The sequence below is a fragment of the Capsicum annuum genome, chromosome 6, assembly GCF_002878395.1.
Source record: "Capsicum annuum cultivar UCD-10X-F1 chromosome 6, UCD10Xv1.1, whole genome shotgun sequence".
Lineage (NCBI taxonomy): Eukaryota > Viridiplantae > Streptophyta > Magnoliopsida > Solanales > Solanaceae > Capsicum > Capsicum annuum.
Window position 1 is genome coordinate 212235111 of NC_061116.1, and position 62385 is coordinate 212297495.

Below are 62385 nucleotides of genomic sequence, written 5' to 3' on the forward strand. Positions count from 1 at the left end.
GGGAACGCATATCTTTGGGGAGGGTAAATAGGGTTAAAGGAGGGCTCCCTCCTCCTGTCGTACGTGGCAAAAAATCCTTTGAGAATCTCCCCCCGAGTACCGATGAAAAAGGAGTACAAGGAGAAGAGCGAATACCTTAAAGTATTTTCTCCCAAAGATAGTAGTCGTGGTTGATTTTAATTCAAGGATCTTACGCAGCAGAGCGAACTCTTCTATCGTGTTGCATTGGAGGACCCTCCGAGGGAACCATCATACTGGAGAAATCCGAGAAGAGTGATTAGGCGCACGTTTTATCCTTTCTACAATGCCTATAGACTCAGTCTTTTATTCGGATTAATTCTTCACTGCAATCGCTTCGATCCACCCTCTCGGTGAAAAACCATAATACGCCCTAAGGAATTCCTACCAGCAGACTTCCCTGTACTCAAAGTGAATTGTCTAAGTGCTCTCCTTTGTCTCATAGAAGATCGTAGTGACCAAATTTTCCTGTTAAAAAGAAGATCTCTCTTCTTCTTCATTCTCAAGAGGAATGCATCAACAAAACTGCCCTTCCATATTGATCGTCGTGGCATGAATGGATTTCTTCGCTTCGATTCTGCCCCTAAGGCTAGATCCTCCTCCTCCTCCTTCTCTTGACGGATAGGATCCTCCTTGGTCCTTTTAACATAACACTCTCAGCCGCCCAAGAGGACTGGCTATCTTTCTCTTTATACACAATATCTTTCAAGGCAAAGAAAAAGATCTACCTTGGCAACGAACACGAACAAGATATGAAAGATGTTAGACAGCGGACCACTTAAACTACAACGTTAGAGATTGTTTGCTATTGCTTATGCCTCAGTGGAAAAGTAAAGTTTTGCTCTCCTCTCTTTCTCTTATGTATCTAGTTCTATAGCTTAACCCTTACTTTTACGATGTAAAGGCAGAATGTAATAGTAATAAAGGAAAAGAAAGGTGTGGCGGTAAGTCAAAACTTTTTGGTCTCCATGTTTCGATCCCAGTAGAAGCTTATTTTTATCGCTACGCTATAAGGCATAAGTAGTGAAACAAGTAGACCTATAAAGAGAAAAAGAAACGCTATCCCTCCTACTTATGATTCAAAATTTAGCTCGATCTATTTTAGATGTCTTTTTTACATCAATGGCATCATCTGGTGCTTACACCGAATTGCTTACCCGCAGAACTCATTTAACCCGACCCTGCATAAGTACCAATGCCCCTTCCCCTTTCACTTCTAGGAAAAACTTCTGGGGTGAGCCCTTCTCAAAGAGGTATCCTTTCATTAGGAGCACAGTGTACCCCAGTTTTATAGCGAACTTCAATTCCTTGCTAAAGTAAAACCCTATAAAGGTACCAGTCAGGAAGATTAGACTAGACCTTTTCAAAGTCGGAAGCAGGTCAGAATTCTAGCTTTCTCTATTTAGTTAGGAAAGCCAGCAGTCATGATATTTAGTTAACACGACCTTAGGCCTAATTGTCAGTCTTCAAGAAGCAAGTAGATAATCTCCCATCTCTTGATCTGGGGGAACATAGTTACGAAAGAGAAGCCCATTCCTAATCCCAACTTCTAAAGCCAGTATCTTGCTCAAGAAATTTTTTTCAAGACCGGAGTCAAGGCAGTTTGAACCCCAGCTAGTATTGAGGTTGAGAGCCGTAAAGACTCCCGAGATCAGTCATTCGACTTAGGAATCCCGTCCAACTTTAGATAAGGTAAGATAAGGTAGGAAAGCTACAAACCAGTCTTAATTCCTGCAGACTAAGATTCGATTTCAAGTCCCAAGGAATTCAATCCAAACACTTATAGATTCTATGCCCGCCTCTGCTCTGATGTTCCAACCCTGAAGTCACTTCCTTTAGAGTTGATTTCAAAGTTACAGCCTTTAGTAGATAAGCTAGAGTTAACTCATGATAACTCTTAGCCCTGACTTTTGATGAATGAGAAGTCTAGTTAGGCAGTGGGAACCCTGGGAAGTCAGGAAGTTCAAGTTAGAGGGAATATTCATATGACATAGCATATGATGAGATTGGTCAATCTTTCTCATTGCTTCACTAAAGAATGCATTTTATGTCTCTAGCACTTCCGTCATGAGATGTTGAAGCAAAAAAAAAGGAAAAATCCTGGTTAAGCTTTGACGAGCTGCCTATTGATATCCTGGTATAGTAGATGCTATAACATATACAGTCATACTAACATAGATTCTTTCGTTATTTTGCCCGCTCGTTCCACTTTCGTGCCGGAGGAAATGGGATTCGAACCCATAGATGAGACAATATTCTTGTATGTCGATGTAGCAAACCAATGCCTTATTAGCCATACATCCAAGTTTATTATTGGAATTGTTTATGTGCGGTTGCCCGAAAGGATATTTGATCAACTACCTGAGCTGTACCGCGTTAGTACGCGTACTCTTCCTCCATAAGCGACCAGACAAATGAAATTGCCTTAGCATCCAAGCGAGACTCTATCCAAATACTCGTTGGGAGATTTCGATGAACACCCCACCACTGAATGATGTAGTTTGCCAGTCTCCGCCTCCAACCAGGAGAGAACACATGGTTCAGCCTTGACCCGCTCCGCTTGAATTACTCTTTCTTCTTCTTACTAGTCATAATAAAGAGAAAGCCGAGGGAATTGGACTTATTCTATTACATTACGGAATAGTCCATTCTCGTCATGTTCGTGTCCTACCGTAGTGCCCGGAGAAAAGGGTTTGCTTAGCTTACTCTTACTAAGGCAAATGGATTTGTCATTGATTGCACGAGCTAGCCAGCCACAACCTCCTTTACTCAACCTCTTAATTCATAAACAAAACAATTTATCCTTAATGCAAGCACTAAGTAAGTGAACAGACTTTCTAGAGGTTGTCCATCTATGAATTAACAACTGGGCATCTTACGTATAAATTTCAAAGTATGGGCTCTTGCCCTATCTCCATAAAGAAAGAATAAGCAAAAACAAAGAGCTTTCTGTCAGCTTCTATTCTCTATTCCTATTCGATTCCCTCTTTACGGGATAAGCCACCTCTTCCCCTACTTCCAAAGAACTACTAATTGCAAGCAACCTCAGTCAATCTTTAAATCTTGAGAACTTATCCATATTTTAGCTATGTTTAGAGAACAAAGTGCCTAGTTTCCTATGTTTTTACTCTACTTCTATGTAATTGAGCTAACCGATTTTATTAGTATGATTTCAGGTATTAATGAGGTAGATGAATACATAATGGGACTATGGAATGCAGATGGCATATGACACAAGAGAGAGTAGCATTCTGGACCAAATGTGGCACCTAGAAACTATGTCTAAGACTAGTTTGTCATTTATCATTAGTTCAGGGACTTAGAAGGTAATTATGAGAGAAAGGATTATTAAAAGGCTTAGTGCTGAATTTTTATGCATTATTGATAATTCTGTATTAGTTTTTAAAGAGGGAGAGTGGCGGCTTAGCTTGAGGAGAGAGAGAAACATTTCTTCTCTCTTCTTTCACTATTCGCACACCAAGATCGTCTTCTAGTTTTTGGTATGATGAATATATTTATGATGATTTTCGTTTAATTCATGAGTAGATAAGTTTATTAGTTAGGGTTATGGAAGCCTTGTAGCATACAATCTATAACTTTGGGTTTTGAATTCATTATGCATTGATTTGTTTACGTCATACTCTCTTAGTTTATTTTGAATTCTCGTGGTTGCAAACATAGAGGATGTGCCTTAAAACACAACTTGTTCGAGAGAAAGGTTGTTGTTCGGAAAAGAGAGTAGTGACAAGAAAATAGGATTTCCAATCCTATTTCATATGTTAATGCCTTAGCAGGATTAACTACTTGGAGATTTCGGATTGTTTTCGGTAAACGCTTTTGATTCGAGAGAACTAAAGTGAATTAGTCCTTGATGGTTGAGAAACACTAGGATTATGTTATTAAATACAATACGTTTCTCTGTAAGCACAATGCATGTATGAATTTATAAAGCCCATAGTTAGAAAGTATTGAAAACTACAAGGTGGACATAACCCTATCTTGCTATTTCTCTGAATTTGAATACTACTACACATATTTCATCTTGTTAAACTTTAATCATTAATTTGTAAACTAAATCAAATCCCCCTATTTATTTTATGGAAATGAATGATTAAAAGTCAACTAATCTGCACACAACTTAATTAACACCATATTCCCTGTGGGATTCGACCCCAACCTAATTGGGTTATATATTTGACAACGACCGCTTACTCTCTCGTAAGAGAGGTGTAATTTGAGCATTATCACTTGTGCAACACCTTGAACCTCCCTTCAGAGTCAAAGGTTGCCCAGGCGGATTCTAATCTAGTTAAACTCAAGAAATAAGATTCAAGGACAGCAAAGTAGACTGTTAAGAATTTCTTTATATAGGCCTCCTCCTATTCAGATGGAAACCTGTGTCCCCAAATAAAACGTAGTCCCAGCCATCACCTAGGAAAGATCTCAGCTGTTAAACATGTACCACACTCCAATGAGTGGCACTTAGATAGCTGAGAGGATCCTAATATAAAACTAACCACCGAAACACTTGTCACTGGTACAATCCGATCATGCCATAGTGCTGACGAACAACATAAGACTTCCAGTTTCAACACCTACCAGAAGCATCGCCACCTTGTCAGAGCTATGACAGGTAGCGTACTAAATGACATTTGAAATACACCTGACCCCTCACAAGGAACAGTTGTGTTATCATAACTGAATTATATAGTGGAGTAAGCAGGTGATAACCCCAAAATTTTATCCATCATTCTTGCCTTATTCAACCAAGAAGGCAAGTTCCTCATTAAAGGGTACCCCATAGTATACAAAATACAGAAGTGAGGGTAGCCAAGGTGCACCTCTCTATAGGACCACTCCATGTGGCTACCCTACAAGGAGGTACCAAGTAGCTAGAGATTCATTTCAAATGAGTTGAGGCTAAGGTATAGAGATTCGTTGAACATAGTTGAACATAGTTCATTTCATTGAGATCTTAACCTTGAAAGGTATAGATTATCTTTTCCTATGAAAGCATGAGATAGAGTGTTTCGAGACTTCGATATCAATCAATAACCCTTCTTCTTTGGAGTAGACAAGGGCACCCAGTCTAAGAATTAGAAGTTTATGACAATGCCTGAAATGAGTAATCCAGAACCTTTATCCGTCCATCTATGGAGGTTTTTTCAAGCCTGATCCTCTGCCTGTGAAGACAAAGAAGTAAGAGTGGTTGGACAATTAACTAGGTCTATAAGCCAAAACTAAATGAAAATGACCAAAGATAGCTGCTCTCCTTGTTCCTTCCAAAATTTTTTGGATAAAAGTTGTGAACGTATGAGCTCTTTGAAATGACCCTTTTTTTCCCATATCCGATGTTCTTCTTTCCGGTCTTGTTGGAAGAAAAATAGTGGGTAAAAGAGAAGTGCTTTAGTCTTAGTTCCGGGAGGGAATGATTGCAGATTCAAGGACCCGAAGCAAGCACCCGACCATCATAGATCAGTTGGATTAGTCTAATAGCTATAAAATTTCCCAGCCAATGGGCAATCTAGTTCTTTAGAAAAATCTATAGTCTTTCAAGCTATGGATAAGAGAGATAGGCTCGTGAGAACTCCCACTCCTCGGTCGGGTAAAGCGTTAATCAAATTATCTCGTAAAAGCTCCTACTCCTGGCAAGGCTAAGAAAGTGCTTCAGCTAGGGCTAATGGTTCTAAAAAAGGAAGCCACATTTATTCGATCTTTGAAAAAACTCAACTGAAGGACTCGACGACTGGGGAACTTCGGAATAGTTTACATGTATCGGCCTTAGGGGCTGCTTTAAAGAGTACCTGTTCTAACTAGCAGGCTCTTTTTCCTGATGAGGAAATAGAGGCCGATTAGCTACATCCTTTAAGTCCATTAGCGCAAGTCACTCCATTAGCTATATTAGTTACAAGAAAAGGATATCGACTTATTAAAGGGGCGGGCGGCAGTCGAACCTTTTTATGAACTTATAGCGCAAACTTTATCTCGGAATCAATCTGGCATTCCACTTCGACCTTTCTTGTGTTCACTAGAAATTTCATCAAAGCTCTCTCTTCCTATCCGACCTAAGGATGCCATCAAACCCTGTCAGATAGAAGTCTACTATAACTAGCTGATTTGTTTACCCGAGTTAGACCGCTAGTATCTTACCAACCATCTTCAGTCCCTACCCCCATCTTTATCTATCTCGTCATGAGCAATCGAATGACTTTTGGGAAATGTGAAAGAAATTTTCTAACCGGTTAGAGAGCTCATTAAAGATTGAGGCTTGTCTGGAAAAATCAAATTGTGCTCGCCTGACGCCTTATCTTTTGCCTAGGTGGAGAGGAGGCCCATTCGACAACCATAATAGGCTCTATAAATGGATCACGCACGCTAAGAACACATCAGATTAGAGGGTACAAGAGGTTCCACTCATGAAAGTATGAGACGCAATGCTTCTGCCTAGAAGTAAGCTACCCTCTTTGCCACTTTCAAATCAATAATAATGATGTCATCAATATTCTAATTTGATCTTTTCTTTCTTCACCCTGTAGCCTTAAAATTGAAAAAAACCCATGGTTAAGTGAGCATAGAGCTCTTCCCTTTTCTTTCCTTTTGAAGCTGTTTTCCCTCCTTACCAACCGGAGGGTAGTATTATATAAGAAAAAGAGTAAACAAATAGGGAAAAGTGAAATAAGGGGAATAGATGTAGTCAATCAGTAGAAGGAAAGCAACTCTCGTAAGAGGTCTTCGATGCTGGTTCCCCCAGCAGTTGTGCCCTAACTCTACTCCTTGATGAAGTTCATTAATTTCTGCATTTCCCGTCTGTACTTTACTAAAAGTCTAGTAATATGATTGAGTAGGAAATGACGTAGGTAAAGTAAAGGGGTCAATTACGCTCTATCAGTCTTGGAAGGAGTCCATGGAGTATGCTTTCCCATTTTTGAAATCATAGAGCTCAGGTTTTTTCCCTCTCCTAATCTGAATCGACTCTACTCATAAAGGGGCATTTGATCAAGGAAATATTGGGGGTCTATCTGCCATATCGCTTATTCTTTCTCGGGCCAATGCATCATTCTCTGATTTTTGTACTCGTTTGATAAGATGAAATAAATAAAACTCTTATCCCCACTGAACTAATTTATATTCATTGATAGGCTTCTTAACTCCACTGCTACCCACTTGGAGTCGACTATTGATCCATCGCCTGAGCCCCTTTTCCTTTCGTCCTTGCCTAAGGTACCTTGTTCTTATTTGTGACACCCCTATGGTTTGTGTCTGACTCAGCATAGTGCTTTTATTTCCATTGTTCATCCTTCTTTGAATCCACAAAATGATAGTGAGGAAGCAAGGATCCCTCAGTATCAGCAGGCCATATCTGAGGAATTTCCAGTCTTGTAGAAGACGTCGTTCATTACCATATCAGATAGAGAGGGGTTCCAAACCTCGAAAGACCACTATTGAGGGATATTCAGACTCATTCTTCGGTATCGATCCGAGAATACTTTTGGCCCACTATAAAAGGTTACTTTTGTACGGGCTCTAATTGAAAGGGAAAGAAAGTAGCCTTCGTTCCAGTGAGATGTGGGGAATATTTTTCTGAATTGAAAAACTACATGAGGGGATTTACATTCCACCTTCACTAGGGTGATTAGTTTCTTCACATCTAGTTAGTCGACTCAGGAAGGTGTTGTATGGAATAAAATAAGCAATCGCTCAAAACTAAAGGATCCTCGAACATCGGCACTCACTGCATAAGCTCATAGGGCAAGATGAAGATATGGAAAAAGGTTAAAGAGATCATCAACTTTGCCTTGGCATGCTTCCATCAGCACTGAAAAGAGAAATAAGGCAAGGCTATTGATGTGCCACTGTATGGAGGGCTCGGAGAGAGTATAAGCACTTTTCTTCACGCTGAGTGTGAGCTTTCGATTTAAGGCTGCTCTTAGACCAGGAAGATTGCTTATGACATCAATCATCTAGGTCCTTCCTATGTCGAATAGTTTTTCAATGCATGCTTCCCTAGCTTTGGGGAGAGTTCTTTGGCCTATTAGAAATGTCGACGCAGAATCAATGAGAAAATTCCCAAATCAAAGCCAAGAAAGGACGATGGGCTCCAAATAACCAAGAAGCCTATCTAGGCCTATGAAGTAGAGCCTATAGCGCTTTTACCCGCAGAACTCAAACCTATCTGGGACTATTAATATCAAATAAAAACTTATTTAAAGTTGGAATTTGTGTAAGAACGATATTCGATTAGATCTTTCCAAGATCATTCAATTCTGCTCATTCAATTCTTAAATAAGAAATATTATCTTTCTTTATCGAGATTGGGTGGTGTGAAGTGTAACCCTGAAGAATTTCAAGTAATTGTCTTTAGCACGAAGTTAGTTGATCGAGAAAGCGGCAGGACCATAAAACAACACCTTGATTTGGACTGTGGTTCTGTGAAGCTGGTATTCTCAGACCGTCTAAGAGACTTTCCGACTGTCAAAAGAAGTGAACATAAATTAACTAGTTTATTTAATTGACTTAAAGTTCTTTCTTCTATGCCTGTGAGATTGGCGTAATACCTTTTCACTAAAAGTGATCCTTATTATCATTCTAATTATCTAATATATATTATTAATCTCAAATAATTAAAGTTGGAATTTGTTTAAGTAAGATATTCGATTAGATCTTTCCAAGCTAAATTGAGAATGAAATTTCATTCAATTAAGAATTTTAGAAATAAGTAGATCATAGATAAGTTTTTTCATGCCTCGACTCTCCTTTGGTTTGTTCGGAAATCATGGTAGTCTTTTCATGGAGATTATTGGGAATGGAAATGTGCCTGGGGTTAAGAACAACGATAAAACTGCCTTCTGTTTGTTGCCATGGAATGTATAGATAGGGATTGTTTTATGCTTGGAAAACCCATTCTTCTCTCTCTATCCCCTTTTTTAGGGAGCCCCATGAACCGCTTTTTCGTATTCACTCCGCACCTTTCCTTCCACATGTAAGGATCATGGGGTTCTCCCAACATACATATTCGGGGGTGCAACTGTTAGTAGGCAAGGATTGGAATGGGTGGATCCCAGGTCGAATTCCTGATCTATTCATTTCAGCCTTAGAGGATTGAGCTTTTTGAGAGCACCGCACTGAGTTTGAATGGCAGATTTCAATGAGGAAGAGAGAAGTCTAGTTCTTTTTTCATTTGAAAGGGGAATTGATGTCTTATTGAGAGTTATTACAGAAGAACCTTTTCATAGAGGAGAGTGATAGGCCATTTTGAAGAGCAAGCTTGAAAATAAACGGAGAGTTCATTCATAGTAGAAAAATGCTCACTCACTCGTATATAAAAACGCAGGCGGAGGGCTCTCTATCTTGAAGATAATATTTTTTAATTCAATAAAGCCTTCTTTCATAGATAATTAGTAGTATTCCTCTCGCTAGCTATTCTGAGTAAGAGGGGGAGGACTTGATATGACTACTATTAGACCTCCAACCCCAAGAGACTCTACAATCATTATGAGCAGATAACCCTTTCCCTTCCCTTCTATAGAGAGGTTACCCCTTTCTCTCTGGGTAGTTCACTCACTTCTAGTGCCTACTACTTCTATATACTTTTGAAAAAAGAGAGGTAGAGCTAGGAGCTCAATATTGGAAGAGCGCCCTCTCTTTTCTTTGGGAAATCAAGTTAGTTGGGCTGGTTCCCTGTCCCCGATATGTAACGAAAAGATTGATTGGTTTACCGTATTCATTCATGAAAGCACTTGCCTTTCTCTGGTGGGCCTTTACTTTTAAAATAGAAGAGAGGTAGTCACAGCTGGAGAAGCACCCTTAAACCCATGAGATCACTCGACCCCGATCGGCCAATCTCCTGTCATTGCTATCTCATGAGCGAAGGGTTGCTTATGCTTCCCAAACGTCATGCATTTTTAGGTCATTAGTCAAAAGATCCCTGGACAATGAAATAGGGGTGACTTAACATTGTTTCCTAACACGCCTATCTTTGTTTTAGGGAAATCCTCTCCCTATTCAGGTGGATACCGCACCTTGTGCTTGGGAATGAGTGTGATATATACCTCCTTGCTCAGCACATAACTGTGTACCGCTGCATGTCTTCGCTTGCTCCCGGTTCATGGTGGAATCCATTGAATGCATTGGTAAAGCATGGGATTACGATAAAAAACTGGAGGTTTCTGCTAGGCGAAGGAGCTCACAAAATATCCTAACTCTCTATGGGCAAGAAGCAAGGGCACAACTGCTGCACAAAAGCCGGTCTTACCTTCTATTATATTAGTAAAGGGACTTTAGGCTTGACTAATGATGATATATAGGGCTTTTCCCTTTACTAGTAAGAGGCAAAGATCATTAGCCTTTAGTCATCTATCTCGCTACCTACTCCTTTTGCAAAAAGTCTTTAGGGATAAGATTAGACTCGAGAAATAGTCTACTTCAAGGCTGCAAGGAGGACTACGCTCTACAGGTGGGCATCATTATTTATCATGTCAAGAAGAAATTTTGGTTTGTTTTTGAAGGTGATAAAAAAGATTTGACAAAAATTGGGCATACATTCGAGAGAGAGAAGGATTAGTTCGTGTCTGGGTTAAGGGGACGGGTGACCTGAACCCTCTTCCTCTGGTAAGAGCTGTCTAACCTCTGTTGTTATGCTATAACCTAGTCTTACTCACTCTTACTTCCCTGCCTGTTTTCCTTTCTTTCTTTTTTGAGAATACCGGCCCTGCTGCCTTTGCTCTCGTTTGGGCCTCGGGAATCCCTTGCTTTTGGCTAAGGTCTTTATTTACCTTTTTTCATTCCCCCCCTCAAAACAAAAAATTCATAAGCACTACTGGAATGGCACAACAACAATACCATAACATATATACTTACCAACAAGAGAGAGCAAGACTGACCTACCCAAGAGAGAGAACACAAGAGTGACCCCCTATCACAACAAGGCCGGAAGAAAAGAATTTACCACAACCTTATTTACCAAGCTCGGGACTAGAGGAGCATTTCAGGAATTTGAGGTATCGCTTATAATAAGGATGAAGTCTTATTCATATAGTAATGTCCCTAGCTTGCACCTTATTTGAGACTAAGGCAGGTTTGGAACCATGTCCTATCACCTTTATCAAATCCCTAGCTCTCTTCCTTAGTGCAACTGCCCTATTCCTACCATGGGAATATCTATCTTTCTTTTTTCTTTCATATCTATAGTTTAGGATATAAAAGCAGATGGTCTCGTATATGAAAAAAGAGATTATTGATGTTAGTAGACTAATCTATTCATTTGTAGGGCATTTCTTCCTGTGACCGCCTTTCCTACCAAAAAGCTAACCCAACAAAATCTAGGTTTTTTATAGACTAGACTTTCGGGAATTTTTTAGGGTTCATACATGAATTGATCCAGTCAAAGAACCTGCTCCAGAGCGACTACTCCGCCTAGCCTATCTTCCTACCTGCCCCCAGTTCTCTATGCTCGATTCCACAATTAATCCCAGATCCATCTATTTGAGGGAGGTCCAATTCCACACTCTTCCAATTGCTTAGGTAGAAGTGCTTACGCCCCTTTACATCTAGGTCTCATCAAAACCCTATTCTGTGTATATTTAGGAATAGGGCTATCAAATGGTCGACTGCAAAACCCATCAGGGTTCCAAAATCAGCGATCATTCAATGGACTACTTTTGCGATGTCTGTCACATGAAGAAGCTCAGCAAGCCTTGCAAGAAGTACATGCTTTACTAATTAGGGGCAGAGTAATAATTGTTTGCTGGGTTGGTTTTTCTCTCTACCTTCTCACGGTAGGATGGAAACAAGAGAGGTCAACTGTAGTGAAAGCCAAAAAATGGGGCCGAGAATCTGTGATTGATCCGAAGAACCACTCCCAGATACGATTTTACTCCCCCTTCGTACTACCATGAGATTTTTGCCTGGCTTTCTTTAGACTTAAGAAGGCTGCGGTGAGAATGATAATCACTTCGGAACTCTAGGGGAATGGGCATTTTAGGGTAGGGCATGATTCAAAAGCTCTCTAACGTGTTATGGAGCCTTCAGCCGTGTGAGGGTGGATGTAATAGGAGCCCCATTGGGCTTTTATGGAGTTTTTCCTACTTTTGCATTAACTCACCATTTGGTGATTTGGTTCGTAGCAGCCCAAGTATATCCAGGAGTTCCTTTTACATGCTACGCTATCCTCAGTGATAATATCATCATCGAAGATGAGCGGGTGGCTGAGTGTTATCACGAGCTAATTCCGTCACTGAATGTTCCATTTTCGTTAAAGAAATTGTTAGTATCGTCACTCGGTGGTTTGGAGTTTGCTCAGCAGTTCTTCGTACGTGGAGTGACTAATGGCTTTTTTCCTGTCTCCTGTCACATGTTAAGATCCTTAGTTAGTTCCATATCCCTTGTTCTTGTAATGAGGGCTATTATGTCTAAGAATCTTCCATTGTCGTATCATTTACAGGATCTTGGTACTGGGTGTATACTCTATCTACGACCCCTCATATGATGGCGGTAAAAAAGGGGTACATAAAAGTGTTGCTGATTTGTTATTTTACAATGTCAACCACACTCTCATTTAGTCAATCTTGATAGTCCGAATACGAGAAGTGTCTTAATCTAGACACTCTCCAAGTTGATAGGATCCAAATGAAAAAAGGAAATACAATGGTAGGATTTGCCATCTTTCTTATTAAATAGTTCAAAACCAATTGATCGGGAAAGGTCTTGTTCATGGTGGTAAGAGAGGGAGGATTTAGTAAAGGGATAATGCCGCTTTATACTAATATAGTCCCAAGTTGGTAATTAGAGTTAGAAGCTTCATAGCTTCCTCCACTTACCTCCATGGACAAATATAGTCTATGTCACTCTTTCTTGGCTAGTCTAGTAGACTATATTCTAGGCATTCAGAAGGGCTCCGTATGGTTTTGGGGTGTAACGTTGTGGTTGTTCCCTCCGATAGAAAGGGGAATTCTATCCATCGAAGAAAGCCAAAAATAAAAAAAGTCACCAAGAAATGGAGCAAAGAAAGTGGCTTCCAAAGAAAAGTCCCAATTAAAGTGTAAAAGGATAGGAGTAAGCAAAAGGACAGTGAGACTGAGAAAAATGCATTTCAAAAGGGAGAAAAACAAAGCTTACGTTCGTTCTCTTCCTCTGTGCATCTCTCTTCTCAAACTCATCATAAGCTTTTTATTGACTCGACTCAAGCTCATCATAACCTTTTTTGATCTTCTTCTTCATGTTCTATTGATCAGAAGCATCCAGCAGCACCTCATCAGTTTAGAATTCGAACACAAAATGGCCAAAGAAACAATTAGTAATATGCCTTCTATTGCCAAAAGACCTAAAATCCTAACTTTTGGCATTGCGATAAAATATTGACAGAGCAGAGTGAAACGGACCACATCGAGAGAGAGGGCTGGGGAAAGACCCGAACATTGAGATGCGGGCAAGAAGGTTATATCACTCTAAAATAGGTACTGATAATAAACCACAAGCCCTAGATTTTAAGACGAAGAAAGAAGCAATCATACCCCTGGAACAGAAATATATTGTACTTCAAAATAGTTACTAGAAGCATTACAATCGCACTTCCTATCTAGGCAAACCAAACCCGAAAAAGAGCCTCCCCCCCGGCTAGCCTTGCAAAAGCGGCTGTGCGGGAGAACAGAACTGAGCATCAAGGTTCAAAGAAGAAAGGTTCCTGCGTGCAGGAAAGCTTTTTCACATGCAACACAAATGCAAGTAGACTTTTCTCTGAGCCCCCAGGGGTAGCAAAGCTAGCTCTTCGTATCATTAGTATTGGGCAGGTGAACCTGGCTACACAGCATCTCTGACTCTAGTAGAGGATCTAGTTCCACAACAATCCACTTATTTTATATATATATATAAGATAATATAAAAACTTACATGAAACAGAAGTCCTATACCACGTCTGAAGACAGAAATGCTCTCGTAGGATCTTTTACTTTAATAGTAGATATCGAGCCTTTTAGTAGGTTAGTTCACGAATTCTCCTATTTCAATAAGAAACGTGTTTGGCCCGCTTTGAAGATAGCCAGGAAATACTAGCACAAGATCCAGTATTTGACAAAAAGGTTCCATACCCATAAAGGTTCCAGGCTTCAACCCACTCCTCGAGCAACTTGCAACTATATTGACTTTTCTTGAAAGGCTTCTTTTCAAATGAAAGAATTCATTATGACTGCGGTTTTGAAAAGACAGATTAGAATTGACTCACCCAGGGCATAAGCAGGAAGAAGACTCTATCGGATTTCAATAGACAGAGAGAGTATATCTTGAAAAACTTCTAAGAAAGCCAGCCAAATAGAATAGGGACTTGCTTAACAATGAAAGAAGGAAATTTTGTTAGAACAGGGGTTGCTCTCTTGTACTTCCCAATCTACGTTCAAGCACACCACTTCCAGCAACATTGGAATTCTAAAGGGGTCACAGGCGGAACGAAAGAGACTAGCTGATTCGATTAAGTAGGGCTAACTCAATGGAATTAAAGATTTACTCACTGCCAATAAAAATATACTCTATTTACTAGTTTAAATTGATTCACTAAGCTAGTGAACAGCCTTATTACGCAATTCCACCAGTGTATAATACACCAAACATACTCAATATTAAAGTCTTTTGGTAAGCCAGGGCAAGACTTCTCTGTGGGAACCCCCCCAGTAAAGGAGACCTGTCTAGTCAAAGAGGCTTCTAATAAGAAATTAGCTCATTCATTAATTATGCAATGACTTTGTTTCTCATAGATTCAACATTACTTTTATATCTCCCTTGTCTAGTCGGGATTCCTTAAGAGAAAGGGATCCAATCTATAGTTGTAGTTTCCATACGTTAATCCAATCTCACTTCCATTCATCATCCATTCTGAGGAAAGATTCTTGAACAATAGGCTAAGAATAGTCAACTAAGTCCTTGTCTATTATGTATGCTCCATTAAGAAAGTCCCTTACTTTGGCTAGTAAGGATTTTTATTTTTGGCAACCAAGCTGCTCTGCGTGTACCCTTTTTTTGACTTTTGTTGCAATAGAGGAGATTTTCATTGGACTAGTTAAAAGACTTAGATAACATACCAGGTTTTCATAAGAAAAACGTTCAGGTAGAGAAAATAGATTAGACTATTCATTGCACTAGTAGTATTTACGAGCCTCCCGCTTTGGTACCATTTCCTTTTTTACCAGTCGAGCTGCCCTGTCAACCCTTTGTGGCACTTACTTCCTAGATAGAACTCACACAACGCAAACATAAATGAGAACTAAGAATAGTCTGACTCCCTAGAACATAGAGAAAGAGTAATCTACTTCACTCGAGAAGAAGAAATACTCTAACGATCAGCTCAGATAAGGACGCCTCCTCCCTTTCCAAGCTAGCTCCGATGCAATTGCTATCGAATTAGCTCTTGGGGATATCATAGGTAAGAAGGAAGCCAATGCTGGAGGAAGTGAATCAATCATAAGAGGTTGTTAAAAAAGGTCTGTTGCTTGCCTGAGTAGGGGAAGGGATTGACCTAAGGTAAGGTTGACTTATCCCACTCTAGTACTGGTAGGAAGCCTCCTTTCGAGTAGTCTCATAGGTTAGACCGGTTCCAACCATTATTTCTAAGGCTCCTAGCGAAAGATCAAACTTAAGAGTAAGAAAAATCTCTTATCTTAGACTTAGATACCAGTTGCAAGTTTAAAGACCAGCAGTGAGGGGAAGAATTTTGTAGAGAAGTTTAGACAGGTTGACTCCTTTTTTTGAGAATCCTTTATAGAAAGAAGAGAGAGAGGAGATCGAAATAAAATACTTGTATCGAATGAGCCCCTATCTCAATTACAAGTAAGAAGCTATTACCCTAAGCCTATGGTCTTCGTTCCTTACATGATAGATTAAGAGCCAGATTGAGATGCCCTATCGAGGAAGTCTCTAGCTCTACATCTATCTACTATTAAGAAAGGAAGGGGATAGGGTTTGAGTTATCCTACTCAATAACAAACAAGGTTCGGAGAACAACCTAATTATGAAAGAAACCCTGTGGATTCACTAAAGATCTACAAGCTTGGATTATAGAGAAAGAGATGTTATTAAGGATACTTTAACAGAACCTTAGAACTTATCTTGAGTTGGGCATCCCTGACTCCATTTCGGACTAGAGAAGTGAATGCAGTGAATCACCAGTTTGGATCGAAGAATAGGCACCCATAAATTAGTAGCATATTTGCGGGATCTATCGAGTGGAAAATAGGGAAGACTATCAATACACCGAAGAGCTACCAAACACGATCACCAACAAGAGAGTAGCAAGTGCTGGCTTGGGGCTCAAAGCTCGTTAAGATTGGGTTCCTTTTGGCTCTCTCTAAAAATGGCAGTCATGCTAAAATCTTGGTTTATTGTTTCATCAGGGACTCCCAAGAACACGATTTTTCTACAAATCAAAATAGAAGGCTTGTTATTCAACAGTATAACATTACTTATATACTCGTGTCAACCAAGGTGTATGTGGATCTGTTCTAATTTTGTTTGAAGTTGATTGGAAAAATACAGACTTCTCTACAGAGAATTAGAATTTTGATATGATAGTGGGTTGTCCGGGATTCGAACCCAGAACTAGTCGGATGGAGTAGATAAGTTCCTTTTTAAATAAAATAAATGTTATTTTGAAATGAAATAAACAAGTAAAGATCTCTCCCCAAGCTGTGCTTGTACTTTTCATTGCACACGGCTTTCCCTATGTATACATCAGTTCCTTTCTTATAGAAATTCGAAAGACTTTTCAAAGTTGAATACTCAGTTGATTTACCCCTTATTACTATTACTATTACAATCAACATTTCAGAATAGTGCAAATTTTTTATCTCTTCATCATTTAGAAAATCTAAGAATGAATCATTGATAATTTGCCAGATCATTGATACAAAAAATATCCAAATACCAAATCCTACTTCTATATACTTACTCCCCACAAGCTAGATGAAGCTCGTGGGAAGGTCAAAGAAAGAAGAAGCATCTTCCTGGCCATAGAAATAGATTAAAAATCCACCCTTCGCCCACCTCTCCCTCAGCGAGGAAATAGTAGTAGTAGCAGTCTCCCCACTAATTCAAGGTTACAGTCCCAACCAAGTCAAAGAGTCCGGTACGAACAAAGGCATTACATGAAAGCTTTCCTTAACCATTCAAGGAAGGGGTTCAACTTAGACCACTTAGTAGGACCTTCTGGATTATAGGAGACCTTCTATCCATGGTTGGTATCTTCCTAGACTTTTTGCTATTTGAGAATGTGAGTTTTTCTTTCCCAGTCCTTTGTTGGAGGAGAGCCAACAATGTACGAATGTTCAAAAGAAAGATGCTAATGTCATTAAGGGAATAGCTCCAACATTCCTTCTTTTAGTTCCAGAAGCTTTTATAGACCAGTCTATCTCCTCTGTGGGGAAGGCAAGGCTAGTCTATCATAATTGAAACCTTGGCTAGGGCTATCTAGAGACTATGGCTATCTAGAGTAGAGTCTCGATATCGGGAAATAAATAGTATAGGTCTTCTCCGTCTCTACCGCTGGTGAGATCTCTGCTTGAACATAATCATTATTGTTTTGTATCATTTTGAGGGCTATTCTAGATGGATGCACCGGGATGTTCTAGATGGATGCACCACAATACCTCTCGCGGATTCTTACCTAAGCTACAAAACTCAATTGTTGGGCGCCTTAACTAAAGGAGCTAAACCGGAGGATCTCATTCCACCTTATCCTTCGCAGAATCTTTTGTTTGTCCTTCTCCTGAATTGGAGACGGAACTTTCTTATTAAACTATGAGGGTTAGCGAAGGAAATAAAGCTCAACACGTCTTCTTTAGAAGAATTTTCCTGCATTAGTGTATAAGCTGATTAGATATGAAGCTATGTAGCAAGATCCCCCATCGAGTTAAGAATCCATCTTTTTTCTACCTCAATTGAGACTTGTAAGAGGCCAGGCTTAGCTCCTGAAGATAGTGGGATTAATTGGGCTTAGCTTAGATAAATGCTCTTTAAACTCATTTAATATCTTTCTCGCCTTATCCTTCTAACAACCTATGAATGTACGCTTGTCAAAAATCATCTACAATCTTCAATTCCTAGTGCACTATTCGAGAACAAGCTTACTTTCATTCGCTTCCTATTACTCCTGCTAATGCTATTGCTACCTCCTCCTTTTCTCCTTTGATACGTGCCTGGTCAAAATCTTGATTTATTTATGTTTTTCCTGAAAAGGTCATACTTTTGCTCTTTTTTTTTCATCTGCTATTTTGACTATGAGAAAGCTTTTCATCAGATAGTCTTTAGTTCTTTTTGTAGGCCGGACATCTTTTTCATAAAAAGTCCTCACATGGTCAGTGAAGGACTAAGTATACCTATCTAAAAAATAAATACACAGAAGCTTTTGAAGAAAAAAGAGATGCATCTTTGTTTTCAACTAGAGGAATCATAGCTAATTAGAGTGCTACCAAGTTTCATTTTTGGTTGCAACCCGAATTCCTGGGAGAGTGTAATTCAAAAAGTTGAGGAACGAAGTAACCTCATCCAATGGCCTCCTTCCTCTTCTTTAGAGTCGAGTCACTTCGTACCTTCCTATCCATCTATTTTAATCGTGCCAGTTGGAGGAAAGCCTATCTTTTTTTGCCCACTCCTGGTGCCTAAAGGCAAAGATCTTCTTTAATAGCCAAGTCGAGAAGTCAAGCAACAAGTTGATGTCTTTGGCTTCACAAGTACTACTCTCAAGAAAAAGGCTAAGAGTGCTTGTTCCACTTTTAGCTCATTAGGGATGAGATTCCTAAGACCTCTAATGCCCTGACTCTCAGTTTCAATAAAGTAAGAAAGGGAACCCTTTTAGCTACGACAATGGGTATAGACCTCTTCCCTCCGCTGCTTACCCAATGGACCACTTAGAATAGACCGAATCGAAGGAGGTAAGCATTGTGTAATCATTCCAAGTTTTCCAGGCTGCCCATTCTCTTTATATGAAAAGTTGGAGTAGGAAATGTCATAGGTAAAGCCGTCTAGTACTACATCCTCCAGCCTTCTATGTATTACATTCGTTCGTCGGGGAATTCCTATGTTCACTCCCATCAGGGGAATTTGCCTTGATTTTGATTCTATTATGTACAAGTGGGCCAGCCAGTCCATCTATTAATTGATTCTGTATTCAAGGTAGGCTATTTATTCCTAGCTTTCCAATTTATCTGTCCTAATAGCATTTGAAGCCTAACATCCTTGCAAGCTTTGGATTCTTTCTGTTGGATTCTTTCCTATATCTGACTGGGAAAGAGGTTATCAAGCTAGTGAAACTAAAGTGAAACTGTACTCGCCTCTTCTCCTTCTTGTCCTCTTGTACTTCCATTCTTCTTATTTTCATATTTGGAACCGAAACAAGCTCTTCTTTAGCAGCCTCGCTTTGTTAGCTTCTTTTTAGCAGTACTAGTTTGTAGTCTTTATTGACCTGGAACACAAGCTTTACCTGCCAACCTGATCTGACCTTTGAAACCCTCTTCTCATACTCCTCGTTCGTCATTCCAGACATACTCCAGTTAGCTCTTCTCTTACATAGCCTTGTCTATTCGATATCTTTCCTAGTCTTCTTCCTGCTTTATTAGATAAAGTGTCTTCATTAATAGATAGAGTTGGAGTACGTAGTAAGAGTCAAGTTTAAGGTTGATTGATGAGTTTAGTGGATAGAACGATCGATGTAAGGACTAGGTCAAGGCAGAAAGTTAAAGTGTTACTTCCCCCGTAGTTGGGTACGGGGGTTTAGCGTCCGATTCGACAATGAACACTAAATGAAAAAGGAAAATCCATTTTCTCACCCGCGGAGATTGATTGGAGACTTATTCAATAGGTCCTCCTTCCCTATAGAATGGAATTCCAGGACGTCTTGTGATGATCGTATTTGCTTTCTCTTACTCCTAAATAGTGAAAGATTGAGCCTTTTTTGTTCAACCCAAGTGTTGGAGTTACAGAGCACACTCTACCTTTGCTTCCTTATTCTTCTGTGCGAAGAATGATCCAAATAAATCTTCTAAAGCTGATATGTAAAATCTCAAGGGCTTAGAAGAGGCTCATTTATGCTAATAAAATTAGTACTCATGCGGAAGTATTTCCCCTATCATAGAAGGTGTAAAGCAAATGGTGTCTTTAAAGCAAAAAAGCAAAGCAAGTTCCAGGGATGCAGGCAGAGAGGGGTTTCTTGATAGTCCAAAACTAGTGATCTAGGCTTCTCCAGCAAATAATCGATGCTTACCGAGTGGACTACAATTTGTGGCACCATATCCTACCTATCCTGGAGGGAAGTCTCCAAAGTGGGATTGTCTATTAACTCAGTCTCCGATGAAGAAGGTTCAGGCATGCTTCAACTTAGCCCTATGATTCGCTAATTCATCTCTTTTTTTGGTATTCCGCAAAGGAGGTAGATAGGGTCAGCGAAAAAAGTGGCGAGGGTAGAAGAAAGAGTTTTCAATTCAATGATTTCCGCTCCTGAAAATGGGTATTAAACAAAGGACATAGTGGGTTAGGTAAAACCTATTTTGAGAGGAAATATCTATCAAAGCAGAAATTCCAAAGCCAAAGGTTTTTTTTCAATGTGTATGCTTTAAAAGTCAGACTTGGAATATATTATTTATCTATAGTTTATTAATGAGATAGGAATTCGTAGTAGGACGTTCTTTTCACAGATCTTTTGAGTGAGAAAGGTGCTGTGTCGGGGCCTCCTCAAGGTCATTCAGAACCACTTTAAGGATGTTTATTGACCATAGAAATGCAATGTTCAGTGGTGGGGCAAAGCACTAGCGAGAAGCTTCCCTTGGGATTGTTTTCCCAGGAAATTTTCCTTTTTTGCGCTTATATGCTTTTCTCTATCTTTGATGTCAAGCCCAGTCCCAGTGACCCATTAGAATGGATTTCTCCCTTAGGTGGACTCCATATGGGGATAACTTGTAACTTGTAAAGTTCAGGAATGAATTCTTATTAAGGAATTGGTAAGATGATGTGCCATTACTGGGTTCCATCCTATGGTAATTATCGACTCGAGAATGAACGAAGTCGCTTTACTTCAAAGTAGAGGTTTGTGGTAACGGTGGACTGACAGATCATCTCCAACGCCTAAGTACCTAGGTTGCAGTGGTAAGAGTCATTGTCGATGGAGTTCTAGCTGCCAGAGTCTTCGATAAGAAAGAGGCGTCTTAGTAAATAGAAGTGAGATCTTTCTAGTTCTTGAACTAGCCTTCCCCAGCTTAAAGTCAAGTGAGGAACTCTTTCTCTTATATTATATAGGCTATTTTTCCTTGAAATCCCATTCTATCCATCTTATTCTTATGTGTAAGTAAAGACTATCAGGGCATTCTCTTGTAGCAATTCCTCTCTCACTCACGATGAAAGCTAAGAGCTTGCTCGAAGACAACCTTTACTTTTTAGTAGTAATCTTTCCTATTCTTTAGGTGTGGATAGGTTCATAGGAGGACTTAGTTACATAGAAAGGAAAGGCTTAAACTAGAAGGGATAAGAAAGGGAATTACACTATATCTTGGCAATGGCACTCCAACAAGCTCGGCAGGGAGAGAAAGAAGAGAAGGAGAAGAGGAAGTACGATGAAGAGGGTATGAAATAGGTTGCTTGTAGCGATTGTGATTGCTTATTTTGTTGGGATTACTAGCCTGACCAATGAATAAGATAAAAAGAAGAGTTCCCGCCTACGGCTACATGCCCATTAAGAGCTATACCTTGAGTAGAGCTAATTGCATAGGAAAAGGGGAACTTTCCTAAAAAGCCTAATACCAATTAACCGCATTGGAAACGACGAATCACACTCTGAAAGGAGGTTCCCTCCCAATAGATATTAGGAGAGAGCAAGACGTGATTGCTCTGTCATCCTCCAAATGCTCCCTTTTCCAACTTTAAGTAATGGTGTTGGTATGTCTTGTTACAATCATTCCAGTTAATCCCTTTCCTGAACCATAGGTAAGGGATGATAGAAGATGGCCCTTGTAGCAAAATAAACCAGCCCCTCATTTAAGAGAGTAAATAGAATAGTGTCGGGCTTACGACAGTTTGACTTTTGAACGACTAAGCAACTACTAAGATCCTGCCCAATGATAACGCTCAACTTACACCTCAAATTAGTGTAAAGCGGTCGTCGTCAATATATTTACCCAACTTTGGAGTCGGGGTCGAATCCATAGGGAACAATGTGAGTGGCGATTAAACTAGTTTGAAATTATAGCTACAAGTTAAATGTAAACAACTGATACAAAAATATAAAATAAGGTTTTAGTATTAATGTTTGTAATCAATATAAATGGAAAACCAGAGTTATGTTCACTGTGGGTTTCGGGAATTGACAGATACTAGGTACTGCTTAAGACTCTTGAAGTAAGTAGGAACAACAGAATATCCCTGACAATTATACTATTTGACTTATCTCTCGACCTTACCAGACAAATTATTATCTAATTTTCTCGAACTTAGATAGCTTATCTATTTCTAATAGGATGTTATCTTAGGTAGATTAATCCAGTTACAGCATTAATCATTAAATAGAAGGTTGGTAGCTTCCGAGTCCCTATTGATAATTCGCGTCCTCTAGTCTATTTCTCTGTTCAAGCAAACAAACCTAAGGCATAACCTACTGTTTGTAACCAATAGATTTTAAGTTAAAACAATAGAATTTCAAGACGTCCTACTACTCTTTGAAACCTTTAAGTACCTAACAACATATCAAACCCTAATCCATGGATCCCATAACTCGGGCTAATGGAATTAGCCGCTCATGATTTGATGAACGAAATAAAAATTTGAATTCATGTTAGTATGGATAAACTTACGAATGGATGAAAACAGCAATTGTTTCTTCAATTGAATCACAAGAGAATAATCCACAATAGTCGATAAGTGTTGAAGGGAAAACAAGAAAAATACTTGACGAAAAAGATGAGGCAATGTACATTCCTCCCAAGTTTTTAAAAAAAGAAGAATGAGAGATTAAAGGATTAAAGAAGATTGTCCATAAAACCCTAAAAGATGCTATTTATACTTAACCCTAATTATGGAAATAAAATAACAAAAATAATAAAATTCTTCGGATTAGGTGACGTCGTCGCTGATGCCACATCAAGGTTCTGACGCCTTATCATGGATGGCATCAGAATTGCTCCAGTTGCCTTCAAAATATGTCTTAGGATGATGATGTAGCTGACGCCGCGTCATCAATATGACGGTGTATCACCAACATTGTCAAATTTTTTCTTCAAGCTTAATTCTCTAGTTTAAGCTGACGCCCATCGTGATGCCTTATCAGCACTTTGATGCCATGTCATCAATGTCGTCAGAACTTTCTCTTAGACTTCAACTCTCTGGTTAGGGATGACACCAATGCTGATAGCCTATCACAAGGTTGACGACTTTTCACGGTCATCGTCAGCCATGTTTTCAGCTTTTTTTGCTCAGATTTTAGCTCTTTTGCTCCATTGTTATTTATTTCCATGCATCTTGACTTTCCTACAAAATCTTAAGAAATAACATCAAAAACACCAATAATCACTTAAGAACTTACAATTATTTCAAGTAAAAAAGTCTTAAATGTGCTATAAAAATCTAGCACATGACCTACCCCCAACCAATTAGCGTAAAGTGTTCATGCATACCTTCAACAGCACCGAGATATTGGCCCATGACCATGTTTACTTCATCTTTAAGAGCAAGCATCTTGGCTCTCAGGGCCTAAGGCAACCCTGGATCCTTTCCTACTTAGTGATTCCAAGAAGATGCTTCAACCCCGTTAAGTTTTAGGTGGCTATCACAGTCCAATAAAGATTTCCAATTTCATTTTAGAATATTTTCATCCCTGATTGGAATGACCTATGTTGTAAGGGAGGAGAGAAGGTGAACCAGCTTTTTTTGGTCGACTCTCCCATCTGGTCGAGTAGCTTTTGCTCCTTCCTACTTACTTTATTATAATATAAGCTTAAGCTACTATGTTGCCTATTGGGAGCTTTTTAGTCATAGTGGGAACTTTCAAAAATCACTTAGCAGGTCAAGATCATAGGAAGAGGGAAGAACAAGGGAGAAGATCTTATTTAAAAGAAGACGATTCCAAAAGAAAGTCAAAACGGGGAATAGGATGCCTTAAAGGTAAATAAGAAATATCCAAAATAAAAAAGTAAATACCTATTAAATCGATTATAAAAATACCGGTTACAGTACCTATTATCCAAAGAGGAATCCTTCCAGTAGTATCGGCCATTTACCCCACTTCCCTCCAAATTTCACAAGTGGTCATGCTAGAGACATGAATAGCCTTGGATAATTGAATTATGAGATCCTTCCGAACGAGTTAAGAGAATCTTATTTATTCTCCTTCATTTTGTTAATTGAAGAAATAATTGGAAAATCAAAAAGCAAGTACAAAAATGAGTAATAACCCCTAGTAGAGACTAGTACGATGAAATTCAACATTTTGTTCGTTTGGGTTTTATTGTGTCATAGCTCTATAATTCATATGTTCTTTATCGTTGGATGAACTGATGATATTGATCCCCAAAAAAATACGGTAGGTACAGCTAGGCCGTGAATAGCCAACCATCGTACTGTAAAAATTGGATAGGTTTGATCTATAGTTATTAGGGCCTCCTAAAATGATCTACTAAATTCCTTGAGTTATTCCAAAGGATCAAAATGGAAAATTATTAATGGAATTCCTTTTCGGGTAAGTTCCGACCTGCACAAAAAGAGTAATGATCTGGGCACTATCTCGGAGAGAGGCTCGGTGAAATAGACATGTCTGTGAAGATGTGGACTACCTGCACCTGGATAGAAAGACCTTATGAAGCTTCACTGTTCCCTGGGATTGGCTTTGGGCCTTTCCTGCGCAGCTTAGGTGGATGGCAAAGAAGGCCTCCTTCTGGGGGGGCTCAAGCCATCAATGAGATACCACTCTAGAAGGGCTAGAATTATAACCTTGTGTCAGGACCTACGGGCCAAGGGACAGTCTCAGGTAGACAGTTTCTATGGGATGTAGGCATCCCAAAAGGTAACGGAGGCGTGAAAAGGTTTCCTCGGGCCGGACAAAGATTGTCCCTAGAGTGCATAGGTAGAAGGGAGCTTGACTGCAAGACCCACCCATCGAACAGGGACGAAAGTCGGCCTTAGTGATCTGACAGTACTGAGTGAAAGGCCATCACTCAATGGAGAAAAGTTACTCTGGGGATTACAAGATGATCTTACCCAAGAGGTCACATCAACAGGAAGGTTTGGTACCTCGATGTCGGCTCTTCGCCACCTAGAGCTGTAGTATGTTCTAAGGGTTGGGTTGTTCGCCCATTAAAGAGGTACGTGAGCTGGGTTCAGAACGTCGTAAGACAATTTATTCCATATCTGGTATGGACTTTAGAGCATTGAGAGGACCTTTCCCTAGCACGAGAGGACTGGGAAGGACGTACCTCTGGTGTACCAGTTATCGTGCCCATGATAAACGCTGGGTAGCTAAGTGCGGAGCGGATAACTACTGAAAGCATCTAAGTAGTAAGACCACCCCAAGATGAGTACTCTCCTATTCTAACTTCCCCAGAGCTTTCGGTAGCACAGCCGAGACAACGACGGGTTCTCTTCCCCTGCGGGGATGGAGGGACAGAAGTTTTTTTGAGAATTCAAGAGAAGGTCACGACGAGATGAGCCGTTTATCATTACGATAGGTGTCAAGTGGAAGTGTAGTGATTTATGCAGCTAAGGCATCCTAATATACCGGCAGACTTGAACCTTGTTCCTACATGACCTGATCAATTCGATTAGGCACTCGCCATCTATTTTCATTGTTCAAATATTTGACAACATGAAAAAACCAAAAGCTCTGCCCCCCATCTATATATATCCAAGGGATGGAAGGGTACAAGCCTTTGGTGTCCCCTCTAGTCAAGAATTGGGGCCTCACAATCACTAGCCAATATGCTTTTCTCTCATGCCTTTCGTCGTTCATGGTTCGATATTCTAGTGTCCTAGGCATAGAGGAACCACACCAATCCATCCCAAACTTAGTGGTTAAACTCTACTGCGGTGAAGATACTGTAGGGGAGGTCCTATGGAAAAATAGCTCGATGCCAGGATGATAAAAAACTTAACCCTCTCATTCTTATTCAATATGAAAACAAAAACAAAATAAAAAATTAAAAGAAAAATCAAAAGGTCGTTTTATTCAAAACCCCAATTATGACATCCCTTCTCTCCCACTTCACACCTCGGAATGCACCCTTTTTATAGAGGTAAACACGCTTTCACATCTTCTTAACACGAAATGGCTGGGGAGAGGAAAGGTTCCTTTTGATGAGGGTACTCCCAGGAACAGATCCAGCGGAGACGGGGTGGGGCCTGTAGCTCAGAGGATTAGAGCACGTGGCTATGAACCACGGTGTCGGGGGTTCAAATCCCTCCTCGCCCACAATCATCCCAAAAGGGAAGTACCTTTTTCTCTGGGGGTAGGAAAATCATGATCGGGATAGCGAACCAAAAGTTATGGAACTTGGGTGTGGGTTTTTAGTCGAATGGAACGGCTTTTCTTTTTCTCTTTTTATTTATCATCAATGGGGGAATCATTACACATCGTATGCCCGATCGGCATATTTCTTTGTTTTGCTCCCCTTAACTCTTCCTAAGCCAGGCTTGGGCTTCTAGCAGAGCAAGTATTACTAGCATAACAAAAAATCCTTCCTAGTCATTAATATCTTTGCTCGCGGCAATTGTGACCTCTTGGGAGAATCGATGACTGTATCAAAGATACAGTGCTAGTACATTTGAGACTTCTTAATTGGATATTGTAAATAGCCCCACCCTAGGGCTATGGAACAAAGGATTATCTCGAACCTAGACTGAGGAATTTATGGTGATTTTCTAATCCGCAGAACAGAATGTGATACGATGAGATAGAATGCAATAGAAACAAAGACAGGGAACGGGTTACCTACTGTTAACGGGCAAAGCGAGCCCCTTTATTCTAAATTCTTAAATTCAAAATCAATCAAATCTCCCCAAGTAGGATTCAAACCTATGACCAATAGGTTAACAACCGACCACTCTACCACTGAGCTACTGAGGATCAATAGGAGATTTGATCTCATAGAGTTCAATTCCTATTCCCAACCCATGACCAATGTGAGCTCGAAGCTTCCTTCGTAACTCCCAAAACTTCTTCGTAGTGGCTCCCTTACATGCCTCATTTCAGAGGGAACCTCAATGTGGCTCTATTTCCTTATATTTCATCCATATCCCAATTCCATTCATTTAATATTCCTTTGGTCTCATTGACATAACAAATGTCGTTTCTAGTCTATCTCTTTCTATTTATTTTCTATATATGAAAAGTGAAAAAATCATCATATAATAATCCAGAAAATTTTAAATTGCAATTGCTTGATAACGAAAATGAAAATCAAGACCTCTTCGGGTTTAAAAAACCTCTTGTGAGTATTCTTTTCGATTATAATCGATGGAATCGACCATTTCGCTACATAAAGAATAATCGATTTGAACAAGCCATAAGAACTGAAATGTCACAGTATTTTTTTGACACATGTAATATTGATGGAAAACAAAGAATATCTTTTACGTACCCGCCAAGTTTATCAACTTTTTAGAAAATGATAAAAAAAAGATATCCCTATTGTCACTCCAAAAATGCTCCCTCATGAACTGGACAATCAGTGGGTTTCAACCAACAAAGAAAAAAGTAATAATCTGAGTAAGAAATTTTTATATCGACTTGAAGTTCTAGACAAGGAATCTATTTCTCTAGATATACTTGAAACAAGGACTAGATTGTGTAATGATGATACTAAAAAAGAATACATGCCTAAAATGTACGATCCTTTGTTAAATGGACCATATCGAGGAACAATCAAAAAAGGGGTTTCACCTTTAATCATAAACAATAATTCGGTAGAAAATTTGAAAGAGAGAGTTAGACTAAATAGGATTCATACTATCTTTCTTCCGAATACTAGTTACCAAGAATTTGAATAAAAAGTGGATACGATTGATAAAAAACCATTATCAACAGAAATTGACGAGTTCTTAACTTTAATCAATGAATTTGGTAACGATCCAAAATCGAGTTTAAATTTGAAAGACCTTTCTTTATTTTCCGACCAAGAACAAGTAAGAACAAATTCATAAAAAAGAACTAAATTTTTAAAATTGGTATTCAACGCAATTGATCCTAATGAGACAAAATCTGGAAACAAATCGATTGGAATAAACGAAATCAATAAAAAAACCTTGCTGGTCATATAAATTAATCATCGAATTGGACCAATAATTGGGTAAATTCAAAGATGGCCTATCAGTAGATTATCAAATTTGTTTAAGAAAATTCAAACGTGTAGTTATTTCTATTGCCAACAACGATAAGAAGGATCCTGATGAAACCAACGAGGAAGTGCCTTTAATAATCCATTCGCAACAATCCAATTTTCAGTGAGGTATAATTACAGGCTCTATGTGGGGTCAAAGGCAAAAAATAGTTATTTGGAAACTATTTCAAGCAAATGTGTATTCCCTTCTTTTTATCGACAGAATAACCCCCCCACTCCCCACCCTCTATTTTTTTTATTTTGATATCTCTGGACAGATTAAACCAATTTTAAGAAATTGGACAGGTAAAGAGGGAGAATTCAATATTCTAGAGTCTAAAGAAGAACAAACAAAAAGAGAAGAGAAAAAAGAAAAGGACAAAAAAGGAGAACACTAGAAAGGAAAAAGCACGACTAGCGGTAGCAGAAGCTTGGGATAACATTCTTTGTGCGCAAATAATAAGAGGTTACATGTTAATAGCTCAATCAATTCTTCAAAAATATATTGTATTACCTTCATTGATAATAGCCAAAAATCTCGGGCGTATGTTATTGTTCCAACTTCCTGAATGGTCTGAGGATTTGCAGGAATGGAATAGAGAAATGCATATAACTTTTATAACTATAACTTGAAAAGTTTTAAAAGGAAAAATAAAATTATTTTGAAGAGTTTCAAAAGAAACCAAAAAATGGCTTATAAAAAATATTCTATTTCTAAAAAAAATCAAAAAATAACTTTCAAACATAAATACAATTGTATTATTTAGATTCAAAGAAATATCTGAATCGAATGAAACGAAAAAAAAAGATTTAGAGCCTGAGTCAATCGATAGTTGGGAGCAACTTGAAGGTGAATTCCTTAACCATTTTTAGAGCACTCATCGTACAATGAGTATGATGGAGTTGACAAACACCAAGCAAAGGAAAGATGAACCAGTAGTGGACTTCATCAATCGATGGTGAGCATTAAGTTTAGATTGCAAGGATCGCCTGTCAGAAACTTTTGCTGTCGAGATGTACACCCAAGGAATGCATTGGGGTCTTGTGTATATCCTCCAAGGAATCACGCCACATACTTTTGAAGAATTGGCGACACGAGCTCATGACATGGAGTTGAGTATTGTAAGCCACGAAAAGACTTCACCTATTTTCGATCCGAGTAAGAAAGCTAAAGAATTCAATCAACTATCAAAATACCAAACTAAAGAATCCATGGCGGTGGGAACAACTTCTGTAAAGGCCCCCACTAAGCAAAAGTTGAAAGAAAAAGCTCTAAGTCCGTGGCCGAGATAAGAGAAAAGCCAGCCAATTTTGAAGGAGTTAGAAGCGAAGGCCTATCCTTTCCCTAATTCTGACATCCCCGCGATTCTTGATGAGTTGCTGGCCAAGAAAGTCATTAACCTTTCAGAGTCAAAGCGACCTGATGAAGCCAACAAAGTCGATGATCTTAAGTATTGCAAATATCACTGCATCGTCAGTCACCCTACAACAAGATGCTTCATCTTAAAGGAGAAGATCATGATGTTGGTGAGAGACGGAAAGGTCATCATTGACGCTAATGACATGGTCGAAGCAAACCATGCTAGTGCTAAAATCTATCATAAGAAGGGATCAACTACATAGTATTCTCCAAGGTTTTCTAACAAGCAAGGAGAGATCCATGAGACGTTCTTCCTCAAGATCAATCTAAAGTATTGATGGAAGTTCATTAAAGATTCAACATATCACAAGGAACTCGTTTCATTTGAGAAATACACTACATTGTCCCTTTCCAACCAGTCAAGTGGCTGAATACTCCTCTCCTTTCAGTCGAGTTACTTCGCTTCTCAATCATTGCATACTGACAATTATTCTTATCCGTGCTTTCTTTCGTAGAAGTCTCACCTATCAAGGAAGTATGGCAAAGATAGTTTATCCCTATGGAGAGGACCTCAGCTCAGTATGTATAGAAGTACAGTCTACCTTTATTTAGCTCTACTAGCTTTCTTATACCTATACCAGGAACCCGAGCCTACCTCTTCTGGTTGAAGTTCTGATGAATTGGGTATTCCCCTCCTGAGCCCAAATTTACCTACACAGGGAAAGATCTCAATAGGCCTAGGACAGGGGGCAAGATCCACTACAGGGCCGGGGTAAGAAATAAGCATGGGGAAGAGTTTGCAACAAAATAAATTGAATAGATAGAGAAGTCCGGTAAGCCTATAGATTCAAGCAAGTCCGACTAGTTTAGGTGCCGCCTTCCAGAATTCTAAAAATGGGTGGTTTTAAGTCCAGAGCCTTATTCTAAAAACTGGTGAATCAATAGGATTTCCTCCTGCCTTCGCTTCCAGGAGGAATTCTATCATCCATGGCGAAGATATTATATAATAAGAAAAGGCTTACTTTTCAGAGTGATCTTTCTTGATTTTGGAATGTGAATGCTTGGTTGAAGGCAAAATTCACTGTAATTCGCTATTTTTTCAAAAACGAAAAGCAGGGTAGAAAGTCTTGCTTACTTATTTCTCCATCTAAGTCAGAGAAGGGGGGTTGAAGTTTATAGCTAGTTGAAAAAGTGATAAGAAGGTCTAATCATGCTACTTCAATTGTATGCTTAACACATGCAAGTTGATCAGTCCGCCCTTTAGAAATAGGCTAAGAAAGTCATCGGTTCGAATTCGAGGAAGGGCTTTTTTTGGCATCATCTAGAGTTACACAACTCCAGTTAGAAAGTTTTCCAACTTTTTTATTAGGATATTCCGAGCATGTAGTCATATATTCTGTCTTGGTTATTCTAAGGATGTCGAATAGATCATTAATAAGGGTGTGTGTTACTAAGTTAATATTACGGATCAATCTAACTATCTAAAGAATGATAAGATAGTTATTTAGATTTGTAGTATTAGTGTTGTAACACTAATATCTTATTACAATCTCTAGTTTATTCGAACTCTTTCGCTTGCACCCTAGGGTGCTCGAGATTAAGTGAGAATAAACCCTGGTTGGAACCCAGGCGCCTTCCCCCGAGACTGACTTGTTTGGTCCGATAGGGAGAGTAGAGATACTTGGAATGACTAATAGATTGCACTTATTATAAATAATAAATTTTGATTAAGAATTCCATTTTGTTTAGTACGATCGAAAGGTCACCCAAGTTCTCTTGGCGTGGTCTGTTTGAACAGGCCCGACGATTAAAGGGACTTCTCTTTCGAGTTTCTTTAGTCACCAATGCATCCATGTCCAGAGAGATCGACCTTGCGGGATGCGATTTTGTTTGAAAAGTTCGGACCATGAAATAGAGATCAGGTTTTTTGTTCACTGCTTTGTATTTAAAATAGTGTACAGTCTCCCTGTAGCATTATTATTCATGAAATTACCAAAAAGGTGATTCCCTCTCCATTCCAATCTCCCTGACCAGGTGTGGTATCCCTCGGATCATACCTGCAGTGTTATGAAAACGTATACGAGCAAAGTTTTATCATGGTGATAGATTGGTAAGGATATACCTCTCTTGGTTTGGTTTGGCTAAGTTGATTTTAGTTGCCAAAATGGTTAGAAAGACAACCTTCTCTTCTATAGCCACTCCATACCCTGATATTGGTTGTTTCCTAGGAGTCCTAGATAAAATGAAAACTTTATTCAAGGATCTCCAACCCATTTATTTACCATTCCTGAAAGATAGTCCCTTGGAATTAGGAATGTCTTGGGAACCTACTTAGAAAAGTACCCCCTTGTTAGAAACTTTCATCCGTAGTTTTGGATTAAAAGAGGAAGATAACGTCAATAAGATAGCCAGAAAATATGCTAAAGACAACAATATTTTTTTAATCTTAAGCATGAATTGGCGGCATTTATCTGGAATATAAATAAAATTCATTCAATTCTAAATGGGTTCTTTTCACCTGGTATATTGTGGTCAAAAATGGTATATTACCCTTTTGATTCCAATAATACTCAGTTTGCCATAAACTACTTTGAATATTTTGAAAAATATGTAGGTCATTACTTTAGTTCTCTTTTAGGGGCCTACACCGGGGTTCCATTGGTAACAGGTAGGTTAGCTCAGGTGATCGAGGGAGGAGGTAAGAGATGGATCCTTGCAATTTGTAATTATATCAAGCAAAGAATCCTGTTTCCTGTTCATAAATGGGCTATAAAGATTCTATCCAGAATTCCAACTGATGGAACCTTCCACCAGGAACATCCATTGCATATTTTAAAGAAGAAGAAAAGTTTATTTTGCTTTTCTTTTGATTTGAAATCTACAATGGACCTTTGGCCATTGAGTGTGATATATTCCCTCATGTCTTGTATGTGGGTGAGTACTCTCGCATCTTCAATAGTCAACAGTTCTCTGGGTCTTAACACTTTTTTATTGGATAAACCGATTGTTAAGAAAATGTCTGAGATAGCCTTTCTTACTGGACAACCTCTTGGTTACTACAGATCCTGGTCCATCTTTTCATTTTCACATCACTATATAGTGTGGTTGGCTACAAAATATGCATACCCAACGAGGACAGCTTCTTTTGTTGATTACACTTTATTAGGTGATGATATCCTGATCACCGACTTAAAGATGGTGGAGCAGTACAGGAAGTTATTGGATAGGCTTGGTGTTACCATTTCAGAATCAAAATCGATAATTTTTGATAATGGTATCATCGAGTTTGCCAAGAGGTATTGGACTAAGTCCATGCAAGTGGATTTATCTCCCATATCTCTTCGGTCATTACTTTCCTGTAGGACAACTCTTGGTCTTTGCAATCTCTCAACCAAGTATTCAATCAATTTTCCATTTTACAAAGGATGGGAGGAGCGGGATATATGGTTCGTTCACGTCTTTACTCTACCCAGTCAAAATGATGGGAAAAATTAAAGGTTGCTACTCGAAAGCTAGGTAGGTCACATCCTCTACCTTTAGAATATTAGATTGGAAGGTTTGGAAACCCCAATCCTTATCTGAAGGGAAATTTAATGGATTATCTTCAGATGGATTCAAAACCTAAGGAGATATGGCTCTTCCCAGAATAGTTGGTGTTTGATGGTGAATGAGAAATCCTTAAATGCACTGTTTTACTCAATTGGGTAAAAAAATGGCTAAAATGGGTCTCATGGTACTGTATTGTCTCTTTATTAGTAGAAGTAACCATTGATCAATTGATGGAAGTTCCTATATGTAGCAGATCCTAGAAAATATCAAATGTTGACTATGATTTAGTGTTGTTTGGTTTGATCTGGAAATGTTATGACATGGGAGCAGGGTGGGATATCACGAACACACCAAGGTGGTTGTTAGATCCTGCTACCTCTATTCAATTTGATAGATGGATACTGGGTGAGTTCTTAGGGACCGATTTCTTAATGGCACCAGTTGACTTACTATCACTGGTGAAAGGGCGCAGGATATCAGAATTTAGGTGCATCAGAGCACGTAGTCCCTTGGAAAAATCCCAGAAATAGGAGGTTGTCCAAGAGGGTAGTTGTAATCGAAGTTTGGTTAACTCCGATTACAAATACCCATAACCCGATTATTGATGCTCTGCTAATAGACCCCCTTCTTTGAACATAGATCTGAACTCCCACTTAGAATGGTTACTAGATAAGGATTGGCTATCTTTCAAACATTGGATCTCGAGTACAAGCCAAGTAGGAAGACTGCCATCTCAGGCATACCATCGACAGAGTAACGAAAGGACAGGCAGAAAGCGCGCTAATCAAATCCTATCCCTTTTTATTTCTAACTAACCAAGTTTATTCCAGCTCCCTATGAGCTCATAGTCGCTAAGAGGAAGAAAATCTTATTCCATCATTTCCAGGGGAAACCGAACTCAAGTGAAGTTAAGCCGAGTCTACTTTGTACCTTTGCTATCGGGCATTCACTGCCAGTCACTCCTAAATCTACCTGGTACGGACTGGTAAATCGATTCCTCTTGGCTTGATTAAAAAAATCCTCTCAGAAGCCCGTGTATATTAGTCAAAGATGTGATTTTCATAGGGCCGATTGCTCTTCTTTTGCCATCAAATAGAAATTTAGCTCATACGGCTGGCGCTGGTACTCTGCGGAAAATGCGTGAATTGGCCTGCTGTACCGATCTTTCTTAGGGCGGGTGACCATCTTCTAATTAAAGATAAGCACCGAAAGTAAGATAAATGAGGCGTTCGGGACCTATTCTAGTAGAGGAACCAACCTCGAAAAACCTGACCAAAAGATAGCTAAGTTCCCATCACTAACTTTACTTCGGACTATGTGGCTGATCCACTGAGAAAAGACGGTAAGTCAAATAGAAAGTAACACTTTTCTTAAGTGTTGATAAATCTAATCTATTGAAGAGTCAATGTTTCCAAGGAGCACGGATAAGGCGAAGTATTGATCAAACTACATACCAATGGAAAGACATTCCGGCAGGTCGTATCCCATCGTATTCACATATCAATGCGTAAGTGGTCATATAATAGTTGTGTCATTACACCTAAAGTCTTATGGCTGAAGGTCTTCGGTGTGTCGTAATAGCCTACTGGTATACAAGCACACCGTGCTCTAGGTTGGTTAAGCCTATGAGCATAAAGAAGGAAGTCTGCTCCAGCCCACTAGCAAAACAAAAGGCAAGGAACTTCTTTCACTAGTATAGTATTGGGAACATGCCTAGAAAAGGATTTCATAATTCCAGAGGTGACCAAGCCATCCTTAATTCCTCTTCACTTCATCCTTATACACCTGCTGGACTGTCTATCCTTTTTTCCTTTTGATTAGATGGATTATATCATCCAAGAGCTTAAACTAAGAGGAAAATGCTTCAAGCATTGAACTTGCAAGCCTTACATTATACCTTACCTCAACCAAAAAAGCTAAGGAGAATGAAGATTCCATGCCTTAAGGCTAACTGAAGCTTCCCTCTTTCTTGGTCTCTATTACCCCGAAAATGCCTTTTTGAAGTTGGGGTCATACAAGAGGAAGAAGGGGAACTGGCAGAAGGAGTTGGTATGGTGACGGTGACCCTTGATGTGACTAAGGAAGCTTTACAGTTGGTGTGAAAATAGAGAGGAATTCTATTGAGATGAAGGTAGGTTAGTGTTCAGTGACAAGCACACTAACATTACATGAGATGCGGTTGGAGGCGAGGCGGTAGTCTTTCTATGTTTTTCCACTCTAACGAAGTTTCTCGATAACCTGAAGCAATGGCCAACTCGATTCTCTCTACCCTTTGCGGAGGAGTTTCTTTTTCTTCAAAAGTCCTATCTCGAACCAAAGGCAGCCAGTAGTAGTAGTGGGCACCCATAATTGACTAGGGTCGGCGATGCTCACAGTTTTGGGCTATAGTTAGCTGTTTTGAGTTATGTCAGCAGGTATTCCCTACCAGAACAGCTTGCTTGTGCGGATCTCTCTCTCTCTACTACGAGGAAAGGGGTTAGAATCGCCATCGCTAGAGCACTACTGGCCTTAAGAAGCACCTTTACTAATCTACCCAGTAATGTGATGAGTTACGACCCCTTTCATTACTGAGGAGGCCCAATCCTTCATCGTACGGAATGAGTATGACTTAGAAAAAAGGGAAACAAAACACCCAAGAGATGACGCTTCTTGGAGGACAGGTAGTTAACTAATTTATCTTATTAGAGAGAAGGATATGCTTGAACAACCTATTCTCAAAAAACTTATTCTAGCAGCCTATTCATTCAAAGGGATGTTAATCACTTTCTTCCCACCCGAAAATCATAGTAAAAAACATTTATATATTCCCCACGCACGGGATAAATGGAAAGAGATAGCTGAGAGCCGGGAATGTAATAAAAAGAATTTCTCTCGAGCGGGAATCACTTTCTTTAGCAAATTCAACTTCTTTCCTTTATTCATCTGCACCAGAAAAGAGCTAAGCTCGGAAGTCACGGATCTCTTTTTTCTACATATACATAATCTATATAATATACATAGGGTTATTGGTTTTAGTTCGTTCAAAATCTCTATCATCAAATAACATATCTAAGGGATCAGATAAAGTTCTCTTGTCCCTCGGGAAAGTGGTTTCACTTGTTTTCTCTTTCGGTTGGGGTTGGTTACTCCTCATCTCTTGGTAATTTCCTTATCATGCATATCATACAATCTTAGAGAAAGTAGAAAGTAAGTCACGTCCAATCTCCTTAGCAGCTGTGGATTAGCCTTGGTGGGAAGAGAAGGATCAAACTCTATCAAAAATTTGATGCAGCTTTCTTGGATGAAACTGAACAGGTTGGATGGGCACTTAGATGATAGAGTATGACTGCAAAGAAAATTTCTTGTCTAATATATACAACTCATTGATCTCTTTTGCCTATTTTAGCTAACCCCATTCCAATCTATTAGGCAAGGTCTATTTGATTGATCTTTTATTAGTCATCTTAGATAGCTGAACTCTTTTTCTTTGGATAGATCTAAAGGGTAAAATACTCATTCCGAGCATGACTCGGAAGATGAAGAGGGGGCAGACTTTGAGTGTCAAGGAGGAAGTAGTAGAATTAATCTTCGTCGAGCTAAATTACATCCACCCTCAGCTAGTCTCTTAAGTATAGCATTTGCCTTTGTGAGTGAATACTAGCTCCTAAACGGCAACCATAAGGAAAGGACTACTAGGAGTTTGCTTTTCCCTCTCTGTCATCAGACTAACTCTTCTTCATTTAGCCCAGTTGAAGGCAAGAAAAGAAAGGGTTCTTTCACACTAGCAGCCTCAATCTATCCTCTCTCTTCATCGAACCTGAAGAAAGAAGGTTAAAGAGTGGAACTCCGCTTCTTTATCAAGCTTGCATCACTCAAGGGTCGACTAGACTTGAATTCATCTTTGAAAGGAAATTGACCATATCAGGACTCCTCTAAGGATAAGGAAGGTGTATACTTAAAGAAAGGTATTAATCTAAGGCAGAAGAAAAAAGTGGAATATTCAAGCATAAAGATAGGGAAAGAAGAGTGAAGAACAAGCAATGAAGTTTCTTCTTTCATCGAAGCAGCTTTGCTTAGCTACTCCTTTGACTTCCAGCATAGTCAGAGTAAGGTCTTCCTTCCCTGCTTACCTGAAAGAAATTATTGAAACTCTACTTCATTCCTGAGAAAATTTGAGAATCCGCTCTTTGAAAAGCTTCCCCAGGAAAAGTCCCCACCCAGTGGAGTCTTCCGCTGGAACTAGATTCTAGCTTTGCATAAGCGGTCTTGCTTTGACTTGGAAGTAGGAAGACCATGTGGGGTTTAGTCCGTTAGACCAGGTGAAAGTTTAATTAGGCAAAGAACCATAACACGCCTATTCATCCAAAATAATGGTTGGAACTCCTTATCAATTACCTCTCCTACCGCAGCGCAAAGAAGAGTAAACGATGAATGACAAGTCAGAGTGAAAGGCAGAGACTTTAGTTGCTATCGTACTTCACTAAAAACTTGATAAAGTGGTTTTTTTCCTCTTTCAGGAGTGTTTGTGCTTTCAACCAGCCCTTGGGATTATCATATAAAAGTTCTATTCCTGCCTATGCCTTGTTTCCAATCTCTGAACTTCGGGAATGCTTTACCTAATCTGATTCAAAAAGGCATGCTAAATGAGTTTCTTAGTGCTTCACTACCTGAAAGAATCCCGATCCATGGAACCATCTTTTCTTTTCAAATAAAGAGCTAAAACTACCTGACCGAAGGAGATAGACAGGAAGGAAGGTGGTGATTAGGATAACCCAATTATAGTTGTAGAAGTAGAAGCTATAGGCGAAGTCTTTTGAGTATCCAATGTCATAACTATAAGATAGGTAAGCTTCTCCAGTGATAGATATCAAGAAAGAAGTCCCGAGCGAGAAGTGATCGAAGCATTGGTGAAATGAATCTATTCTCCAAAGCACCAAGACGTTAGACCATACAAGGCTCTCTTGCACAGGAATAGCATCAGATAAGAAAGATCAGATTAGCTATGGCCTTAGGTGAATCAGTCATACTTCATAATTTCTCATTACTACTAAAAGGAAACAATGAGTTGGCAGGAATAAAACTGGCAACTAACCGATAAAAATAAAGCACTAGAAACTTCCAGACTCTTGGATGAAATAATTGTACTTGTATTTATTCCCTCATCTGGCACGACATTGAGAAGAGAATTGTAAATATCTTTACTGGTTTTAGAAAATTGAGTCTAGTCATTCGCACAAGGAAGGAAAAGAAAAGGAGGGTCTCACACCGGTGTAAAGTAAAAAAAATTTCCTTAGACTTAGAGATTTCATTTGTTGGCCTTTAACTGGATTTACAAAATAGGCTTTTATCACAGCCTTGATCACATAATGGGAAAAGTACCGGCCTAGACCCTAAAAAGGAGATCACCATCGGGATCGGTACTGCTACTAGATTACCCTCTGTAAAGTAAACACTTTCAAACTAGCGAGCTGGAGCTCAAACTAGAGAAAGAGAACTCCTCATGTCTGGGAAATCACAATTGATAGAGGGGCTAGCCATAGAAAGTCCAGAAGTCGCTTGATTCTCTTCTTAGGAAAATCCATCTTGCTTTACTGATCTAATGGATTCCCCTTTTATTGCAACTGCAATAGAAAGGGCTGGGGATTAGCTGAGCTCGAAGGTAGATGGAATGGCACTTTCTTTTTCTGAACTGACTAAAAAAGAACTTACTTGCTCAACGGCTGACAAAAGGGCTTACCCTACGACTGCTAGCTTTTACTTGCTTGAAGGAGATTTAAAAACTTCCTTCCTTGGGGAAAAACTCCTATTACCAGGGACTATTAATACAACTACGGGGAATGAAGACACCACATACCACATAGTGAAAGGAAAGTGGAATAGCGGGATGAGGTGAGGAAAAGATCTTGATACTCTGATTTCAGGAGGAGAATCCATTATAGTAGGTCCTCCTACGCATATTCTACAGGGAGGGGAAAACACCACAGCATATGCAGGGACAATACTAAGCACTTTGTTACTGGTTCGCAAAGTAATAGAAGGGGAAAAGTCTTTGATTATGACTGGCGGAATATAAATAAGAAGACTGGAACTCTAGATCCTCTAACGCTGAGTAAAATGAGAATCATAAGCTATTGATTACACCAAAATAGGATCTTTCCTTTGATAGGCCCCTAGCCTGTGAGCTTAGCCATTAAATGCGTCCTAGGTAGAGAGGGGAAAACCTAGAAAAGAAAAGACCCAGAATCACGTCCAACAATCTATAGGGGAAAATCAATGATGAAGCAGCAGACAGAGTCATTTGATGACACAAGGTTCCTATATACCATCATCTCGAATCCAAAGGAATAACAATAGGTAGGCATCTTCTCGATGATCTATACGAAGATCTAAAGATGAACCAATAGACAGAGAGAGATGCTCTTCCTGCGGCCTAAGAAAGTCTTTGTTCAAACAGCTAGCAATGACTTTCTTCCCACTCGGAGTGGAATTCGGGGATAGGACTTTGCCTGCTATCTTGATTACTGCTACTTTGATTTATATTCTTTTTCTTAGTCCTATTGAACTAGACACTGAATACCTAGTTCGGGTAAAAAAAAATTTCTATTCAAAGCAGAGAAAGATTTTTTAACTACCACTTCCTATCATACCGATCAAAAGAATGCAACCATGGAAAGCAAGATGCGAATAGAGTTGTCTTTCACAGTAAGAGAGAATACTTCATTGAAGTCCATACCCTCTCTCTGACTATAGCCCTTTACAACCAAGCATTCGAGGAATTTTGGATTCAAATGCTACACTCCTACTTATTTCACTCCGAAGACTCAAAGTATTTACTATTTTGCTCCTCACTTTCTCAAAAAATGTTATTTTACAGCTATATAGAGATATCGAATTGCATTATGAAGTAGCATTCCATTAAGGAAAATGCCTTGATACCCAAATTCCCGGGGTATCTACCCATTTTGCTTTATGACTTTCAATCTTGGGAAAAAATGGCTTCACGTACTTTAGCCCCAAGTGGAGTATAAAAGAGTGAACATTGTGACGAATGCGCAGGCTAAAGGATATGAATCGTGAAAGCGTTAGGCCGAATCTCCTTTTTGTGTGGAGATTCGGGGTGGAATTAAGAGTCTTTCTAATGCCTAAAAATGGATTAATTCCCCAAAAGAGGACTAAGAGCTAAATTCCATAGACAGCTTAAGGGATTCTAAACCTTTTTTTGCTCTGGGTCGTCAGCATTCGGAAAAGAAAGAGTCCTTGGCGCCTTGTATGGAATGAACAATAAGTGCAGTCTCATCTCAGTAAGAGTAAGTGATGATTCTCCAATTCTATGATATGAATAGAAAACAAGAAATGCCCAATTGGTAAGAGAGGTAAGGGCTTTCGCCTCAGGGTTAAGACCCGGTGACGGAGTGTAGAATACGGGTAGAATATGGGTTTACCTCTCCCTTTGACTATCCTGTGTAGGTTATGCTTTTTGGAGAGAGAAGAGTCTTTTTATTAGAAAGGGATTAAGCGCCAGTCGTTAGGAGCGGAAGCCGGTGGTTTAAGACAGGGGAAAGAGCTTCATTAGGAATGATATGAGCTAGAGGGTAATTGATTCACAGAAGTAGCTACTAGTTTAGTAGGAACAACTACAAGAACTTTTACAGCAGCAGCAGATAGAGCTTCAGTAAGAACAGGAGGTGCTACAGTTGCTAATGCGCTAGGAAAAAAGTTGAATGGGTTAAGCATATGCTTCTTTCTACTTAAGAGTACGGGGTTTGGAAAGATTGAATTTTTAATCTCTATCTCTTTCCGTTACTCAATTACATCTACATCGACCTAGAGAGTAGGGAGTTTGGGCATGGTCCCAGCGAATAGAAGAGAGGTTTCTCGCCCAAAACAAAAGGTTCCAGTGGAACAAGGCTTAACAATGCCGAAAGAGGTGGTTGGGTCAATCAATCCCTAGAGTAGGAGTAGGAGTGGGTTCAGGGTAAAGAAGGAAAGAAACGGTTCTCACTCACCACCAGCGGTAAGAGGACTTTCTCTACCAGCAACGAAAATACTTGAGAATAAGGGTTATGGGCTCACCGAGATGAGAAAAGCATATACATACTAGAGACAGGGTCAGAGACTAACTTTCTCTTTCTATTCCCATCTAAATGTGGGTAGTCTTTCCTGGATTATCCCCTTAGGAGGGAAATATCTATCAAAGATGGTCGAAGTGTAGTCATAAGGGACTAAAACTTTGTAGTTCCTCTGAGGTATCTGATGATATTGGATAGATTGTTGAAAAGCCAAGGGAGCCTGAATAGGAGCTTTTTATTACAGCTGTTGTGGTAGAGCAGGAGGGATAAGCAGTAGGTTGAAGTTGTAATGGAGCTTGCAAGACAAGAAGAGGTGTGGGGGCGCTTTGCTTGAGTTGGGAAGAGTAAGATTCAAATTCAAAAAAATCCCAGAAAAACTTGTATTCCCTTACTGAACAAAAGTACTGATTCCCATAACAACGAAAATAAGTAGCTGAAGAGAGTTTTCAAGAAACGTCTCGAGTTTTAGCAAAAGCGACTCTCCGAGGTCATATCGATTGGTTGAAAGGCCTGAAAGAGCACGTTGTTTTGGGGGGGTGATACTCGGTGGTACCGAATTCAAGGGATTATTGCACCCTTCAAAACAACATAACAATATTCCTTTGGAAACAAAACAAAAGAATAATGAAAAGACAGCTATCGGAATCAAACCGATGACCATTGCATTACAAATGCGATGCTCTAACCTCTGAGCTATGCGAGCCCACATCATAGAAATCTTATATGCATAGTAATTGCCAAAACTACTGGAATTGGAATTATTAAATATTCAATATTATATTGAATATTCTAGATTGTAGAGCATAAGGATTACTATAGCGATCTAGAATTTCGATTTCTCACAATTCTAATAATAGTTCTAATACTAATATCATTAAATAGTGATTGCAAATGTTGTTAATATTGTTTTTATTTTCATTTTCAATTTGAATGGTAAATATTCTTTTTCATTTCTTTTTTTGGCATTTGAAATCTTTTCTATTACAGTTCTATATTTGATTCTATATCATATATATCTCTCATTCTATATTTATTTCAAAATTGTTTAATGGAATGGTTAGTTATAATTAATAAGACATTCCTTCACTTTCAGGTGAAAGTGAAGATAAAAAACAAGAATCGATCGTTCAAGTATTCCAAATTGAATGGAAAAATGACAGGAAGAGGGACATATAGATAGGGTATAGATCTATCTATATTGAATTGCGGATTCCAAAATGATAAAATCATTTTTGATTGGATAAAAAAGGTCACCTATAGAAGATAGTTAAGAAAATTAAAGAGGAGAAAACACATTTTTGAGATAGGAATCAGTATCTAATGAATTCAATGGTTCCAGTATAAATGAAAGAAGAATAAAAAGGAATGACATCACAATGAGATCCTAATCTCAAAACAAAAAGAAAGGGGGATATGGTGAAATCGGTAGACTCTATGGACTTAATTGGATTGAGCATTGGTATGGAAACTTACTAAGTGATCACTTTCAAATTTAGAGAAACCCTGGAATGAACAAAAATGGGAAATCCTGAGCCAAATCCTATTTTCTGAAAACAAATGAAGGTTCAGAAAAAAGGATAGGTGCAGAGACTCAATGGAAGCTATTCTAACAAATGGAGTTAAATGTGTTGGTAGAGGAATCTTTACATCAAAAATTCAAAAATAAAAGGAATGAAGTGAAGGATAAAAGTATATACATACGTATTGAATACTATATCAAATGATTAATGATGATCCGAATCCCTGATCAAATCATTCACTCCATAGTCTGATAGATCTTTTGAAGAACTGATTAATCAGACGAGAATAAAGATAGAGTCCCGTTCTACATGTCAATCCGAAAACAATGAAATTTATAGTAAGAGGAAAATCCGTCGAATTTTAAAATCGTGAGGGTTCAAGTCCCTCTATCCCTAAAAAGACTATTTCAACCCCCAACTATTTCTTCGACCCTCTTTTCTTAGCAGTTCCAAATTTCTTATCTTTCTCATTCACTCTATTCTTTAGAAATGGATTTTAGCATAAATGGATTTCTCTTAAGCCTTGTGATATATATGATACACATAGAACTGAACATCTTTGAGCAAGGAATCCCTAGTTGAATGATTACCAATATCATTACTCAATATTGAAACTTACAAAGTCATCTTTTTGAAGATCGAAGAAATTCCCTAGCTTTGATAAAAAATTTTAATCGACTTTTGTCCCTTTAATTGACAAATACCTATTGACAAAAACCCTTTTATGTGTTAAGATCAAATTTGTTAAGATAAAATTAGAGTAACAAGCAGAGAACTGAGTAACAAAAAGAGAACTAAAAATCCTCATGTTAACGAACGGTTCCAATTGGGAAAACCAGAGGACTCTAAATCCTCCTGTTAATGGGGACTAAAAATTCGCATGTTCGAGGTTCCAATTGGGATTGGTAGACCAAAGGATTGTAAATCCTCATCCCACCAGTTCCAATTAGGAATACCGCAGGACTCTAAATCCTTATGTTCAAGGTTCGAATTAGGATTGGTATAGCCCTGAAAATCCTCGGGTTACCAGTCCCAACCTTGATAAAAATTTTGGATTGGGAATAGCCGGGATAGCTCAATTGGTAGAGCAGAGGATTGAAAATCCTCGTGTCACCAGTTCAAATCTGGTTCCTGGCACATGATTAATTTGTATGGGTCTCTCTTCACTAGAATTAGTTTCTAATTAATTGATATGAATCAACATACATATTCTTTTAGAGTCTAGATTAGAATAATAACTTTATCTAGTTTGGCGAGATATACCCCATATATGTTCTAGATGGGTAGAGTTTCTTAGATAAAGTATCAAAAAGAATTGGATTCTATCTCCTTGTTTTTCTTCTCTCATTCAAAGGAATTTGAATACATAATACATATTCGAAAGGTAAAATTGGTTAATTGTTGAAAGGCTCAAAATTCGAATCCAGGGGGGTTGAAATAGACAAGATTCAGCTCAGATCCAAAGAAATAGAATTCGATATTTTATCATTTCTTTGTCTTTTCTTTCATATTCAATTTCTTCATTCAGGATTTCTCCATCCCTTCCTATATGCCCTTCTAGAACCCATCTAAGTAATGTGCGCAGTACAAAGTTCATGATGCAGAACTCATTTGGTTTATCCTATTGGTATGACTCATCTGAATAAGTATCTTCCAAATAAATGTGTGAATTACAATGAATCCCTAATTGTCTTTTTTTAGTTAGCCTATTGATAATTCCCTAAATTAGACCTGCTTAATCTAGAACAGAACGTGCAATCCTTGAGTATCTTAAATTGTCTAAGTAGAAATAGCTTTCTTATCATTCAATGAGCATGTTGTATTTCAAAAAACTTTCACGCCATACCCGAACAATCATTTATAGGATTTAATGATTCCTAACAACGGATTCATCTCTTTCGCTATCTGCATTTGGGATGGTTATTTCCATTAGTAATAAAAAAAATAATGAATAGAAAAGAATAATGGTTTGGGTTATGTATCTATGTCCAATCTACGGTAGAAGAGAAGGTTCCGTCGGAACAATTATTTATTTCAATTCAAGGTTCCTCATCTTTTTTTTAAGAATAAAAAAAGGGGGAGGTTGTGGGGAGAAATGACAAGAAGATATTGGAACATAAATTTGAAAGAGATGATGGAGGCAGGAGTTCATTTTGGTCATTGTACTAGGAAATGGAATCCTAAAATGGCGCCTTATATCTCTACAAAGCATAAGGGTATTCATATTACAAATCTTACTAGAACTGCTCATTTTTAGTAGAATCTTGTGATTTAGTTTTTGACACAGCAAGTAGGGGAAAACAATTCTTAATTATTGGTACCAAAAATGAAGCAGTTGATTCAGTAGAGTGGGCTACAATAAAGGCCCGGTGTCATTATGTTAATAAAAAATGGCTTGGCTCTATGTTAACAAATTGGTCCACTACAGAAACAAGACTTCATAAGTTCAGGGACTTGAGAATGGAACAAAAAACAGGGAGGCTCAATCGTCTCCCGAAAAGAGATGCAGCTATGTTTACAAGACAATTATCTTGCTTGCAAACATATCTGGGTGGGATTAAATATATTTCAAGGGTACTCGATATTGTAATCATTATTGATCAGAACAAAGAATATACAGCCCTGCGAGAGTGTATTACTTTAGGAATTCCAATAATTTTTTCAACTGATACAAATTATGACCCCGATCTCGCAGATATTTCAATTCTAGTGAATGATATTGCCATATCCTCAATCCAATTAATTCTTAATAAATTAGTATTCGCAATTTGTGAGGGTCATTCTAGCTATATAAGAAATCCTTGATTAATAATAACATAATAAGATAAATAACTTACTTCAGAAATCCCTTATGGAATCGCTTACTATTTCTGAATTTCAAAAAAGAGATAAAAATAACTGGGGATATTATGTGATTTATTAGTATTATAAATCTTAGTTAGTATTACAAATATCCGATTCAAGTAGAAAAAGAGATGGTTGAATCAAAAAATTTTGTTTAAAGTTCAATTTTTTCAGAGGGCAAGGCAATATGAATGTTCTATCAATACTCTAAAGGGGTTATACGATATATCCGGTGTGGAAGTAGGCCAACATTTCTATTGGCAAATAGGGGGTTTCCAAGTACATGGCCAAGTACTTATTACTTCTTGGGTTGTAATTTCTATCTTATTAGGTTCAGCCACTATAGTAGTTCGGAACCCACAAACCATCCCGACCGGGGGTCAGAATTTCTTCGAATATGTTCTTGAATTCATTCGAGATATGAGTAAAACTCAAATTGGAGAAGAATATGGGCCCTGGGATCCTTTTATTGGCACTATGTTTTTATTTATTTTTGTTTCTAATTGGTCAGGAGCTCTTTTACCTTGGAAAATCATACAATTACTTCATGGGACGTTTGCCGCACCTACGAATGATATAAATACTACTATTGCTTTGGCTTTACTCACATCAGTGGCATATTTCTATGCGGGTTTTACAAAAAGGGGATTACGTTATTTCGGAAAATATATTCAACCAACCCCAATCCTTTTACCCATTAACATCTTAGAAAATTTCACAAAACCTTTATCACTTAGTTTTTGACTTTTCAGGAATATCTTAGCTGATGAATTAGTAGTTGTTGTTATTCTTTCTTTAGTACCCTTAGTAGTTCCTATACCTGTCATGCTCCATAGATTATTTAAAAGTGGTATTCAAGATCTTATTTTTGCAACTTTAGCCGCGGTCGAACTCAAATTCTGGAAATAAGTCGGGGCTCTTTTACCAAGTCTACCAAATAGAAGATGATAGAGGACCAACTATTGTTGCCTTGCACAAGATGGTTCCCTTTCACTTCGATTTCCTTCCTTCGTAGTCAAATCTGATGATATGCTTTGGCGATGTTACCAACCAAATAAAAGGCCTGCTAGGTGATCAAAATCGCTCAGGTGAGGACTCACTCACTCATTTACTCCTTATCTATTTAATACTTTCTTCTATCTATAAAAAACATTTCAAAGGCGACCCACTGCGCCGAGATATAAGATAAGATATAGTTCTTGTACTACTTGATTGACTGGTAAGAAAGAGCTTCGTAAGAACTGGAAGACTCTTGTATGTACGGTAACCCTCTCTTCCGCTACTGGGGGACTGTTCCACAGAAAGGGTGACAGAACGAACCTTTCTTAGCGTGTTTTTCAAGAGCTTAGCTTCTGCTAGTGGCAGGGCGGCAAGGCTATGTTTTTCAGTTGGAAGCCTAAGCCAAGAAGGTACGAATGAAGTAAGGTGCCTCTTTAGAAAATAGGGGGAAGCTTTCTTGTGATAGTAATTGCAAACATCTCTCCTCTTCTCTTAGCGTGCACAGTTTGCTTACATGCCTCCTTCTCTTATTCTTAGTTTCACGCTGGACTAATGATAATGAATGAAAGTCAGTCTTTTAGTAAATGTATATAAGTAGCTCTTTATTGTATAATAAATTCTTTAGTTGTCGCACCGAAAGTACGGTGGAGGTTGGTTGAAGATGATGTTACACAACGTTTAGAACCAGTCTTGAAGTGAATGAATTATAAAAAGTAAGGAAATGAGACGACTCTTTCTTGAAATATATCATAAACAGATCTTCCCCTTCACACCAATCATGAGTTTTTCTCTATTCCTCTCGTATATCATCGTAATGCCCTTAATGCTAGGTTTTAAAAAGACTTTTCATGTCATTCCCATTTAGGTCCGATTTGGTTCCCTCCATTGTTTTCTTTTCCTTCCTCACCTTTTCCTCAAAATGAGAAAAAAGATGGTACACTTGAATTTTATTATTTAAGTGCTTATTTCTTGCCAAAAATCCTACTTCTACAATTGGTAGGTCACCGAGTTATTCAAATAAGTCATTTTTCTGTGGTTTTCCCATGTTACAACTTTCGTACCAATTCGGTCGATCCAGAATGGATCGGTTAAATGTTCTATTAGGTAGCCTGCTCTTTACTCTTCTGTGTGGTATTCATTCTCGTTCAGCTCTTGGAATCACATCCAGTAGTGGTTGGAATATCTCACAAAATCTAACCACTTTACCTACTTCATTGCCCCCAACCATTTCTTATACCTTTATTGAAATAGAATAGTTTCATGTTCTTTCATCGATTGGTTATTCCTCTCTGTTCATATCTCTTTTTCCAATTTCTGTCTCGATTAGTTCACAAGATTGAATGGCCACTTCTTCTCCAAACCCTTGATTCGATTGTTTTCCAAGAATGTTGAGCTAAGTATGTAAGCCATGTATCTGGGAGGAACAATAATAAAAGAAGGGCTTTCGGTTTTGGTCTTGCACTTATTTTCTAAATATATATATATATAAGAATCCCTTTTTTAGAAGAAAGATTATATATATGTCCAATATCTAGTGGTGGTGGAACCAACCAAGATGTATGTCGTCCGACCCAACCTCAGCCTCTTTCTTCCCGACATATTTGACACTCTAGCCATAGTTATTTAGGTGGTATTTCGAGATCAAATTCCTCGTAGGAACACACAAAACAAAGATATGAACTGGTTAAATAGAAATGGAAAAGAGATATTTCTATTTCATCCAAATTAGTTGCTTTTTCTACATCCATATGATCTACTAAAGTAGATCGGTATTGACCATATAATAAAAGTAGATCTTGATCCATGGAGACCCAAGAAGGTAAGAACTCCAACCTGTTCGATGCTTCTTCGGCCAAATACGATATACAAGTGGGACCTTCACTATGAGCAAGATGTGTGAAAAACCACTTCTTTTTTCCGGTTCCGAAACAACTTGGGCGAAATAGGGTTCTACCGGGAAACCATGGATTTTTGAGTTTTTGCCATTGGTTACTGGTTGAGCCACTGGAATGAAATGAGATAAGAATCTCTGGAGATCTTTCCTCTCCACTTACTCATAATAGGATTTTCTTCTGTAGAAGACTTCTTCCGAATGGCATAATTGTCCGAAACTACCTTCCTCGATCATCAAAGAAAACTGACTCCTCCTACTCCTTCTTCTCTTGAAGGATAAGACCCTCCTTGGTCCTTCTTTCACTAATGGTATCACCATTTTCTAGTAGTATTAGTTCGCGTGAGGGACTATCCTTTCTATCACTTTCCCTTGCCTTTCACTCTCATTTGGTCTCTTTTTTCTAAAAAATAAAGCGAAGTAAAGCGCATGGCAAAGAAGCAGCTAGCTGACTGCCCCCCTCCACTCGGCCTTTCTTCGCTATATGAATAAGATCTTAGTCTGTATGGGCATTCTGGGCAGGCCGCAATAATTTGTTAGTCAAAGGTTTAGACCAATCACAATTCATCACCATCTTGCTTGCCTCCAATTGATGACTGGGTATTATATAAGTGTTGACCTAAGCCCCTGCACAGGGGCTCGGCTCCCGAACCGTACGTGAGCTGTCTTGTATGGCTCTTCCTAAGTACTTGAATCCCCCTCTCTCTAAATATAAAAAAATTCATTTACAAGACAAAAAAGACTTTTGCAAAAAGCTTTCGCCCGCCTATTCTATTCAACGGGGCTATTAGAGAAGTTGCTTCATTCTTTGACTTGTTTTCTCAGTCTAGCTTCCTTTTTCCTTAGTGTAATCTCGGTCCATAGTTTAAGACTCCGTTCCTTATAGCCTAGTCTATATCCATAGCTGATATGACTCCGTACCGATACCTTTCCCTTTGTATAGTATACGGCTAAGTGACTTCATAACCTCAACCTACTTTTTTGCTTACTGTAGCATGGGCCTTCGTCGGGATTTTGTCCCTTTGCCTATAGATGGCGGCTTGGCTTCGATATCGCTCATGACTTGGTATAGAGCCGTGTAGTCATCAATTTTACCACCGGAATGCCTATGAGATAGTGGTCGGCTTTTCGAATGCCTTCTTCCTTACTTTTCTTAGAAGCCCTTTATGACTATACTATAAAGGACAGGGGGGTGTTCACCTTTGGAAACTTAGCTACTTAAGTCCTTCTCAGAAAGTCAAAGTAAGGGCGAATGACATTTTGTTCTACAACAACAACACAACATAGAGTGTATTAATATGTATTATTGTATTAATATATTAATTATTTATTATATTAATATGTATTACTGTATTAATATTAAATATCTTAATAGTAGAACTACTTTCGTACTGCTAAAAAAGGAAACCTTTGGTTCCCTTTGTAAACGTCGTTTATTTTAGTTTACATTCAAACCAAAGTAAACCAAGCCTAAGCGGTCACAGCATCTTGTTGATATTGATTGAGGAGTTTGATGGAGTTTAGCTGACTGAATCCATAAACCTAGAAAGTCGTTGTCACTTTTTTTTATTTGAATTTGACTCTATAGGTAGGTATCGATGGGGCTTGCGTAATGTAGTTGTAGTTAAGGATGAAGTAGCGCTTTTTATTTATGAAGATCTACTGAAGTACCAAAGGAGAATAGGGCTCCCAGGTCGGGACGTCTGGCAGAATGCTTGGCCTCCTTCGTTGGAAGCGAGACCCAAAGGGTGAGCTTATAGAGGTTAGCTTCTAGCACTAAATAATAGGAATTAGGCATTCTGAGCTGAAAGGAGGCAACCAAATGAAGGGAGCCATTACGGGCCGACTACAAGAAAAGTAGAGCTTCATAGACTCGGTCAAGTCACTTATAGAATACCGACGACTATTTTCCACAACATAAGTGAATGAAAGAGGGAAGCGAGGCTTAGCGAGCTTTATAAGGCCGACCACTATCCCTTTATTCATTACTAAGCCAAGGTCCGAGGTCTCTGAGTCAGCCCGCGCTTTTTCAAAGAATCCTGCACCCATGGGCATACAGCTTGGCAGGCCTTCCCTTTCCACTAGAGCTTCATGGGCATTGCCCTGTTCCCCAATCAGATGTTTCGATATGAGCTATACTCTGTGAGGATCCAAACGGGCGTATGGCCTTGCCTTGCCATTTGACCTCTTTTCCTATATGACTAGGAATGCTCAGTGACAACCTCTCAATTGTCACCGCCTGGCCTTTTTTGCTACCACGGTAGCACCAAGTGTGGTCATCACCAATCGTGTTAGTGCAACGAAGCTTACACTCATTCACATTGGTTCATCCTGCTATGCCCTGGGCCTTTTGCTCTTCTAACATAAAAGGTGGTCGACCATTCGTCAAGGCCTAAGAATCCACTGGACATCTCAGCAGCGGGATTTGATACCCGCATTTGATTGAAGTTGCATTTTAGTTCTCCCCTAACATAAAAAAAGGAGAGCTTTTTCGTTGTGGGTCGCTTTGTGCAAGACATTGCTTAGGACCAACGGGTCACACGACAGGTGCACGATCTACTTTGCACGTTCCATCCTTCATCCCTTCGCCTATCGGCTTGGCAGGCAAGCTACCTTGATCCGTATTTAGATTTTATTCGTTATGCTCAGAAGCTCCAACAATCCCTAAAGTCTCTTACCACCTAAAAATATGCCAAGAGAGCACTACTTTATGTTTGATCCTATGTACCCATAGAATGCTATGCGTTCTCTACTTTCGGATCTCGCAAAGAGAGAACGTGTTTTTTTCTCTGATTTTCTCTCTCATTTGTGGAGAGAAGAAAGTGGGATTTTCTCCACCTACCTTTATCCTTGGGAAACCAAAAGAGCTACCGAAGGAAAGGGGTGCAGTTTCTCCCTTGGCCTTTGGAGAGGAGAGGGCAGAGAATAAAATGTCCTTCGTGCAAGTTTCTTTGCTTCCTGCGTCCTTACTAGTATAAAAGGGGCTCTTCGACCAAGAATGCATTCTGGTAAGAAGGCCGACCACTACATAAGTGGCCATCCGCCCAGGAGAGAAGAAAACTACACTTTTTCCCCCTTCTCGGGCAGGGAAGAGAACGAAAATGGACCGCAGATGGTAGCCGTGGTTGATTTTGATTCGACAATCTTATGCGGCAGAGCGAACTCTTCTATTGTGTTGCATTGGCAAACCTCCTCCACCCCCCCTGGAGAATCATCGTATCGGAGCGATCTGAGAAGAGAAATTAGGCACACGTTCTATCCTTTCTACAGCGCCTATAGACTCAGTCTTTCATTTCAGAGCAATCTCTTTGATCCACCCCCTTGGAAAAAATCGTAATACGCCCTGAGGAATTCCTACCAACAAACTTCCCTGTACTCAAAGTGAATTGTCTAAGTGTTCTCCTTTGTCTCATTGTTTATCTCCTAATCATTCGATTCTGCCCCTAAGGCTAGCTCTTACTCCTTCTCCTTCTCCTAAGGGATAGGATCCTCCTTGGTCCTTTTTACAAAACACTCTTAGCCACCCAAAAGGACTGGCTATCTTTCTCTTTACTTATGCAATTTCTTTCTTTGTTGTTGAAGGAGTCTCTTCTTTTTTCGCTGCTCCCACGACATGTTCTTTTTTGGTATTGTAATAATATTGCTTTCCACTCTTCGGTCCGGTAAACCAACTCCAACCAAGCCCAACAATTAAGACTGCACTACTTCAACATTCAATCGCACAACATTAAAGGTAGCGAGGCTGACGGATTATAACAGCATCAAACCATTGAAAACTTACTTAACCGATCAGGAACTAGACAAACCGCAAGTCGATATAATAGTAGTTCCTTCCAAAGGTAAAGTGTAGTCCCAACATTCCTCATAACACCGGACATCTTGTATGAGAGATTCCAACAAAGAACGACTACTTTTTGACTACTTCTGCAATGAAATATGTTACTACTTAAAGCAACAAAGAACGGCTAAAGCTCATCACAAGATCGGAAAAAACACCAGCCCGCACAGACAACAATGACACGACTCCAAATATAGGTAAGAAAAGGGATAGCAATTTAAACGCACCACACTGGGAAGATCCCCAACCTCCCTGGAATGTCCTGGTCAATTTTCAGCACATAGCACGCCTGGACCTTGGGCCAACCCTCGTAACCATGGGATATAACAAACTGATTTAGCCTGAAAATGCCTAATTTGCACTGTTTTACCCGTTTATCCACCCAAATTGCCACAAAAATTTTAACAAACCATACTGGAACGATCCCCAACCTCCTGGGCATGCCCCGGTCAATTTTTTGGCCCGCAGCATGCCCTGACCCCTAGCCCACCCCTAAAATCATAGGATATAGCACACCGATTTGGCTCGAAAATGCCCCGTTGACACCATTTTGATCTTTTCTCCACCCAAATAGCCATGAAATATTAAACGGACCACACTGGGACAATCCCAAAAATCCCTGGCATGCCCCAGTTGATTTTTGGCCCATTGCACACTTGAACCCCAGGCCTACTCCCAAAACCGTGGGTTATAGCACACCGATTTGGCCCAAAAATGCCCCGTTCGCACTGTTTTGCCCGTTTGTCCAACTAAATGTCCATAAAAATTTAAACAGACCATACTGGGATGACCCCCAACCTCCCTGGCATGCCCCAGTTGAATTTTGGCCTACAACATACCCGGACCTTAGGCCCACTCCCAAAACCATGGGCTATAGCACATTGATTTTGCTAGAAAATTCCCCGTTCATGCCGTTTCACCCATTTGTCCACCCAAATGGCCACAAAAATTTAAACAGACCACACTGGGATGATCCCCAACCTCACTAGCATACCCCGATCAATTTTTGGACCACGTCACGACTGGACCCCGAGCCCACCACTGAAACCGTGGGTTATAGCACACCAATTTGGCTCGAAAATGAACCATTCGCGCTGTTTCGCCCGTTTGTCCACCCAATTGGGCATGAAAAATTAAACGAACCATACTGGGATGATCCCAACCACTCTGGCATGCCCTGACCGATTTTCAGCCCACAACACACCCGAAACTCGAGCCTACCACTAAAATTGTGGGCTATAACACACTGATTTGGCCCAAAATGCCCCCTACAAACCATTTCACCCGTTTGTCTATCTAAATGGCCACAAAAAATTAAGCGGACCACAATCGAATGATTTCCAACCTCCATAGCATACCCCGGATGATTTTTAGCCCATAGCACGCTTGGACCCTGGGCCCACCCCTGAAACCGTGGCTATCACACACCGATTTGGCCCAAAAATGCCCCATTTACATCGTTTTGCCTGTTTGTCCACTCAAATGGTCACAAAAATTTAAACGGACCACACTGGGATGATCCCCAACCTCCCTGGCATGCCCCAATTTATTTTTGGCCACAACACACTCAAGCCCCAGGCCCACCCTCAAAATCGTGGGCTATAGCACACCGATTTGGCTCGAAAATACCCCATTCGTGTCGTTTTGCCTGTTTGTCCATCCAAATAGCCACAAAAATTGAAATTGACCACACTGGGCTGATGCACAATATCCTTGGCATGCCCCAGTTGATTTTTAGCCTAAAGCATGCCCAGACCCCAGGCCCACCCCCAAAACCGTGGGTCATAGCACATCGATTTTACCTGAAAATGCCTCATTCGTGCCGTTTTACCCGTTTGTCCACCCAAATGGCCAAAAAAATTTAAATAGACCATACTGGGATGATCCTCAACTTCCCTAGCATGCTCTGGTCAATTTTTGGCCAACAGCATACCCGGACCTCGGGCTCACCCCCAAAATCGAGGGCTATAGCACATCGATTTGGCCCAAAATGCCCCGTTCCCACCGTTTCACCCGTTTATCCACCCAACTATCCACAAAAAATTAAATGGACCACACTGGGATTATCCCCATCATCCCTGGCACGCTTCGGTCAATTTTTGGCCAACAGCATGCCCGGAACCTAGGCCCACCCCCGAAATCGTGGGCTATAGCACACCGATTTAGCCCAAAAATGCCCCGTTCACACTATTTTTCCTATTTGTCTACCTAAATGGCCACAAAAATTTAAACAGACCACACTGGAATGATCCTCAATCTCCCTGGCATGCCTTGGTCGATTTTTGACCCACAGCACGCCTGGACCCCAGGCCTGCCACGATACTGGGGACAATAGCACACCAATTTGGCCAAAACATATCCAGTTCATGTCTCCTTGGCATGCCCCGGATAATTTTCATCCCATAGCACACCCGAACCCCAGGCCCACCCTCGAAACATTGGGCTATAGCACATCGATTTGGCCCGAAATTGCCCCATTCGCGTCGTTTCGCCCGTTTGTCTACCCAAATAGCCATGAAAATTTAAATGGACCACACTAGGATGGGGCTAACCTCCCTGGAATATCCCAATTAATTTTTAGCACACAGAAGGCCCGGACCCCAGGCCCACCCCCAAAACCGTGGGCTATAACACTCAAATTTAGTCTGAAAATGCCCCATTCACGTTGTTTTGCTTGTTTGTCCACCCAAACGACCACAAAAATTTAAATGGACCATACTGGGATGATCCCCAACCTCTCTGGCATACCCCAATCGATTTTCAGTCGACAACACGCCCGGACCCCAGGCCAAACCCCTAAACCGTGGGTTATACCGCACTGGTTTGGCCCAAAAATGCCCCATTCACGCTGTTTTGCCTGTTTGTCCACCTAAATGGACATGAAAAGATAAACGGACCACACTAGGATGATCCCCAACCTCCCCGACATGCCCCAATCAATTTTCAGCCGATAGCACGCCCATACCTTGGGCCCAAAAAACCGTGGGCTACAACACCCTAATTTGGTTTGGAAACTCCCCGTTTGCGTCATTTCACCCGTTTGTCCACCCAAATATCTATAAAAATTTAAACAGACCATACTGGGATGATGCCCAACCTCCTTGGTAAGCCTTGGTCGACTTTTGGCCCATAGCTCGCCCGCCCATCCTTGAAATTGTGGGTTAAGCACACCGATTTGGCCTGAAAATGCCTTGTTCACGTTGTTTCGCTCGTTTTTCCACCCCAATGACCCCAAAATTTTAAACGGACCATACTGGGATGATCCCCAACCTCCCTAGCATGCCTCAGTTAATTTTTGTCCATCAGCACGCCCGAACCCCAAGACCACCCACTAAAATCATAGTTTATTGCACACCAATTTGGCATAAAAATGTCCCATTCGCGCTATTTCGCCCGTTTGTTGTTTCGCCCATTTGTCTACCCAAATGGCCATAAAAATTTAAGCAGACTACATAGGGACGATCCCTAACCTCCCTGGCATACCCCAGTCGATTGTTGGCCTACAACACGCTCAGACCCCCTACCCACCCAAAAAATTGTAGGGTATAGCACACCAATTTAGTCCAAAAATGCCCCGTTAGAGCTGTTTTTCATGCTTGTCCACCCAAATAGCAACAAAAAATTAAGCGGACCATACTGGGATGATCCTCAACCTCCCTGGCATGCCCCGATCAAGTTTTTGCCTATAGTACGCTCGGACCCCGAGCCCACTCCCAAAACCGTGTGTTATAGCACAGCGATTTGGTTTGAAAATGCCCCATTCATGCCATTTCACCAGTTTGTCTATCCAAATGGCCACGAAAATTTAAACAAACCACACAGGGATGATCCCCAACTTCCTTGGAACCCCTCGATCAATTTTTGCCTGAATGCACGCTCGAACCCTGCGCCCACCCCCAAAATAGTGGGCTATAGCACACCAATTTGACCTGAAAATGCCCCGTCTGCATCGTTTTGCCTGTTTGTCCACTCAAATAGCCATAAAAATTTAAAAGGACTATACTGGGATGATCCCCAACCTTCCTGGCATGCCCCGATAGTGTTTCAGCCCACAGCACGCTCAAACCCTAGGCCCACCTCTGAAATTGTGGGCTATAGCTCATCGATTTAGTTTTAAAATGCCCTGTTTGTGCCGTTTTGCCCGTTTGTCAACCCAAATGGCCAAGAAAATTTAAACGGACCACACTGGGATGATCCTCAACTCTTTGGCATACCTTAGTTTATTTTCGGTACACAGAACACTCAGACCCAAGCCCACCCTAAAAAATGTGGGATATAACACATCGATTCGCACAAAATTCCCCATTCACGCTGTTTTGCCCGTTTTTCCACCCAAATGGTCGCAAAAAATTTAATGGACCATGTTGGATGATCCCTAACCTCCCTGGCATGCCCTGGTCAATTTTTTGCCCACAAAATGCCTGAACCCTAAGTCAACCCCTAAAACTATGGGCTACAGCACACCGATTTGGGCCAAAAATACCCCGTTAATGCCGTTTTGCCCATTTGTCCACCCAAATGGCCACGAGAAATTAAACGGACCATATTGGGATGATCCCCTACCTCCATGGCATGCTCCGATCAATTTTTAGAACACAGCATATCTGAACCCTGGGCCCACCCCCAAAATCATGGGATATAGCATATCGATTTGGCCCGAAAATATCTTATTCATGCTGTTTTACCCGTTTGTCCACCCAAATAGCCACAAAAATTTAAATGGACCACACTGGCACGATCCTGACCTCCCTGGTATGCTTTGGTCAATTTTTGACCGACAGTACGCTCAAACCCCAGGCCCACCCCCGATACCGTAGGCTATAGCAAACTGATTTAGCCAGTAAAGGCCCCATTCGAGCCATTTTGCCTGTTTGTCCACCCAAATAACCACAAAAATTTAAATGAAAAAAACTGGGATGATCTCCAACCTTCCCGGCACGCCCCGATCGATTTTCGGCCCACAGCACGCCCGGACCCCAAGCCCTCTCCTCAAACCGTAGGCTATTGCACAATGATTTGGCACAAAAATGCCCCATTCACTCTGTTTCGCCCATTTGTCCACCCAAATGGCCACAAAAAATTAAACAAACAATACTAGAACGATCCCAAGCTTCTATTTAAGTAAATAGTTTTTTTGTCATTTATTTTTATCTTCTTTTATTTTTCTTTTTCTCACACTTTTCTTGAGATGTTAGCCTGGGATAGATGGTTTTTGAGTGACTATGATTCTTGTTATTTTTATGGGGGACCACATCAAGAGGCTTATTGTCCATATTTTGATGGAAGTGCATGGACAAGACCTTCACAATATGATGTGGATATTGTTCTTTCTGAGAAACATACTGGATTTTGGTGTATGTCTTGTGGTCAAAGTGGTCATTCTGAATATATGTGTGCTGTCAACCCCAATTCAGTAATATTTGTGGGCTATGATCAAATACAAAATTATATAAACTACTACAATCGAACGGGGTTGACTCAGTTACAAATTAAATCACAGACCAACTAGCTGCAAGTCCAAAGTAATCAAGCTACCACGTCGATAAGTAGTATGTAGGAAATGATCAAGCAGGTGTTAGCGAATCAAGCTAAGTTTGTAGAATAGTTGAATAATCAATAGTTGATTATAAAAAAATTGGAGGTGCAGGTCGGCCAGATTGTCGGAACATAAAACGCAAAACATCAAGTGGTGTCCCAACCTATTGTAGATGAAGTTGCAGATAATTCGAGGAAGTCTAAGTGCTCAGAAACTAAAATTGTTGAACAGGTTGAGGAATTTTCACTACCACTATGTCTACAGTGGCTAAGCAAAGAAGAATATGAGAAGGACATTAGCAAATTTATGGAGCAAACACAAGAATCATAGTCACTCAATTGTCATCTTTATCTTAAGACTGACATTGAGAAGGAGAATAAAAGTGAAGGTGTTGAGGATAGTGTAAATTTTGAAGTAGGATTGGTTGGGCCTTATTCAAAGCATTTTTCTACATTATGTTTAGATGATATCTTGTCTGTGAAATCATGAAAATAGTAGAAGAGTGTGAAGAAGAGGAACAAGAATCCTATATTCTTAATTTTACACTAGGCAAGCAATATAAAAACACACATCACTTTAAGGTCGACTGTTTTATCATTCATTATCCATTACTCGGTTTCTTAATTTTTATACCACCTCCTTATGAGCGAGGCAAAAAGATAGATGCTAAGTTGGGCGTGATATTCATATCCTCAAGGTAGAGGAAAAAGTTGATATAGGTCATGCCGTGACACTAAATTAGGTGCTTCTTGGGAGGCAACCCAAGCTAAGGTATGTTTTATTTTTAGTCTTTAGCTTTTTGTTTATTTCACGCAGATTTTGTTTTTGGTTGAGTCACAGGTTGATGAAAAGTATGAGTACCAAAAAACTGAGCTTGAAGCATAGAAAATATTAAGTATGGGGTCCCATGGATTTCCTCTATGTGAAGATGCTACTAGCTAGGCCTAGAGGCCTCAGAGATTATTTCTATCTCTTACTTTAAACGTTCACTTTAGGGACAAAGTAGATTTTTAAGTGTGGGGTGGGAAAATTCCTAAATTTTGGCTCAATTTAAAAAATTTAGGTTTCAAATAAGTGATATATTCTTGTTGGTGCTATTTTTGATTACATGATGAAAGTGGGTTCGTTGGTAAAGGCATGTGAATTATGAGAATTGCCACTTTTTCATATTTTTAGGCTCATTTTTATGACTCTGGTACTTGTTGGCTTAAAATTGAATTCATGCTATTGTTTGGATGGGAGTATATGATGATCTTATTGAGTTGAACATGTTCCATGTGCGTGTGAGATTTTTGTATATTCCTTGTTGCATGTGATGTCTATAACTTGCCCGGTGTGTGTGTGAAGTGAAATAAAGAATGTGGGTTTAGGAGATGATATAGGCATTTCTTTGATAACCTTGTTTATACCTTCTATTTGTCCTACCCTTTGTGCATTATCTTAGTTAACCCCATTGATCCTTTAACTTATTTTCTTTGGTAGCCTCATGTGTAGCCTAATCCTTTCTTTGATAGACTATAGTTTGATCCAAAAGGCTCCTAAGTGCTTTAATGAAAATTTGAATTAGTAAGGAGTTTGCGAAATTAAAGAAGAAAAAGGTGAAACTAATTCCCCAAGGTGAGAGTTAGTGGTGTATAATTGATGTGTGGTGGATGTCTATGATATAAATGATGTTATAAATATTTCCATGATTGTGAAAAAGAGAAATTTATTCATATGGTAGTAAACTTTGTGACCACCAAGTGTTTATGAAAACTCTGAAAAGAGATGGGGAAAAAATAAAAGAGATGGTAGACAAAAATAGTGTAAATTTGGTTGTTGGAGATTAGTTTTAAATGTTTAATGTAGTGTATTAAAGTGCTTAGAGAGGTTAGTCACTATTCATGGACAAAGTAGCTCCTACCTGTCCCTTAGCCTACATTACAACCCAGAAAAGTCCTAATTGATTCTAAATTTTACATTCGACTATTGGTGGAACATGACACTAAGGGTAAGCTTATAGTTTATTATGTGTAACTTGTGAATTCTTTGTGAGAGTGATCATAATTTGATTCTTGTACCCATTGTTATAAATCGCATTATTGTGAGTGTCCATGGGTAACTCTCTTGTTGTGAGCGGCACATGTTTGATGAATATGGGTGATTTGTAAGATGTCTTTGACTGAATTATGTGCATGAGTTTGCCACTTGTGGAGTCCATTCTTGAGTCTAGAATGTTTTGGAAGTAGGATTCATGAGTTTTCAATTATGTTTGTGACATGCTTAGTGCAGAAACTTGCATTTCATGTAGTCATTGTTGTACTAGCTTGAATGTATTGCATGTAGTAGGAGTGTGGAGTATTTTCATCCCATTATGCTTATATTTAAGAATTGTTTGAGGATGAACAAGGCTTTAAGTGTGGGGTGGTGATGTTGTATGAATTTATGCATTCTAGCCTTGCTATTTTAGCCCTTTTAGTCTTGTTTTGAGGATGATTCTTATTCTATATGTGTTTGTAATGATATAAATCTGCATATAAGTGTACAAGTTCATGTTTACAATGTTTAATGGTGTTTCCACATAAGTTTTGATTCAATTTGAGCATTTAGAGTTCAACTGAGAAAACTAGTATGACTAGCTAGAGCTAGGTGTTTGTCTAGTCTATTGTGTTGGGTTATAATGTGTTTTAATGAGTTAATAAGGTTGCTATTATTAATTTATATGTGAAAAAACTTATTTATAATATTAAAAGGTCAATTGGATCAAGACAAGAGTCAAAACAATGAGCTAAAGATCAAAGTGAAATTAGCCTACGCTTAGCTCATGTTTTGAGTTCACCATCTTGGATGTTGTGTTGTTTTGAGCTCTAAATTATGGTGTTTGATGATTTATGATGCTTTTTAATGGATAATTACGATATATTAAGGATATAAAATCTTCAAATAAAGTGGAAACAACTCAAGAAGGCTCGGAATGTCTCAACGAAAACACAATGCAAAAATTGACTCCGTTTGGAGTCCTGAAATGTATTTGGATATTTTGGGATCGTGAAAAATTATATGGAATTGTGAAAAATACAAATGGATTCATAATAGAACCAATTTTAAGGCCTATAAGCGCGTGATGCTTCCAAGGCGATCCGAAGGGAGGCGTTTTGCTTATCGCGGGGCTTCCAACACTTAACCAAAATTTCAGTTGCAACTTCCAGTGAGCCTGGGTGATAGTGAGGTGACTCCTTGGTTACAGCGGGGGATTTTCCAGGGATACGCCTTGTTTATTCCCATAGGCTAATTTTTGGTCCAGTATAAAAGGAAAAAAACAAAGAAAATTAGAAAAAGGGCTTGGGACATTTGCAGAAGTAGAGAAGCGGTGGAAATGGAGAAAATCTCCATTTTAGGGTTCATAGATTAGTTTTTCAGCTTCTTCTCTTGAAGATTTGTTTTAGGTATGATTTATTAATTATTTTTTATTTTGAATTTAATTATGAGTATCTAAATATCCTTGTTATGGGGTTGAGGCCAAGAATATGAATACATTTTGATATTCTTTATTGCAGTCTATTTTTGGATTATCATATGGATTGTTCTTAATTTCTTGAGCCTACTATTTTAATGATTATCTGCCATTAAAATAAATCTATATTATTATGTGAATCCGGGAGGAAAATCATAGGATAGAATAAAGAAATTAGGGAACAAGGTTCTTATCCTTTTATCAAATAAGGGGTTTGAATTAACAGCTAGGATAGGGATATACCTAGAAGCCTTGTTTTGTTCAATTGTAAGAAGATAATTATGTAGATCTAGAAGAATTATTGTACCTCTACGGGATTTGTATATATAAAGTTCAACAAATAAAAGATTTGAGGTTGGGAGACTAAAATCGTAGCATAAACCTTGCGAATCAATAATCCGATAACCAATTAAACTGTGATAGGAATAAAGAATTGTATGATTGTTCGAAATGCCTCAACCCTAGGCTTTACTCCTTTAATTGTTTCAAGTATTTTATTTTTATGCTTTAGTTTAGATTAGTTTTAATTTACAAAATTACAAACTCTATTTGCTACTCTCCTAAATTAGTTAAACTAGAATAGGATAGACAACGAATGGAAGTCCCTGAGAGATTGATACTTGGGCTTCCTTGAAGCCACTATATTACTTGATAAGACCATGTACACTTGCGTATGCGCTTGGGCACTGTCATCCACCCCCGAAACTGTGGGCTATATCACACTGATTTGGACTGAAAACACCCCGTTCGAGCCGTTTCGCCCATTTGTCCACCCAAATAGCCACAAAAATTTTAACGTACCACACTGAGATGATCCCCAACCCCCCTAGCATGCCTCGGTCAATTTTCAATCCACAGAACGCTTGGACCCCGGGCCCATCTCCAAGATCTTGGGCTATAGCACACTGATTTGGCCTGAAAAAATCCCATTCACGCCGTTTTGCCTATTTGTCCACCCAAATGGCCA

General features: G+C 39.4%; 2 non-coding genes and 3 pseudogenes across 2 annotated transcripts; 3 read left to right on the forward strand and 2 right to left on the reverse strand.

Moving 5' to 3' along the window:
* Positions 1-26355: 26355 nt before the first annotated feature.
* On the forward strand, positions 26356-26434 carry TRNAH-AUG. The gene has a single exon. It is a non-coding gene; the product is annotated as a tRNA-His (tRNA).
* A 17447-nt stretch (positions 26435-43881) lies between these two features.
* On the forward strand, positions 43882-43954 carry TRNAF-GAA. Its single transcript has one exon. It is a non-coding gene; the product is annotated as a tRNA-Phe (tRNA).
* Positions 43955-47381: 3427 nt separating this feature from the next.
* Positions 47382-48000, forward strand: LOC124899344 (annotated as a pseudogene).
* Positions 48001-48279: 279 nt separating this feature from the next.
* On the reverse strand, positions 48280-48759 carry LOC107874719 (annotated as a pseudogene).
* Positions 48760-51007: 2248 nt separating this feature from the next.
* Positions 51008-51964, reverse strand: LOC124899345 (annotated as a pseudogene).
* Between the last annotated feature and the right edge of the window lie 10421 nt (positions 51965-62385).